General features: G+C 58.1%; 2 protein-coding genes across 11 annotated transcripts; one reads left to right on the forward strand and one right to left on the reverse strand.

The window, feature by feature from the left end:
- Positions 1–1,038: 1,038 nt before the first annotated feature.
- On the reverse strand, positions 1,039–36,201 carry LOC140896085 (fibulin-7). Of its 9 annotated transcripts, XM_073307181.1 has the most exons (12): positions 36,184–36,201; positions 35,941–36,013; positions 27,991–28,155; positions 24,853–24,924; positions 18,680–18,834; positions 11,323–11,518; positions 9,526–9,696; positions 7,138–7,263; positions 5,339–5,461; positions 4,820–4,984; positions 4,098–4,236; positions 1,039–1,978 (listed from the first exon to the last, which is right to left on the reverse strand). In XM_073307181.1, exons 5-12 carry the CDS (start codon positions 18,746–18,748, stop codon positions 1,618–1,620), a joined length of 1,350 nt encoding a protein of 449 aa, XP_073163282.1. In that variant the 5' UTR covers positions 18,749–18,834; positions 24,853–24,924; positions 27,991–28,155; positions 35,941–36,013; positions 36,184–36,201; the 3' UTR covers positions 1,039–1,617. The 9 variants fall into 9 exon arrangements, with proteins under 9 accessions (XP_073163282.1, XP_073163279.1, XP_073163280.1 ...); XM_073307178.2 differs by lacking the exon at positions 36,184–36,201 and having other exon boundaries at positions 35,941–36,129; XM_073307179.2 differs by lacking the exon at positions 36,184–36,201 and having other exon boundaries at positions 24,841–24,924; positions 35,941–36,129.
- Positions 27,781–58,860, forward strand: CLEC18C (C-type lectin domain family 18 member C). Of its 2 annotated transcripts, XM_073307189.2 has the most exons (12): positions 27,782–28,314; positions 29,639–29,730; positions 37,091–37,324; positions 38,572–38,669; positions 43,147–43,268; positions 43,421–43,528; positions 47,064–47,156; positions 48,970–49,076; positions 50,942–51,071; positions 52,508–52,604; positions 55,157–55,248; positions 57,391–58,860. In XM_073307189.2, the coding sequence occupies exons 1-12, from the start codon at positions 28,185–28,187 to the stop codon at positions 57,426–57,428; spliced, it is 1,341 nt and encodes a 446-aa protein (XP_073163290.2). In that variant the 5' UTR covers positions 27,782–28,184; the 3' UTR covers positions 57,429–58,860. The 2 variants fall into 2 exon arrangements, with proteins under 2 accessions (XP_078704195.1, XP_073163290.2); XM_078848069.1 differs by lacking the exon at positions 47,064–47,156 and having other exon boundaries at positions 27,781–28,314.
- Positions 58,861–59,371: the final 511 nt, after the last annotated feature.

Below are 59,371 nucleotides of genomic sequence, written 5' to 3' on the forward strand. Positions count from 1 at the left end.
TGCCCCAAGGGGGAAGCCAGGGAGCAGCACAGAACTCATCACATATCACACTTGAGCTGTGTGGCAGTTTTGAGCTCTCTGGGGCTAGGGCGTGCGAGGTGAGCAGACCTCCAGTCGGAAATTCAGGTGTGGGGAGGGTTGCCAACTTTCTAATCACACAAAACAGAACCCAGGGGGGTGTCTCTGGAAGAGGCTCCTTGTCCATGGTCCCTGGGCTCTCTGGAGCTGTCAGGGTCCGGGTACCGGGGTGGAAGTGGGTTGAAAGAGGCTGTGTGGGGAGATGTGGAACTGGGGAGGGCTGACAGCAGCCTGCTCCCTCCTGCTCCTGAGCCAGGCTCGCAGCCCTACACCCTGCCCCACAAGGCTCCAGGCCAGCTCCGTGGGGTGAGTCTGGGAATGTAGCAGGACCCCCCAACCCTCTTTAGGTGCTTTCTGATCAGACAGTAACTACAAGGGGTCCCCCCAGGGCCTCCTGATGCGTTGGGGCAGTGGGTTAGGGTGTCTCAGGGAACACACACGCACACGCGCCCAGCCCCTCAGGGCAGGGCATGCGCCCACCCCCCTCGGCCACGGCTCACCCCCCAGCCCCTCCTGCCCTGGCTCTGCAGAGGCCATGGCCTGGGCAGTCAGCTAGCCCTGGCCCAACTGTTAGCGCAGGGCCTGCCAGGCAGTGTGGGTGCAGCCATGAAGGGCAGCATGGGCCCCTGGCACCTTGGGCTAGCGGCCCCTTTGCCAGGCCCTCACGTGGTAGCATCAGCCCCAGTTTGCAGGTGGGCAGTCAAGGCCCGGTCGGCCTGGCCTGGAAGCACACAGCCAGCTCACGCTGAGGGGCGGGGGGCGTGATCAGAGCAGGTGGGCGCCGAGGTGGGTCTTGGGCACTACCCTGTCGATGGGCAGCAGTGCGGGGGCCTTGGGGCTGGAGTCAGCCAGCCCACAGGGGAGGAGGGCAGAGCGTGCCACACCAATCTGCTGCTGGCTCACTAGGAGTTCTGGGTCCTGTGCCGGCGATGGGGAGCAATGAGCGGAGAGGGCTCCTGCTGGAGACGTTACCGGTTTATTTGCTGTTACTACGTATGAGAAGTCAAATCCCCAGTTGGCAGGTCCTGCTCTTCTGCCCTGGGTGGGCTCACTGTGCTGCTGCTGCCCTAGGCAGATGCAGCGTCTAAGCCTAGGGCGCATACGAGAGCAGGGGAATGCAAGCTGGAGGGGCAGCCGGGACGTGCAGCTGGCAGCTGACACGGGACACCCTGGGGGCTCGTGCCCATGCTGGCTGTGTCCATGTCAGCTGGCCAGTGCCACCGCAGGCTGGGGAGCAGCTAAGCTACTCAGGGAGCCACCCTTGACCCTGCAGTCCTAGGCACTGGCCATTGCGATTTCTCTGCCATCCACAGCCAGCCCCAGTGAGGCCGTGACATGCTATACAGGCAGGACACAAGGGGTGAGGTCTTTGCCAGGCGAAGAATGGGGGTCTCCAAAGAGGCAGCTCCCCCAGACGTTTGCTAGAAGCCAGCAGGGGTGCCCCAGACGGCTAGCTTGGCTGGATGCCCTGGAAGCCCCATCTCAGCTCTGAGGCGGGCATCTCTGCTCGAATGCGTGAGGCCAGCAGCTTGGGGGGGCTCAGAACTCGTACTGAGAGATGAAGGCCGTGACCCTGAAGATGTGCTTCCCAAGAAGAACCTTCCGGGCGAGTTTGCTCATTTCCAGCTCCACCTCCAAGGTGGCCGGCCCCACCACCGGGCTGGTGAGGATCAGCTCGCCACTGTGCCGGTCGGAGCGCTGCACGGCGAAGACGCCCTGGCCCCTGCCACCCACAATGGCGAAGCGCAGGCTGTCACCCACCAGGTGGGTGGTGGACATCTTGAAGAGCACCCTGGGCACGGTGCGGTTGGATTGGAGTGGCAGGTAGTGGAAGGAGATGGAGTTGGCGGCCAACCGGCAGGCTCTGCTGTTCATGGGGCATGGGTTGCGCTCACACTGACTGGGGGGAGACAGAATCATAGAAGTGTAGGACTGGAAGGGACCTCGAGAGGTCATCTAGTCCAGTCCCCTGCCCTCCTAGCAGGATTGAGTATTATCTAGACAATCTCTGACAGGTGTTTGTCTAACCTGGTCTTAAAAATCTCCGCAACCTCCCTAGGCAATTTATTCCAGGGCTTAACCACCCTGACAGTTTTTCCTAATGTCCAACCTAAACCTCCCTTGCTACAATTTAAGCCAATTGCTACTTGTCCTGTCCTCAGAGGTTAAGAACAATTTTTCTCCCTCCTTGTAACAACCTTTTATGTACTTGACAACTAAACAACCCCAGTTTTTTCAATCTTCCCTCGTAGTCATGTTTCCTAGACCTTTAATCATTTTTATTGCTCTTCTCTGGACTTTCTCCAATTTCTCCACATCTTTCCTGAAATGTGGCACCCAGAACCAGACACAATACTCCAGTTGAGGCCTAATCAGTGCATAGTAGAGCGGAAGAATTACTTCTTGTGTCTTGCTTACAACACTCCTGTAACACTTACAACAAACCCAGAATGATGTTTGCTTTTTTTGCAACAGAGTTGCACTGTTGATTCATATTTAGCTTATGGTCCACTATGACCCCCAGATTCCTTTCTGCAGTACTCCTTCCTAGGCAGTAATTTCCCACTTTGTATCTGTGCAACTGATTGTTCCTTCCTAAGTGAAGTACTTTGCATTTGTCCTTATTGAATTTCATCCTATTTACTTCAGACCATTTCTCCAGTTTGTCCAGATCATTTTGAATTTTAATCCTATCCTCCAAAGCACTTGCCACCCTTCCCAGCTTTGTATCGTCCACAAACTTCATAAGTGTGCTCTCTATGCCATTATCTAAATCATTGATGAAGATATTGAACAGAACCAGAACCAATCCTTGCGGGATCCCACCCGTTACGCCCTTCCAGCATGACTGAACTACTGATAACTACTCTCTGGGAACGATTTTCCAAGCAGTTTTGCACCCACCTTATAGTAGCTCCATCTAGGCTGCATTTCCCTAGTTTGTTTATGAGAAGATCATGCAAGACAGTATCAGAAGCCTTACTAAAGTCAAGATATACCACGTCTACCGCTTCCCCCCATCCACAAGGCTTGTTACCCTGTCACAGAAAGCTGCCCGGTTGGTTTGACAGGATTTGTTCTTGACAAATCCATGCTGACTGTTACTTATCACCTTATTATCTTCTAAATGTTTGCAAATCAATTGCTTAATTCTTTGCTCCACTATCTTTTCGGGTACAGAAGTTTAGCTGACTGGTCTGTAATTCCCCGGCTTGTCCTTATTTCCCTTTCTATAGCTGGGCACTAGATTTGCCCTTTTCCAGTCTTCTGGAATCTCTCCCGTCTTCCATGAATTTTCAAAGATAATCGCTAATGGCTCAGACATCTCCTCAGTCAGCCCCTTGAGTATTCTAGGATGTATTTCATCAGGCCCTGGTGACTTGAAGACATCTAACTTGTCTAAGTAATTTTTAACTTGTTCTTTCCCTATTTTAGCTTCTGATTCTACCTCATGTTCGCTGGCATTCACTGTGTTAGACATTCCATCACCACCAACCTTCTTGGTGAAAACCAAAACAAAGAAGTCATTAAGCACCTCTGCCATTGCCACCTTTTCTGTTATTGTCTCTCCCCCCCCCCATTGAGTAACGGGCCTACCCTGTCCTTGGTCTTCCTTTTGCTTCTAATGTTTTCTTGTTCCCTTTTATGTCCCTAAATAGTTTCATCTCGTTTTGTGCCTTCGCCTTTCTAATTTTGTCCCTACAGACTTGTGTTATTTGTTTATATTCATCCTTTGTCATTTGACCAAGTTTCCACTTTTTGTAGGACTCTTTTTTGAGTTTCAGACCGTTGACGGTCTCCTGGTTAGGCCAGCGTGGTCTCTGGCCAGACTTCCTGTGTTTCCTACGCAGGGGGATAGTTTGCTCTTGTGCTCTTAATCATGTCTCTGAAAAACTGCCAACTGTCAGCTTTTGTTGATAGCACCTATCCAAGGGGCTTGCAGGGACTCGGCACTCCTCCCAGCCTTGGTGCCGCAGGGGAGCCGTGGGCTGCCGGCCTGCACGCATGGAAACACTTACTAGACGGAGGTCTTGACGTAGCTGGTGTTGAGCCTGGGCTGGGGGCACTTGGGGCGCACACACCGGTAGCCCCCAAAGACATTGACGCAGAGCTCGCCGTGGCTGCAGTTGTGCTGATTGTCGGTGCATTCGTCCACATCTGGCAGAGCAAACAAAATCCCCCAGATCCTGGTGTGAATGCAACTGGTTCCCTTCCACGGTGGGGCCAGGGCCTCACCCTTCCCCGGCCTACCCAGCTGTGGTCACACACCCTGCCAGTGTCATTTAACCCCCGGGTGCTGAGCCGGTGTCTGCCACAGGGGCAAAGATGGGGGCCAGCGGACATTTGCCTCTTCAGGATTAGGTTGGTGCCAAGGCAAGGGGTGCCCAGATACCCATGGAGCCCTGGGTCCCAGGGGGCACAGGTAACACTAGGCCTGGGTATCCTAGGGGGCTTTGGCAGCAGCCTGGCACTCAGGCAGAGGGGCAGAGCTGATCCCGGGCCCATGGGTACTGAGGGGGCTTTAGAGTGGGATGATGCCACAGAAGGGTCCAGACCCATGCCCATGGGCACCCAAAGGGGCTTCAGCTCGCCACGTGGCTGAGCTGAGTGCACAGGCGGGCTCTGGGCAGGGGCAGGGCTGCACAGGAGCTCAGAGCTGGGTTCCATTTGCAAGCTGTGATGCGGTGACCCCGCAGGGCATGAGGCCTCTCTCCCCTCCCCTGATGCAGGTGCTGCTCACCGGTGCACGTGTTCTGGTCAGCATGGAGCAGATAGCCCTGGGGGCAGACACAGCGGTAGGAGCCGGGCACGTTGACACAATCGTGCACGCAGAGGCGGGTCTGCCAGCTGGCTTGGAAGAGCTGGCACTCGTCAACATCTGGCCATGGAATAGACAGTGGAGATTCTGGGGAGTGGGGGTTCAGGAAGAGTGTGACACCCAGACCACCCCCCAACCTTGGGCCTTCACAGCCTGGCCGGTGCTGGAAACCCCCCAGCCTCCACCCCACAATGGGTGGTCCAGGGTACCCCAGTGCCATGCAAGAGCCTCCCCTTGGGTTCCCTGGCTGGTGCTGGCCACTCCTTCATGGCTCACCCCCTGGGCCCCGGGGTGCTGACGCTGGGCGGGTCCCTTGTTGGGAGGGGCAGGGGCAAAGCCAGTGCAGGGCGCTGCTGGGGCGGCCTCGGTGGGGCTGGGCCTGCAGGGGGTTAGACGCCGCCCCAGCCCGGTTCGCAGAGAGTGGCGAGGGAGCCATGGTACCTTGGCACACGCCGCCGGCCCGCAGCTGGAAGCCAGGGTCACAGGTGCAGTGGTGCGAGCGCGGGCGGGCGTCTGTGCAGCGGGGCTGGCGACTGAAGGACGAGGTGCTCAGCGTCCCCCAGGCTGCAGCGGCAGGGGGAGGCAGCTGTTAGCTCCCCTGGTCGGCGGCAGGCGGAGCCCGGCCTGGGGCATGGCATGAGCTCGCTCATGTGCTCGGGGCGTCCCACAGCCCTGGGCACTGTGTGGGAGCTGCTCCCGAGGCAGGTGGCCTCCCACCTCCTGCACCACCCTGCCGTGGCTTGGGCAGGGAGCGGAGGGGTTGGCTGGGGGCATGGGAGTTTGGGGTGGTGGTCAGAGGGTGGGGGTGTAGATAGGGGTCGGGGTAGAAACAGGGGGTTGAATGGGGGCAGGGGTCCTGGGGGGGGCAGTCAGGAATGGAGGGGAGGGGGGTTGGTTGGGGCGGTGGGGGTGTGTGGATGGGGCGGGGTCCCGGGGGGGCCCATCAGGGAACAGGGCGGGTTGGATGGGGCAGGAGTCCGGGGGGGGGGGTGCGGATAGGAGGTGGGAGCTGGGCCATGACCCCCTCCCCCAACCAGCCCTCCATACAATTTCCGAAACCCAATGCAGCCCTCAGGCCAAAAAGTTTTCCCGCCCCTGGTCTCGGCGGTGGGAATAAGGGGGTGTGACTTTTGCAGGGGTTACTCCAGCTGCCTGCACGGATGCTATGGCCGCCCCTTCCTAACCTGAGACCCAGGAGGGGGATGCGACCAGGTGACTCTTGGCCCGGGAAGCGAGACACAGGCCGGAGGAGAAGCAATGGGCAGGGCAGGGACCAGGCTGCGGGCAGCGAGTCAGTCTCCGCTGGCTTGGGGCGCCGGGGGCGGGCCAGAGCCCTGGCTCAGGGCTCCCCTCCCCCCAAAATGGACTTGGCTGAAAGTCACTGATTTCAGTGCTAGCAAGTTCTGTCCTACGCTGTGGTCCTGTCGACTAATAAACCTTCTGTGTTACCGGCTGGCTGAGAGTCCTGTCTGACTGCGGAGCTGGGGGGCAGGGCCCTCTGGCTCCCCCACGAGCCCCACCCGGGCGGACTCGCTACGGGAAGCACATGGTGGGGCAGGGGATGCTGAAGGCTCCGAGGTCAGACCCAGGAAGGTGGAAGCTGTGGAAGCTTCTTGCCCTGGCGACAGCCTGCTCAGAGCGAGGAGGCTCCCCCAGAGTCCTGCCTGGCTTCGTAGGGAGCAGCTCCAGAGCATCGCCCCGGGGACCCGTGACACCTGCACGCACACGCAGCTCTGCCCTGCACCATGCACCCCCCTCCCCCCCACACCCCCACACCCCTTTTCCCTGCACCCCCACACCCCCACACACCCCTTCCCTGCACCCCCACGCCCACACACACACACACACCCCTTTTCCCTGCACCCCCCCACACACCCCTTTTCCCTGCACCCCCACGCCCACACACACACACACACACACCTTTTCCCTGCACCCCCCCCACACACCCCTTTTCCCTGCACCCCCACGCCCACACACACACACACACACCCCTTTTCCCTGCACCCCCCCACACACCCCTTTTCCCTGCACCCACACACACACCCCTTCCCTGCAGCGTTTGCACACACAGACACACCCCTTCCCTGCATCAAACACACACACACACACCCTTCCCTGCACCGTGCACACCCCCCTCCCTTCTCCGCATCGCAGACGTGCGCACACACGACTGATCCTCTCTGCAGATGCCCCTTCCGCAGTTGAGGGGTGCGAGGGGCCGGGGCCTGGTCTGTACCTACAGGAGGAGCTGGGGGTCTGGCAGTTACTGCCGGACCAGCTGCCGGGGCACAAGCAGGAGAACCGCCGCACGTCCTCCACACAGGTCCCGCCGTTGGCACAAGGGCTGCTGGCGCAGTTGCTGATAGCTGTGGGGAGAGGAGAGATGCGGGTTATCGATCACCTGGAACGTGAGGACAACGCTCAAAGAAATCAACTCAGGCACAAACACCGGGATCGCTCAGTGTCACCTTTCACTCCTACTCACCATGCTGCTCAGCTGTCCCACCGGCCGTCCTGCCTCCCCCTCCCCCACCTCCACCCGTCCCGCCTCCCCTCCCCCGCCTCCACCCCTCCTGCCTCCCCTCCCCCACCTCCACCCGTCCTGCCTCCCCCTCCCCCGCCTCCACCCGTCCTGCCTCACCCTCCCCCGCCTCCACCCCTCCTGCCTCCCCTCCCCCGCCTCCACCCGTCCTGCCTCCCCTCCCTCCACCCGTCCTGCCTCCCCTCCCTCCACCCATCCTGCCTCCCCCTCCCCCGCCTCCACCCGTCCCGCCTCCCCCTCCCCCGCCTCCACCCGTCCCGCCTCCCCCTCCCCCGCCTCCACCCGTCCTGCCTCCCCTCCCCCGCCTCCACCCGTCCTGCCTCCCCCTCCCCCGCCTCCACCCGTCCTGCCTCCCCCTCCCCCGCCTCCACCCGTCCTGCCTCCCCCTCCCCCGCCTCCACCCGTCCTGCCTCCCCTCCCCCGCCTCCACCCGTCCTGCCTCCCCCTCCCCCGCCTCCACCCGTCCTGCCTCACCCTCCCCCGCCTCCACCCCTCCTGCCTCCCCTCCCCCGCCTCCACCCGTCCTGCCTCCCCTCCCTCCACCCATCCTGCCTCCCCCTCCCCCGCCTCCACCCGTCCCGCCTCCCCTCCCCCGCCTCCACCCGTCCCGCCTCCCCTCCCCCGCCTCCACCCGTCCCGCCTCCCCCTCCCCCGCCTCCACCCATCCTGCCTCCCCTCCCCCGCCTCCACCCGTCCTGCCTCCCCCTCCCTCTACCCGTCCTGCCTCCCCATCCCCCACCTCCACCCGTCCTGCCTCCCCCTCCCTCCACCCGTCCTGCCTCCCCCTCCCCCGCCTCCACCCGTCCTGCCTCCCCATCCCCCGCCTCCACCCGTCCTGCCTCCCCCTCCCTCCACCCGTCCTGCCTCCCCCTCCCCCGCCTCCACCTGTCCTGCCTCCCCCTCCCCCACATCCACCCGTCCTGCCTCCCCCCCCTCCACCCGTCCTGCCTCCCCCGTCCCCCGCCTCCACCTGTCCTGCCTCCCCCATCCCCCGCCTCCACCCGTCCTGCCTCCCCATCCCCCGCCTCCACCCGTCCTGCCTCCCCTTCCCTCCACCCGTCCTGCCTCCCCCTCCCTCCACCCGTCCTGCCTCCCCCTCCCCCACCCGTCCCGCCTCCCCTCCCCCGCCTCCACCCGTCCTGCCTCCCCCTCCCCCGCCTCCACCCGTCCTGCCTCCCCCATCCCCCACCTCCACCCGTCCTGCCTCCCCCTCCCCCGCCTCTACCCGTCCTGCCTCCCCCCTCCCTCTACCCGTCCTGCCTCCCCCCCACCTGTCCTGCCTCCCCCATCCTCCGCCTCCACCGGTCCTGCCTCCCACCGGGGCAGGTGTGGGGCAGAGGCGGGGCAGAGATTGAAGTGGGTGTGTGGGTGGGGATTTGGGGCAGGCGTGGAATGGAGATTGGGGCAGGCAAGGGGGCAGGGATTGGGGCAGGCATGTGGGTGGGGACTCGGGGTGGATATGGGCATGGGGCGGTGATCAGGGCGCATAGGGGCATGGGGTGGTGATCAGGGCATGGAGCAGGGATCAGGACAGGCGTGGAGCGGAGATCGGGGCAAGAGTGTCTGTGAGGATCGGGGTGGATGGGGTGTGGGGCAGTGATCAGAGCGGGGGGGCAGAGGGAATGGGGCAGGCATGCGGGCGTGGACTTGGGGCGGGGCGGGCGTGTGGGTAGGGACTTGGGGTGGATGGGGCATGGGGCAGTGATCAGGGTGGGGATCGGGGCAGAGGTGGGACAGGGATCAGGGTGCGCGTGTGGGTGGGGACTCGGGGCGGGTGTGGAGCGGAAATCGGGGCGGAGGCGGAGCAGAGATTGGGGCGGGCAGACATCGGGGCGGGCGTGGGGTGGAGATCGGAGCAGGTGGGGATCGGGGCAGGCGAGGGGCAGGGATCGGGGCGGGGGTGGGGCAGGGATCGGGCCGGGCACGGGTTCTGGAACAAAAGGTGCTGGCAGGGGCAGCTCTGCCCAGGCTGGCTGCCGCAGTCCCTAGCCGTGGCTCCGTCCCTTTGCCAGTCCCTGGAGGCCCCGAGGCCCCTCTCCCAGCGTGGTGCTCTGCCCGCCCGTGGCGGCCCCGCAGCCGTACTCACTCTGGCAGAAGGGCTGCTGGCCGCTCCACGTCCGGTCCTGCAGGCAGGTGCGGGACTCGGAGCCCACCAGCCGGAAGCCGGCCTCACACAGGAAGTGCACCTCGTGCCCCGCCGTCGCCTTCTCGCCCAGCTTCCTGCCGTTGAGGGGTGCCGTCAGGTGGGGACAGCTGTCTGGGGAAGGGGAACGGGAACGGGGTTAGGGTTAATCCCCCGTCAGCGCCCTTCCGCATGCTGCAGCAGGGATCAGACACCGCAGGCCGACTCTTGCCCCTTTCCCAGTACATCCCACCCACCCTGGGTGAGCAGAGTCAGCAGAGCCCCATGGCACCAGCTCCACCCAGTTAGATCTGGGTGCTCAGCTAACCCCAGCTGGCCAGCCAGCCCACGGAGAGGTAGGCAGGATCCAACCCAATGATGGCTGCAGCTCACCACGGCCCCTTTGGCCTCAGCCGCCCCGGTCTGGAGAATTCTTTGCCGACCTACCTACATCCCACGGGGCACGACATGTTCACAGCCTCCAGCGATCTACCCATTCCAGGTTGGCCTAATTGTTAGGCGTGGCCCAGGCCTCAAAGCAGGAGGTAGGGATGGAGCTGGCAGCGCAGTAGAGATCCAGAGAGCGAGGGACACCCGTGCCCCAGGTGCAATGCAGGGGTGTGCTGGAGGCAACCTGCTCAGGGCAGCCCCACAAAGCCAATGTCTGCAGTACAGCACCAGGGCACCCAACAGGGTTGCCAACTTTCTAATTGCAGAAAACCGAACACCCTAGCCCCGCCCCTTCCCCAAGGCCCCACCCCACTCAATACATTCCCCCTCCCTTGGTGGCTCACTCTCCCCAACCCTCACTCACTTTCACTGGGCTGGGGCAGAGGATTGGGGTGTGGGAGGGGATAAAGGCTCCGGCTGGGGGTGCAGACTCTGGGGTGGGGCTTGGGATGAGGGGTTTGGAGTGCAGGAGGGGGCTCCAGGCTGGGGCTGAGGGATTCCGAATGCGGGAGGGGGCTGCGGGTTGAGGTAGGTTGGGGTTGGGGTGTGGGAGGGGGTGAAGGCTCTGCGCTGGGGATGAGGGGTTTGGGGTGCAGGAGGGGTCTCCAGGTTGTGGGGTGGGGCCAAGGGATTTGGAGTGCGGGAGGGGGCTGCGGGTTGAGGCAGGGCTTTGGGGTGCAGGAGGGGGTATGGGTTCTGGGCTGGGGGTGTGGGCTGTGGGGTGGGGCCGGGGATGAGGGGCTTGAGGAGGCTCAGGGCAGGGGCAGGGGGTTGGGGCTCAGGCTTACTGTGGGCGGCTCGCAGTCAGCGGTGCAGCGGGTCTAAGGCAGGCTTCCTGCCTGTACTGGCAGTGCGCTGCACCCCGGAAGCAGACAGCAGGTCCGGCTCCTAGGCGGGGTGAGGGGAGGACAGGAGGCTCTGCACGCTGCTCTCGCCCGCAGGCACCGCCCGCCCCAGCACCCACTGGCTGCCGTTCCTGGCCAGTGGGAGTGAGGAGTCTGTTTTTGGGGTGGGGACAGCGCACAGAGCCCCATGGCTCTTTCCCCGCCCCTCCGCCTAGGAGCTGGACCCGCTGGCTGCTTCCAGGGCACATGCGGTGTCAGGACAGGTGGGGACTAGCCTGCCTTAGTCCTGCAGCACCGCCGAGCAGACTCTTAACAGCAGTGCTGACCGGAGATGCCAGGGTCCCTTTTCGACTAGGCATTCCACTCGAAAACCGGCCACCTGGCAACCCTAGCACCCCGTGCCACCCACCAGAGGCGTTTGCACCAGCTCTGCCAGGGGAGATCGGTGCACCATAGCTTGCATTACCATTGCGCTTCGTGGCCTGCTTGTGGACGTTGCTTTGCAGGACCGTGAGCTGCTTCTTGAGGCTGCGCATCCCCTGCAGCTGGATGGCCTCCTGCGTGGACAGCAGCTTCTGCATCTGCTGAATGGTGCTCAGCACCTGGTGCTTGCTCAGGCAGTCCTGGGGGCAAACACACATGTCCCCCGGGGTCTGGCTGCGCTGCAGTGCAAGGCCAGAGTAACAGAACTCGAGTCAGCAGGCCCTGGGCATGCTAACCTAGGGTGTGAACAGCTATACCCATTTGTAACCCCACAGAACCCTGGGTCCCAACCTGGGGCACTGCCTTACATGGGCCCACATCCAGCCACCCATCTCCCCGACTTCCTAGCGCCCACTCAAAACATGGCCCCTGGGCCCTTTGCTCGCAGTGCGGTGTCGGGAAACATAACAGTCCAGAGGTCACCAAAAGTCGGCCCACGGGATTGTGGGATACGTTTGCGGGACACGAGTCCAGTGCGGCTGCATCTACACTGTAAAGCAAGAGGGTGTGAACCCTGGGTCCTGACTTGACTCAGGTTTGGACACTTCATCCTCGTGGGGTCCTGGGAGCCTGGGTCTGAGCCTTGGTTTAGCATGATTTGTGTGTGGACGGAAGAAGGATAAAGCCTGAGTTCAAGCTCCAGGCTTACAGTGCAGTGTAAACGTACCCTTAAGGGCCAGTCCTGAGCGGAGTGCACAGAAATCTCCCCAAAGGCTGTAGCCAAATGCTGCTGAGTCCTGGGAGACGCCCCTGGCAGCCAGGGCCCATCCCCATCATCTCACACCCTGGAAAACCCCATTTATTGGAGCGGCAAACAGCGGAGAGGTGAACAGAGGGCGTTTGCCTGGGATCTGTCTGAGAGGAGGTACGTTAAGGGCTGCATTAGGGAGGCTGTGTTGGTGAGTATCTGAGTGTCTGTTGTGGGGACAGTTTGACCGTGTGATTGGTGGTTTGAAAAGTGTGAATTGGGAGTGCTTTGTTCCAGGTGAGCCCTGAGTGGGCCTGACTGCTCTAAAAAGCCAGTCAGCTGCGGACCAGCTGAGCGGCGAACAGCAGAGAGGCAAACAGAGGGAGTTCGCCCAGGGAGAGCCCACTGAGGCTTACATCTTGCTGGCTTCTCTGAGTAGTTACTACAACTCCTGAGGAAGCTCATAGAAGGAAGGTAATATGGATGGGGGGTGTTCAGCTGTTGTGACCTGCACTGGACGTGCCACGTTTGTCTTTCTTCCACAGGACAGAAGAAACTTTGTCTGTACAAAGTGCAAGCTGGTCTCCATGTTGGTAGAGAAGGTTCAAGGTCTGGAGCAACAGGTATTGACCCTGCGTTGCATAAGAGAAACTGAAGATTTCCTGGACAGACGTCAGGATATGCTTCTACGGGCACAATGTTCTGAAGATTCGGAGCAGGCTGCACAGCAGGGACAGGAGGATGGCAAAGAAATGTGGCAGCATGTGACCTCCAGAAGAAGAAAGGGGAGCGTCCATGTACCAGCAACGCAGATACAGGTGAGGAACCGTTTTCATGTTCTCTCCACAGGTACTAATGCGGAGAGTGGACTAGATGATACGTCTGAGGGAAGGGAACAGAAGGAGACTCCGGCGATTAGAAGGCATGAGATTCACTGTCCTAGGGTTGGGGGTTCCACGACCACCGCTCCCAAGAGAAGGAGGCGGGTGGTGGTGGTCGGGGACTCTCTCCTCAGGGGGACTGAGTCATCTATCTGCTGCTCCGACCGGGAAAACCGAGAAGTCTGCTGCTTGCCAGGAGCTAGGATTCACGATGTGACGGAGAGACTGCCGAGACTCATCAAGCCCTCGGATCGCTACCCCTTCCTGCTTCTCCACGTGGGCACCAATGATACTGCCAAGAATGACCTTGAGTGAATCACTGCGGACTACGTGGCTCTGGGAAGAAGGATAAAGGAGTTTGAGGCGCAAGTGGTGTTCTCGTCCATCCTCCCTGTGGAAGGAGAAGGCCTGGGTAGAGACCGTCGAATCATGGAAGTCAACGAATGGCTACGCAGGTGGTGTCGGAGAGAAGGCTTTGGATTCTTTGACCATGGGATGGTGTTCCAAGAAGGAGAAGTGCTAGGCAGAGACGGGCTCCCCCTAACGAAGAGAGGGAAGAGCATCTTCGCAAGCAGGCTGGCTAACCTAGTGAGGAGGCTTTAAACTAGGTTCAACGGGGGAAGGGGACCAAAGCCCTGAGTTAAGTGGGGAAGTGGGATACCAGGAGGAAGCACGAGCAGAAGAGCGCAAGAGGGCAGGGCTCCTGCCTCATACTGAGAAAGAGGGACGATCAGCGAGTCATCTCAAGGGCCTATACACAAATGCAAGAAGCCTGGGAAACAAGCAGGGAGAACTGGAAGTCCTGGCACAGTGAAGGAATTATGATGTGATTGGAATAACAGAGACTTGGTGGGATAACTCACAAGACCACCGGACCAGTGGGATGAAGTGGATGAGGCTTTCTTCCGGCAACTCACGGAAGTTACTAGATCGCAGGCCCTGGTCCTCATGGGAGACTTCAATCACCCTGATATCTGCTGGGAGAGCAATACAGCGGTGCACAGACAATCCAGGAAGTTTTTGGAAAGGGTAGGGGGCAATTTCCTGGTGCAAGTGCTGGAGGAACCAACTAGGGGCAGAGCTCTTCTTGACCTGCTGCTCACAAACCGGGAAGAATTAGTAGGGGAAGCAAAAGTGGATGGGAACCTGGGAGGCAGTGACCATGTGATGGTCAAGTTCAGGATCCTGACACAGCAGAATACGAACCCTGGACTTCAGAAAAGCAGATTTTGACAACCTCAGGGAACTGATGGGCAGGATCCCCTGGGAGAATAACATGAGGGGGAAAGGAGTCCAGGAGAGCTGGCTGTATTTTAAAGAATTCTTATTGAGGTTACAGGGACAAACCATCCCGATGTGTAGAAAGAATAGTAAATATGGCAGATGACCAGCTTGGCTTAACAGTGAAATCCTTGCTGATCTTAAACACAAAAAAGAAGCTTACAAGAACTGGAAGATTGGACAAATGACTAGGGAGGGGTACAAAAATATTGCTCAGGCAGGCAGGAGTGAAATCAGGAAGGCCAAATCACACTTGGAGTTGCAGCTAGCAAGGGATGTTAAGAGTAACAAGAAGGGTTTCTTCAGGTATGTTAGCGACAAGAAGGTGGTCAAGGAAAGTGTGGGCCCCTTACTGAATTAGGGAGGCAACCTAGTGACAGAGGATGTGGAAAAAGCTAATGTACTCAATGCTTCTTGGCCTCTGTCTTCACAAACAAGGTCAGCTCCCAGACTACTGCACTGGGCAGTACAGCATGGGGAGGAGGTGACCAGCCCTCTGTGGAGAAAGAAGTGGTTCGGGACTCTTTAGAAAAGCTGGACGAGCACAAGTCCATGGGGCCGGATGCGCTGCATCCGAGAGTGCTAAAGGAGTTGGCGGATGTGATTGCAGAGCCATTGACCATTATCTTTGAAAACTCATGGTGATCGGGGGAAGTCCCAGATGACTGGAAAAAGGCTAATGTAGTGCCCATCTTTATAAAAGGGAAGAAGGAGGATCCGGGGAACTACAGGCCAGTCAGCCTCACCTCAGTCCCTGGAAAAATCACAGAGCAGGTCCTCAAGGAATCAATTCTGAAGCACTTGGAGGAGAGGAAAGTGATCAGGAGCAGTCAGCATGGATTCATCAAGGGCAAGTCATGCCTGACTAATCTAATTGCCTTCTATGATGAGATAACTGGCTCTGTGGATGAGGGGAAAGCAATGGACGTCTTATTCCTTGACTTTAGCAAAGCTTTTGACATGATCTCCCACAGTATTCTTGCCAGCAAGTTAAAGAAGTATGGGCTGGATGAACGAACTATAAGGTGGATAGAAAGCTGGCTAGATTGTCGGGCTCAACGGGTAGTGATCAATGGCTCCATGTCTAGTTGGCAGCAGGTATCAAGTGGAGTGCCCCAAGGGTCAGTCCTGGGGCCTGTTTTGTTCAAGTTTGCACATGACACTAAACTGGGAAGAGAGGTAGATATGCTGGAGGGTAGGGATAGGATACAGAGGGCCCTAGACAAATTAGAGGATTGGGCCAAAAGAAATCTGATGAGGTTCAACAAGGACAAGTGCAGAGTCCTGCACTTAGGACGGAAGAATCCCATGCACCGCTACAGACTAGGGACCGAATGGCTCGGCAACAGTTCTGCAGAAAAGGACTTAGGGGTTACAGTGGACGAGAAACTGGATATGAGTCGACGGTGTGCCCTTGTTGCCAAGAAGGCCAATGGCATTTTGGGATGTATAAGTAGGGGCATTGCCTGCAGATCGAGGGAGGTGATCGTTCCCCTCTGTTCGACACTGGTGAGGCCTCATCTGGAGTACTGTGTCCAGTTTTGGGCCCCACACTACAAGAAGGATGTGGAAAAATTGGAAAGAGTCCAGTGGAGGGCAACAAAAATGATTAGGGGACTGGAACACGTGATTTATGAGGAGAGGCTGAGGGAACTGGGCTTGTTTAGTCTGCAGAAGAGAAGAATGAGGGGGGATTTGATAGCTGTGTTACGAAGCGGGACTGTTCTTAATGTTTCCTCTGAATATTGTCGGGGTACCTCAGTTTCCCCTGGGCAGTTCTTAAGAATCTAGGTGGTAGGATAAGGGTGTATGATCATTGCAGAGCCCTAGAGGGCAGGTGCGTGCAGGGGTCTGGACACAGAGAATGGCCGACACCCTGTTTCCTGGCCACTGATGGCCTGGGCCCTTCCCTCCTGCAAGGTGAGAGCTAAAGGGTGGAGAACAAAGGAATCAGGTGACCTCCTGGCCCGGGGGAAAGGGACAAAGCCCAGGGGAGGAGGGGCTGGAGGGAATTTCAGTTTGGTGCTGGCTGGGACATGGAGTGAAGTGCAGAAGTGGTTGTCTGGCTCACTGCCCCCCAAAATGGACCCAGCTAAGGGGTCCTGTTCTCTGCACCTGCAAGCTCTGTTTTAGACCAGGTTCCTGTCATGTAATAAACCTTCTGTTTTACTGGCTGGCTGAGAGTCATGTCTGACTGCGAAGTTGGGGGGCAGGACCCTCTGGCTTCCCCAACACCCCACCTGGGCGGACTCACTGGGGGAAGCGCACAGAGGGGCAGAGGATGCTGAATGCTCCGAGGTCAGACCCAGGAAGGTGGAAGCTGTGTGAGCTGTGTGCCCTGGAGACAGGCTGCTCACAGAAAGGAGACTTCCCCAGAGTCCTGCCTGGCTTCATGGGGAGCAGTTCTGGGGACTCCGTGACAAGCTGCTTTCAACTACCTGAAAGGGGGTTCCAAAGAGGAAGGATCGAGACTGTTCTCAGTGGTACTAGATGACAGAACGAGGAGTAATGGTCTCAAGTTGCAGTGGGGGAGGTTTAGGTTGGATATTAGGAAAAACTTTTTCACTAGGAAGATGGTGAAACACTGGAATGCGTTACCTAGGGAGGTGGTGGAATCTCCTTCCTTAGATATTTTTAAGGTCAGGCTTGACAAAGCCCTGGCTGAGATTATTTAGTTGGGGATTGGTCCTGCTTTGAGCAGGGGGTTGGACTAGATGATCTCCTGAGGTCCCTTCCAACCCTGATATTCTATGATTCTATGAACAAGGGAAAGGCAGGATGTTGGGGCAGGATCCAGGCCCGTGACTGAGATTTTCAGGAGGGCTGTCAGAATGCTCCGGCCCAGGCAGGCAGCCAGGAGATTCAGCCTCTGCCCTAGCATCACAGGGAGCAAAGACAGGGACATGGGGCAGGATCGGGGGCACTGCAGAGGCGTCAGGGAATTTCCTGCCCTGATTTCAGCAGGCTGCAGTTCAGCATTTCTTAACACCTCTTTAAGCACCAGCATTGAGTGCCGGGGGCACCCTGATGGGCTGAGAGGCAGGACAACAAGAGCGGGCCCTCGGGCCAGGTTATATCCTAGAGTCCGTGGGGCAGAGACACAGGTGTAGCTGACGCAGAGCTGGAATCCGCAGGCTGTGTTTTCTGAAGGGCGACTCCAGAAATCGCTCAGATACTTCAGCCAGGTAACTATTGCCCAGAGCCCCCAGCGCCCTGCATTTGAAGCCTGAGCTCGACTGTCGTTTCAAGGGCTGCCGAGGCTTGCTGCGGGGCGGCTGGGAGCCCCTTTGGGGACGCTGCTGGTTGGTGCTCCTCATCACCAGCACAAAGCCCACACGGCTGCCTCCGTCTGATTGTCCTCTCTTCCGCATCGGATTTAAGACACTTCACAACTGTGCTTCAGGCCCACCTGCTCCAGGGGTCCCCAGCTCTCCAGACCCACTGCCTGCGGCACACTCTTGGGACTGCTGCAGACAGAGCCCCGCTCCACAGCGAGGTCCTTCCTTCCTCTGGTGGGCTTTCTGCAGCCTGCTCCCCTCCTGCATACTGCGGCCACAGCTGCTGTACAGCTGCTCTGCAGCCCATTCCCCAGGTGGGGGGAGGTGTAAGCGGACGGTAGTGCAGGGGACAGGGTGTGTCCTAGGGTTGCATTAGCCTTTTTCATGGCCGCATCATGTTGGCGGCTCATACTCGTCCTGTGATCAACCAATACAGCCAGGTCTTTCTCCTCCTTTGTCACTTCCAACTGATCAGTCCCCAGCTTAAAGCAAAACTGCTTGTTTGTTGTGAGTCTCTGAGTGCATGACTTTGATTTTGCACTCTTAAATTTCATCCCATTTCTATTACTCCAGTTTTCAAAGTTCTCCAGATCTTCTTGTATGACACACTGGTCCTCCTCCGTATTGGCAATACCTCCCAGCTTTGTGTCAGCCGCAACTTTTATTAGCACACTCCCACTTTTTGTGCCAAGATCGTTAATAAAAATGGTAAATAAGACTGGTCCCAAGACGGATCCCTGAGGAACTCCACTGGTAACTGGTAACGGATCCCTGAGGAACTCCACTCCTCCCTCCAGCCTTACAGTTTCCCCTTCAGTGTGACCCGTTGTAGTCTGCCCCTTAACCAGTTCCCTTCCCATCTTTCAATTCTCAGATTAATCCCAGTTTAACTAATAATTTCCAAAGTGGAACTGTATCCTGTGCTGTACTGAAATCCAGACAGACTAGATCTAGTGCAGTTCCTTCATCTAAAAACATCCGTTCTCTTCTCAAAGCAGAGCAGGTTGGTCTGGCACCATTATAGACCTGTGTTATATTTTATTCCAATTACCTTTTACATCTACGTCCTTAACTACTTGCATTTTCAAAATTTGTTCCAAGACCTTGCATACAATTGAGGTTAAACTAACGGGCCTGGAGTTTCCCGGATCACTTTTCCCCCTTTCTTTAAAAGCGGGGATTTGTTAGCAATTCTCTGGTCATTCTCCTTACCTGGGTGCTGCTGAGTGGCAGCTGCAGGACACACAGGGCCACCAGGGCCTGCACCACAAGGAGCCACATCACGCAGGAGCTGGGCTGGGGGTGAAGATCCTGTGACACCCGGGGACAGCTGAGGGCTGGCTCCTTCCTGGCAATGGCTCAACCAACTACACAGATGGGAATGAGAGAACACACACAGTAAGGGGGATAGCAGCTCGTGGACCAGAGTCAGTTCCACTGGCCCCATCTGCCCTGGCACCAACCCCCAAGCTGGGGAAGGGGTGCAAGGAGAGGGAGGTGGGCCCTGGTCTTTCCCCCAGGTTTCCCTGTGGTTTGCATTGTCACCTGCTGCCCAATGCCCAACCCATCATCCCCATCCCACTGCAAGCACCACACCCTTCATGAGGCTTCCCCACCAGAGGGGCCTTCAGAAATAACCTGCTGGCTGCAGAAAAATCACAAGAACCCCCCCAAATACTGCTCAGAATTGACCAACCAGCCAGTCCCTAATGGCACCCCCCCCCGGCAACCACCCCAGCGATGGCATCGCCCTGACAATGTCCCTGACAACCCCCCCCCCAGTGATGACATACCCCCGGCAATCCCTTGTGGTGGTATCCCCCCAGCAATGCCCCCAGGGATGGCATCCCCCTGGCAACACCTCTTGCAATGGCATCCCCACAGCAACCCCCAAGACAATCCTCCACCCCGTGCGATGGCATCCCCCTGGCAACACCCCCTGTGATGGCATCCCCCCGGCAACCTCCCCCCGGTGATGGCCACCCCCCTGTGATGGCATCCCCCCCAGCATTCCCCCTGTGCTGGCATTGCCCTGGCAACTGCCCCCTGCAATGGCATCCCCCCCGGCTACCACCCCTGCAGTGGAATCCACCCAGCAACTGTCCCCTGTGATAGCATCCACCCAGCATTGCCCCCTCCCGATGGCATCCCCCAGCAAACCCTCCCTCTCATGGCATCCCCCAGCTATGCACCCTGCAACATCATCCCCCACGGCAACCCCGCCTGCAATGGCATCCCCCCGCAACCCCCCCGCCCCATGATGGCATCTTCTCGGCAACTGCCCCCTGTGATGGCATTGGCTCATCAGCCACCCCCTGCGATGGCATGCCCCCAGCAACCCAGCCTGTGATGGCATCCGCAAGGCATCCCCCTCATGACAGCAACCCCTGGAAACCCTGCCCCACGATGGCATCCCCGGGCAACCCTCCCCGGCAACCTCCCCACAACGATGGCATCCCTCTGGCATTCCCACTGTGATAGTATCCCCCTGCCCTCCGCCCTGTGATGGCATCCCCCCAGAAACCACCCCCTGGTGATGGCATCCCCCTGGCATCCCACCCTTGCCATGGCATTCCCCCCCAGCATCTCCCCCTGCGATGGCATCCCCCCGTGCGGGCATCGTCCTAGTGAACCAGGAGCGTGGCCAAGAGCAGCCTTTGAGGAGCTGTGGCCCTTTCGCTCCATGCCCTCCACCCACCCCGCTGCTGTCCCAGCTGCCAGGGCCTGTGGGAGTCTTCAGGGCAGTTCTCGAGGACCAGGCCAGGCTGGCATACGGCAGAGGTGCCAGCAGCCCAGTGCATGGGAAGAGCTCTGTTCCTTAGAAGGAGCCAGCATGGGGAAGATCCCAGCCTCCCTCCCCTGTCAGCGGCCATGCCCGCTGCATTGCTCCCCAAACTCCAGCCAGGCTAGGAGCTGCCCCCCACCGGGCCAGTGCCCCTGCAGGCCCAGGAGGCCCCTACACAAGGAGGCCTGTCTTCTCTCTCTCAGAGCCCTGCAGGAAGATGCTGCGCTCTGCTCCCCTCCCTTGTGTCTGGGGCCCCTGCAGACCCCTGCTTTAGCCAGTGGCAGGCAGACAGACCGAGCAAGCTGTGGCGGAGTCTCCGGGAAGGTCTGGCTCAGAGCCTCCTGCAGCCCCTGGGCTCTCTGAGAAGGGAGAGCTCCTGCTGCAGCAGCGGGGGCCTCTCCCTGGCACAGGGGAAGGCCAGCCCGCGGGCGGAAAAGCAGAGGTTGTTTGTAAGATGCAGGTTCCTGGCTTGCAACCCCTTACTCTTGCTCCTGCCCGCCACAGGCTGCAATTTATCCTCCCCAACCATGTGTTTGTTGGTTTTTCCCCTGGCTCCGGCGGAGGGAGGGCAGCGAGTGGTAGGAAACTTTTCCCTTGGCACCAGCCCCTTTCTCCCCCCCCGCCAAGATCAGGGCATTTTGGGCCTTTCATCTGCAGAGTCTGTTGCTAATGCTGGTCACGCAATCAGCAGATGCCGGCTTTGCCCGAGAAACTCAGTGCTCTAGGGTCCCTGGGCAAGGTGCTGTTCACGCCAGCGCTTGCAGCTAGAAAGCAGGGCCTGGGCTGGGGCATTCTTTGGGGCCATTCCCTGTGCTGCCCCTTCCCACCCCCTGATTTCAGGGGCAATTCCCACATCTTCCTAGCCCAATAGCTCACCCCAGCTCCCACCGTATAGCTGCCTACTGGGATCACACTCGGCGCTCGCAAGGCCTTCAAGGCAAGGACACCAGCTGTTATTTGTCTGTATCGTGCCATGCACACACAGCGCTGTATAAATATTGAAGAACTGACTGAAACAACAGTACCCCCCACTAGGCTGTGAGCCCCCAGGGAACCAGCTAGAGAACCTCAGGGAAATGATACAGGCTGCAGAAACGCAGAGCAAGTGAATGCAAAAAAAGGGCTTTTACAAATATCCCAAGGGGAGGCGGGGAGACACAGCAGGAGGAGATGGGTACTAAGTAAATGAGGAGGGGGGTGAAGTCAGTGACTCAGAGGTGATGGAGGCACCCAGCTCCCATCCAAACTCTGTCCAGCAAGACAGAAAAGGGGACGGGGGTGGGGAGTGTTGAGCAGGAATGGACCCCCGGGAGCACCCCTCGCTCCCAGGGGAGAGGCATAACTCATTATCGAGCTAGGGGCCAGCCCCAGCTGGAGTGTCACAACTTTCATGAATTCCCTGACTGGCCCAGTAGCAGAGTGAAGGAGGGACTGGCCATGTGGGAAACCATATGGGCTGCATGGAAGCCCCAGTTTAGCCGCTGATTAGGCCTTTTCAAGAAGCGGGCATAGAGGCCCCCAAACAGCCGTTTGGTACGACTGACACCCCTCCTCCAGCAGACACACTCCTGCCTCTTCAACAGCCATAGCTGGGCAGCACCCCTGCGGGCAGCTGGCTCTCTGGCATGCCAGCATCCCCTCTGCAGCTGATTGACCAGGGCACAGTGGGTTTTCCAGAGTGTCTCCCATCCATGTAGTGACCAGCTTGGAGCCTGCTTAGCAAGCATTCAGCAGCATATCCCTAGGGTGGGGTGGGTTTGTCAAGTGACCAGGATGGTGTCATAGGGCTTGGCTGCCCCATAGCCCCCCGCTGGCCGAGTATGGCTCTGCCTCAGTTTCCTCTCACCCAGTTCACAGCAGTTTTCCATCTTGTAACTCCCGTCACTTGGGGTTTATTGGCAAAACAATCTTCCAGGCACAATCCCCAGAGAACCCACTCCAAGCCCTTTCTAGCTGGAGTCCTTTCACAGGCCTCTGCCTGCCTTGTCTACCTCTAGCTCCAAGAGGCCAGCAGGCAAATGCCCTCTGCTGCTCTCCTGGCTTCCCCCGGTTTCTCAGGGTCTGACTTGCAGGCTGACTCCCTAGCGACCTTCCCCATATCAGCCGCTCTGGGCTGCCTTTGCAGCTTCCAGCCTCTGGGACGGGGCAGCTTCTTCCAGGCCTCCTGCAGGGCCTTCCACAGGAACTCCCTGGGCTTCCCCTCCAAACTGGGGTCTCTGCCCAGGGGTTTATCAGGCCATTACCTGAACCCAGTTAGTCCTGCCCCACTCCTAGCTAAGATTCTGTTAATTAGCAGAGGTGGGGCTGATTGACAGGGCTAGTGGGAAATCAGGAAAGAGATCTTGGAGTCATCGTGGATAGTTCTCTGAAGACGTCCACGCAGTGTGCAGCGGCAGTCAAAAAAACGAACAGGATGTTAGGAATAAGAACATAAGAACAGCCAGACTGGGTCAGACCAAAGGTCCATCCAGCTCAGTATCCTGTCTGCCAACAGCAGCCAACACCAGGTGCCCCAGAGGGAGCAAACCTAACAGGTAATGATCAAGTGATCTCTCTCCTGCCATCCATCTCCACCCTCTGACAAACAGAGGCTAGGGACACCATTCCTTACCCATCCTGGCTAATAGCCATTAATGGACTTAGCCTCCATGAATTTATCCAGTTCTCTTTTAAACCCTGTTATAGTCCTAGCCTTCACAACCTCCTCAGGCAAGGAGTTCCACAGGTTGACTGTGCACTGTGTTTGTTTTAAACCTGCTGCCCATTAATTTCATTTGATGGCCCCTAGTTCTTATATTATGGGAACAAAGAAATAACTTTTCCTTATTCACTTTCTCCACACCGCTTATGATTTTATAGACCTCTATCACATCCCCTCTTAGTCTCCTCTTTTCCAAGCTGAAAAGTCCTAGCCTCTTTAATCTCTCCTCATATGGGACCCGTTCCAAACCCCTAATCATTTTAGCTGCACTTCTCTGAATCTTTTCTAATGCCAATATATCTTTTTTGAGATGAGGAGACCACATCTGTACACAGTATTCAAGATGTGGGCGTACCATGGATTTATATAGGGACAATAAGATATTCTCTGTCTTATTCTTTATCCCTTTTTTAATGATTCAGAGAAGGTAGCAGGTTTAAAACAAATAAAAGGAAGTTCTTCTTCACACAGCGCACAGTCAACCTGTGGAACTCCTTGCCTGAGGAGGTTGTGAAGGCTAGGACTATAACAGGGTTTAAAAGAGAACTGGATAAATTCATGGAGGTTAAATCCATTAATGGCTATTAGCCAGGATGGGTAAGGAATGGTGTCCCTAGCCTCTGTTTGTCAGAGGGTGGAGATGGATGGCAGGAGAGAGATCACTGGATCATTATCTGTTAGGTTCACTCCCTCTGGGGCATCTGGATCTGGCCACTGTCGGCAGACAGGATACTGGGCTGGCTGGACCTTTGGTCTGACCCCGTATGGCCATTCTTATGTTCTTATGTAGTGTATCCAAGTGCAGTTCTTATAAAGCACTACTCCAGGCCCCAAATATAGGGACATGAATAGGGAAGTATCTGCCTCTTGTGGGCATGAATTGGTGGGTTTCTGGGATCTGACACCTCTCAAGCCAGGCTGGGGGATCCCTGCATGATCAGAGTCCAGGCAATCATTACACTCGTGGCTTCTGACCCCCTGCAGCCCAGACTGAAAACATTCCAGCTTCATCTCAGTGCCAATGAGCACTGGACAGGCACACGGGATGGGGGGGATTCAGCCAGGGTGTCTCGCCCAATGCCCTCTGGGTGCTGCTCACTATCTAGTCAATGGGAAATAACTAACACGTCCACAGGCCGCTCAGGTTGCGTCTGGGCAGCTGCATGTGGTATAGGAGAGAGAATAGTGCCCCCTGCAGGTGCCAGAGTGCCTAACACAAACTGGACACAAGCCGGTGTTGGTGTTCACATTTTCAGTCTCCATGGCTTAGCCGTGGTACCTAAGAGCAAGGCCCCCCGCATGCTGTGCAGCAAGGGTGATGCTCATTCTGCACCAGCCAGTGAGGGAAACGTCAATTCGATTCCATCTGAAAGTTAATGCTACAGTCAGCAGGGTCCCCCTCCTGTTGTTTATTCTGCCACCCGAGTCGACTGGTTTCACGCTGCCCCATGAGTTTTAATTTGCCAGGGGCTGCAGAATTGTGCATTAAAACATACCACGGCCTTCCGGAAGCCAACAGGGGTAAGCTGGAGGCTTAGGGAAACAGCTTGTTCTGGCCTCTGGCCTTTGGGACTGTGAGATAAGCACATTGGCTGGATCTTTTGCTAAAATGATCAACAGGGAAACAGCTAACAGTGTTGGCATCAACCACAAGAGCTAGAAAGGTAGGCCCGACACGCCGCTGGGCTACGGCAGCCTAGCATCTGCACCAATGAAGCCATGCCAATCACACCAGCTGAGGAGCTGCCTAGCATTTCTTGTAGAGGAGACATTAGCTTCCGGAGCAAATTCTGCAGCAAGGGATGGATTCTTTGGCAAATGCTACAGCTTCGGGGACCTGCAGTGCCTGGGGCCCTGGGTAAAACAGGTCACCGTATGGACACGGACGTGTGGCAGCACCTGCTTCATGTCTTCCTTCTCTTCACACAGCACTGTGGCTGGGAGCCGCTGCTGCAGTGGAATTGGTTTTCCCTGGGAGAATTAAGAGAAAGGAATTGGTGATTCAAGGTGGGGCAGGGCATATCTGGAAGGAGTTCCATCTACAGGTCGTAGAACCCAGGGGTAGGAGTCAGGACTCCTGGGTTCTTTTCCCAGCAGTGCCACTGACTGACTGCATGGCCTTGGGCAAGTCACTGAGCTCTCTCTGCCTCAGTTTCCCTATCATTGAGATCTTCAACTCAAAGGCACAATGGTCCTCGCAGTGGGCACAGGTGCCAGGGTGTAATGGAATACCCGGGGTAGCTACATTCTTCCCTTGTCGACGGGCACTAGGCAGGGTGCCATGCAGCTGTCTGCCCGGGGGCAACAAAGCAGCAGGCAAGGTCTGAGTCTGATAGGGAAACTCCATTGCTGTCCCTATGGTAGAGAAGAGGCAGGGCTCAGCTGCACTGTACGTTACAGGGACCCAGACAGACAGCCTGGTTCACTCCGGCTAGACATGGAGCGCTGCCATGTGGGGCTCCCGACAGGGCTGCTCACTTCATGACCCTGTCACTAGGCGTTTGTAGCCATTCTTGCTGGCCGGGAACACAGAAGCCACCCCAAGGTTAGTAAAGCCCCGAGGTGACCGGCCACGATGGCTCTGAGTCTGAGAGATGTGCAGAGTGTATTTTAGAACAGGCTGTCACGTGGGCACCTGTGGGGCAGCTGAGGCTAGACCCCGGGCTCCTGCCCACCACCCTGAGCCAAGCCATTGGCAGCCCTCCTGTGTGCTGGTGGCCACCTCGTCCCGTGCCGCGGGGAACCCCCTGCAGCATGAGGGCAGCTCCATAAGGAGGAGCAGAAATGCGCAGGCCCCAGGCCCCATTCTGTGACAGGATGCCCACGCGTCTCTGCCAACCCTGCGTTCCCAAGCCTGCCATGGGATTGCTCGTGCTTGGCAGAGACACAGGGCCATTTGCTGCCTCTGTCCCTGGCCCCCGGCGGGCCATCAGCCTTGCTCTGTCATGCTGCTGGGGGCCAGTCTTGCTGTGGGATGGCCTGTCAGTAGGAGCTGGCTCCGACCCAGCAGGCACTGATGGGCAGTGGATGAGGACGCGGGGGTGGGGGGTGGGGGTGCAGCTCCCACGCCAACGCAGAAGACCTTATCGCGCAGACTACCACTGGGCCTTCAACACCCCGGCACCGGGGAATGTCAAAGGAGCTGCATCTGAACCCTGGGCTCCCTTGGGCCAGCTTGTCGGCTCCTTGCAATTGTCCCTCGGTCACACAGCCGCCATGCTCCCCTCCGTCCTTACCGCCTCCCCGTGAGCGAGGCGGGGCGGGAGCTGCAGGGGGCAGAGGAGCCGGCCTGAGAGGGAAGACGAGAGGTTCTGTCCTTGGCCGCTGGCACTGATCCCGTCCCTTCCTGCCCTCCAGATCCCACCTCCATGCAGCCTCCCCCAAACCAGCTTCCTCCCTTCCCACCGCAAGCCCTAGACCCAGCACAGAACCTCTCATCTTCCCTCTCAGGCCGGCTCCTCTGCCCCCTGCTCCACCCCCCGCAGCTCCCGCCCCACCTCGCTCACGGGGGCAAGGAGCCGACAAGCTGGCCCAAGGGAGCCCAGGGTTCAGATGCAGCTCCTTTGATGTTCCCAGGTGCCGGGGTGTTGAAGGCCCAGTGGCAGTGGGTGAGGGGGTGCCCCAGGGGCTCGGCGTCTCTCCTAGTCCTCTGCCCTCTGATAATCACAGAACCTTGTGATCGAGGCCCCAGGCTGGGAGTCAGGAGACCTGGCTCCGCATGGCCTGCCCACGGGATGCTGGAGAGATCACGGAGGCCAGCATCTTCAGTGGTGGCTTCTGACTCTGGGGGTGCCAGTTCACTGATGGCAGCGTGGACCTGATTTTGGAGGTGCTGAGTAGCTCTCTCTGCTGACGAGCACCGCTGGGAAGTCAGGCCCTCAGCGTCTCCTCCCCCGGCCAGTGGAAATCTCAGGGGTATTGTAGCCCTATTGGGCCCCTTCTCTCCTTGTGCCTCCATTTCCCCACCAGATTCCCCCTCCCATGGCGGCTGGGTAGCTTCATTCTCCAATGCTTGGGTGGGCTGCCGAGCCCGCTGGAGGCAAAGGATGAGGTGATAGTTATTGCTTCCAAAGAACCAGTGCTGTGGGCCGGTGACCTGGGCTAGGACTCAGGAGATCTGCATGCTATGCCAGCTCAGCCAACCTGCTAGGCGATCTTGGGCATGCCCCTTCCCCTCTCCATGCCTCAGTTTCCCCTCCCACGCTTTGTCTTATTTATTTTACTTGTAAGTGTAACTCCAGTGGGCAGTGTGTGTTACAGCACCCCGTCCGTGCTGAGCCACACAGGATGTGACTCCCAAGGATGGGCTGAATTCCCCACTGTGTGTGGAGTGCTAACCAATTGCTGGTTGGCAACCCCCTGCCACCCTGGGACGTGTCCCTGGGGCATCCGCACAAAGGGCATGTTATTTTATCAGATTCTCCCCTCCCCGCCTGTGTCTCGTCCCAGCAGAGCACATCCCCCTAGCCTGCAACCGGCCTTTTCCCTAGTAACCTCTCTGCATCGCCATGGCTCCCTGCCATGGGCCACTTTCCCAACGGTGTATATTACAGCTCCAGCAGGTTAATTTATGGGGCAAAACAAGGGCAGGGGTGAGGCTCCCAGGCAACAAACCAGGTCCTACATGGGTGGGAGTTGAGGGCCCTCAGCCCCAAGCAGGATCATGATAAGCCCCATCCCCTGGAGTCACCCAACTAGTCACTGACTAGAGCACGGGAGGGGTAAGGGAAGGGGGAAGCACATACACCCTGGGGGGGCGGTTTGGTGGAAAACAAAGCTGCATGGGCTGAGAACAGCGCAGCATAAAGGGAGAGGAGATTCCCATTCATTAATCCGCCCCTTTGGAATGTTCCCCGGCCCAATCAGCCTGCCCCCGCGCGGATCGACGCAAAGAATAATGCTCCAGTGATCAGCAGGGCCTGCACAGAGCCAGGGCTCAGGCCGGGGGGGCCTGTGAGGGAGGATTGCACAGGAGCTGTCTCTCCTTTCATGCCAGTGAGCAGTTGGCGGAAGAGTCTGGACAGAGCCATTACTCACCAGTCCCCCTTTTGTTTAACCGCCCAGCAGTGCTTGTCTGAAGTTTTGAATAGGAGCAAAACTTGGAAGCAGCCAGAGAGAGACACATCCCGGAGCCCGGGCTGCAGGAGCCCAGGATAACTGCGTGGCACAACACTCCTGCTTCATGGGGATCCGCCCCTTAACCTGGCAGAAGAGAGCACAGAGCCATCTGCATGAAGGATAAACGGATGCTGGCGTGCCAGCTCTTGGCACTGGCTTGCAGCTTGCTGGGCTCTGCTTTGGGGGAGTTCCAGGTACACCAACACCCTGAGAAGCTGCCCCCCCTGGTGCTGCTGCAGCAAGGTAACTGACAAATTCCACTGAAATAACTGACTAAGGGGCTGGTCAAGATTTTCCAGCACCAGCTAAGTTGGTTGTGGGGGGCACATATCTGATCTCGGACCTGGGGAGCCCATCAATATATATCTTTGCAGCCAGTGCTGACCCAGTGCTCATTACGCCTCCTGGCGCACCTCCGCCTCTACGGAAGCCGATGGGAGCTGAGGGCACTCAGCACTCTCCAGCATCAGACCCTCCCTCTGCTGGGCCAGGCGATGTAAATGTGGCCTCTATTTACACCAGGGAAGGGTCTGTTGCACAGTGCGGTTAATGGATGGTTTGTTGGTGGCAGGGAAGGTCTTGGAGCTGCTGAATGAGGGAAGCAGCACACTGTAACATCTGTCGTTGATGAGAGTCCAAACCTCAAGCCAGCAGAGAGGCAGGGGAAATCCATTCCCTCCTGGGGGGAGTCAGGGCACGGCCAGGGTTTATCTGGGCTGGAGGAGAGTCCCCAGCCTGTCTCTCCCCAAACAGATCATGGGTTTCAATCATTAGCATAAAATATTATTTTCATTTTGCAATCTCTTTGCTCCCAGGGTCTGATTGCCACATTGCAGGGCAGTTAGCCACATGGCCAGGCCCAGTCAAGGGGGCCACAACCGGGGCCAGATTTTTTACCCAGCAGGTGCCAAGAAAAAGGGAATGATTTTCTAAAGGGTGCTGCTAACCAGGTGGAGCCGTCCTGCCGGGACTCTTCTTTGTGCCTGAGATACAGCAGGGATACAGAGCTCCCCCTGCCCTTCCCGTCAGCCCCCCATGGACCGTGTGGGTGATCCCAGAAACGCCCCAGCAAACTTGCTGCGAGAGCACCCAAGGACGCCACTAGTTCTCCCTTTTCTCTAGCTATTCTCTCCCACCCGCGCCCCTTTCATTGTGGGCTCTCAGCACTGCCCTTTGTCAGTTAAAGCCAGGGGGCCAGAGCCTGGTGTGGATCGCCCTATTTGTACCCAAGCAGCGAGACACCCGGGCTGGCTCTGGAGCTGGTGTCAGTGGCTTGCAGGCCTTGCCTGCTTTGTATTCCACTAAAAGCCAGGCTTTCTTCTCTCCCCGTGTCACCATGGAGACCCGTATCCCTTCCTTGGCTGTTTGCAGGATTACCCTCCAGCCAGGGGCTGGGGCCGGGCTTGGCTTGGATTCCTGAGCTGCTGCTGATGGAGGTGTCCTGGGCCAGGAGGCTGCAACTCCCAGAGTTGACTGCAGGATCCCAGCCCAGCCATGCTCTGCTGGGGACCGGGGGGTTATCTCGAACTCGTGTTCCCTGACTCCCTGCTTTGCTCCCCCTGCCCAGCTCCAGGCGTGAAGGAACGTTTCCTGCTGCTTTCACTGCACAACAAACTGCGGAGCAAAGTCCAGCCGCCCGCTGCCAACATGCAGAGGATGGTGAGTCCCACTCTGCCTGCTTGCCCCCGGCCCCATGGGTCAGGCTCAGCAGGGGCCCAGCAGGGTCCTGGGTCAGGCTGCTGGTGATGGAGACGCACTGAGGTAGAACAGGGGACCCTGTTGATCTCCTCAGGGGAGGGTGCAACTGCACTTTGGGGGATCCTCTGGAGAATGCAGGGGCCAGATCAGCTCCTGGCACTGGGCAACAACTGAACCCTTCTGGCTAGTGCTCACACCCAGAGTCCCAGGGCGGGGCTGTCCATGCCCGCCTGCGCTCTCCCCAGTCCCTATCGGGCTCTGCTATGCCCAGGAGCATGAGACAGAACTGCAGAGTGGACCTGGGACTCCTGTGGGGCCCAGGAACCTGCCAGTCTGGGGCATGGGTGGGGTCGGGCAGGGCATGGCTGAACCCTGGTGTGGGGCACAGACAGGAATCATAAACATCCCCCCCTCGGCCACTGTGTGCCAGCCTGCACGGGACTCCACGGAGATGTGGCTGAACTGCACAAGGTCCAGGGCTTGCCCAGCCGGCTCACCTCCCATTGAACCCACAGCTCCGGGGCAGGCAGGGCAGCAGAGAGTCAGGGCCAACAGCGGAAAGAGGGAGGGTCTCTGTGCTGCATGGTGTCCTGTCCCCTCCTCCCCCAGCTCCCTTCAGCCACCACAGACCCCCTCCAGAGGTCTAGCCCCTTGGCCGGGTGGGGTGACCTTCCCTAGGGGGCCCCACACAGCCTTGCCCTCTGCAGCCCCTTGCCAGCACCAGCTCACTGAACTGATTCCCTGCCCATGGTCACCTCCAGCTAGTGCCACCGGCCCACACAGCTCCTGGCAGCACAGTTGGAAATAAGGCTGCTCTCGCTGCTCCTGCACGGGGCTCACTGCACAGCGGAGGGGCTGGAGCTGGGCCGAGGGGGATGCTCATTGCCCTCGTCCAGGCAGCAGCACTATGTGAGGGCACCAAACTGTATGCAGCATTTTCTGTCTTCCCCTCCCACCTTCCCGGACAGCACCAGAGATTACTGATGCTGTCACTGCTCGGGCAGCTCCAATGAAGCAGGGCACCAGGGCAGGGCTGCAGCTAGCCATGCTCTCCCAGGGAGCCATGGGGGGTGCCATCCACTTTGGGGGTGGCTTTTCTATGGGCAGCACCCTCCCTTCAGCCAGCAGGGACAAAGCCCTGCTAGGAAGCAGAGAGCCCTTCCCCACCTCCGTGGCTTTGAGTGTGGCTGGGGACAGTCTGGTCCAGAGGTCTGCCCGAGGTGGGGCCAGAACGTTGGGCCCGGTGCAATGGAGTGTCTAACATCCACCTCCATGGGACGCTGCAGACGGGAACTGTCCTGGTGCATCTCGCTCTTGCCTTCTCCTTCCTCTGCAGCACCAGGCCCATCCCCCCTCTGGTGGCACATGGGACTAGGGGCCTCTCAGGCTGCTCCGATGGGGCAGGAGGTGGGCCCAGGTGGACCCCTGGGCTGACTCAGTGGGAGGTAAGGCCCTGCCAGCAGGAGGGAAACGACCCATGGTACATCAGCTGCTACTAGCCCAGGCTGAGTATGTCACTTGCAAGCCCTGGGGCAGGGAACTGGGTGCCTGGGGCACTGGCTGGCGAGGGTGAGGTGGCCAAGCACCTAGGATGCTTGCAGGCCTGGCTGATGGGCCCTGGGGAGACCCGTATTTGACACCTACTGGGAGGTGTTCTGCCCCCCACTGCGGCCCCATTTGTTGCTCGGCTGAGGCATAGGGGATGCAGATGTCCCACAAGGGGAGGGGGAGAATCACCCCAGCATAGGGCCCTCAGACGGAAGGGGTCATTTGGCTGTCACCCAGGCAGGGCACCACCTTTGGCAACCTAATTCAGCAACAGCAGGAAGCAAATCCAAACAGTAGCCCTGCCCCCGCCCATCTCCCCTGGGGCAGGTTCAGGCAGCCAGCTCTCTCTACCAGCGCCCCAGGCCCACCTGCCTGCTCTCGCAGGGAGAACGTGGGCACGGGAGCTGGGAGGGCCGTGTCATGCCATGTTGAGCTATCCACAGCAGCGTGTCTGCCAGCCTGAGCCGTGCCCATGCCCCTGCGGACACCCAGCTGTACCTCACAGCTTCTACCCCAGCATGCTTTGGGGCTATCAGGTAGATTTCCAGAAGACCCCAGGGCCAGACTTCCAAGTGCTCAGCTCCCACAGGGTACCCTCCTGCACCTGCCTCAGTTTCTCCTTCTGTTTGCCCATGAAAGGAGCGGTCTCTCAGTGCCAGATACAAAGCCCACCTCGGGGTATAATCTGTTCACATGCACCAGTGCAGGAATCCCCCCAAATCCAGCCAGTAAAACCATTCTCGATAAACCCACAGGAACCATATAAAGGTACAACTGTTCTTCCCATTTCCCTCTCAGGGTCAGTGCCTCCCGCTCCCTAGTGTGCACAGCCACGCTGCGTTCCCAGTTCCTTGAGCCCCATCCAGGCCCCCCTCTCCAGGCCTCCCTGCGGACAGTGACCAGTCTCTTGACTCCACCACAGCCCCCAGGGCTGGTATCCCACAAGAGAACTCCCCAAATTTTACTCTCGAGCCCCCCTGCCTGGGAGTCCTATGCCTGGCCAGGACACGCCCGTCCCCTTGCACCCAGCCTTGGCTTCCCCTGACCAACCTGGATCCTCCCTTTTGCTCAGGGGCAACTGCCCAGGCCGTCCACTCAGCAGGGCCCCAGCTTGGGTCAGTTCTCCCCAGCGGTTCTGTGCTGAACCCAGCTCTCTTCACCAGGACCTCCCAAGCAGCTCTCTGCAGCTGTCTCCGTCTCCGTCTCTGCTCAGGCTCTGGCTCTCCTGGTCTCAGGCCCAGGTGCTCTCTCTTTAGCCCAGCTGGCAGGCAAGTGACAAGTCACAGGTGCATGGGGCCTCTCCCCAGCTCTCCTGTGACAGCACCTAACGAAGGGTTGGATTTCCCAGCCTGCAGCCCGGGCTCACAGCGAGTGTGATAACCTGGCCTCCAGTGGGGATGCCAAGCCCCTGACAAGCCCAGCCACAGCCCGTAACGTTTAATAATAGTCCCATGGCAACATATCCAACTAGAGCTGGTCCCGTTTCCAAAGCCCAGGGGTGCTTCAGCCTGGTCCCAGGACTTGGTCCTGTCTGCACCGGGGGCCAGAAGTGCCGGGGGCTGACGGAGCTTGGCTGGCTCTGAATGGTGGTAAAAGGCCGTTCTGCATGCATGGCCTAAGGTTCCCCGTAGGTCGAGCCACAGGCCCACACCAAGGCTCTTACCCGCTGCACCACAAGCCTTCCTGGCCTGGGCGATAGCGCCCCGCCCCGCCCCGCCCCGCCAGCGGGAGGGAACCAGCAGAGAAAGGGCGAGCCCACAAGGCCCTGGCCGAGGCGGGGAAGGACTCTGGATCCAGTCACTGTGGCTGCAGCACGCCAGGCAGCTCTATCCGGGTCACGAGCCCAAGCCAGGTGGGCTGCTGTGCGTGGCAGAGGGTCTGAACCAAGGAAGGGGCAGGTGCGTCCCTGCTCTGGTCTGTATCCTACTGGGCTGGGGGAGCAGTGGGACTCAGTCACACAGGATGACTCCAGATCCTGGTTGCTCCAGCATTGCAGGATGGGCAGATCTGGATTCCAGACTCCACCGGCTGCACCGCCTGGTGCTGGGGTTAGCTCTGGCCCGTCTCTGTCTGGCATGGGGCGATCTTTAAATGCAGACCCCTCCACGAGGGAGGAGAGCTCTTACCGGGCGGAAGTTCCTGGGCCCCCTGGCGGCAAGACTGGCCCCCCATTCTCCTCCCCCCAGGCATGCTGCAGGGGGTGGCAGGTAGAGGGGGCGGTGATGCGTGGGCAGGGCTGCGCCTGGACTGAGCCTGCCAGTGCGAGGGAGTAGCACTGTCTGGCCAGCAGTGCAGGGTCTAGCGGGGTAGACAGACCCAAGCAGGGGACTCCCAGTCTCCTCTTTACCTTGATTCTCAGAATTGTCCCACCCCCCAAAAATGGGGCAAGGCAGTGGCAGCCACCCCCAGCCACCAGCACAGCCTGGCAGGTGATTTGTCCTTACGGAGAAGCAAATATTCTATCCCCCTGCGCCTGCACCAGTGCCAAATATTCCATCCCCCTGCGCCTGCAGGGTGGTTTGGCCCCTCGCCGGCGTCCCAGCACTGCCCTTTGCCCGGAGGCACTGAGCGACTTCCGAGAGCAGAGGAGCCCGAACCTAGTGCCTGTGGTTTTATCTGGAGGGGGCTCAGAGACCTGGCGGGGCTGGGTCTGAATGGTGCCATGGGTCACTAAGGGACAGATTTTCACGAGCCCAGCATGCTAAGTGCTGAGTGCTTGTAAATCCGTCCCTAGGTCTACGATGGGTCCAAGCAAGCCCTATCTCTGAACACCCAACCTCTGGGGAGGCTGAAATCTGGCTCCAGCCCCCTATTCCTGACCTCTCCCTGCTCCTCAGCCAGGGTGCTGCTTGGGGCAGCCAGGGGGGAGTGGGCAATGGGCAGGGAGTGCGTGGGGGCTGCAGGCACTGGGATGGGCACAGCTGGGCAGGCCAGGGCAGCTCTCTGGAACAAAAGGTCATTAATCTCCTTGTCCTCCCAGCCTGACACCTCGTTAGCAATAATTAATGGAGTTGGTTTAACTCAGGCAGCAGGGAGGGGAAGTTTGAGTGGTGAGTGGGTGGGGGTGCTTTACAGCTGGTTTCTTCAAGGATAATAAACTCCCCCAGTTCTCCACATGGGTCTAGGGAGGAAACAGGCCATCACTCCAGCCCGGGTGGTCCCCTCTCCACCTGGCGCGCCAGGAGATTTTCCCCACAGCTTGCTTCGCCGCCAGACCCACTGGCTGCTGCTCCTGGACTTCCAGAGCAGGCCTTGTCATCCTGAATGGCTCTGCATAAATTCGCAGGGCACCCGGAGGCAACCATGGCCTGTTTCAAATGTTGCACAGGCCACTCCGCTCAGTCTGTGCACATGGGGCATGGGTGGGTCCATCTTTCATGTAGAACAGGACAGCAAGGGGCCCCAGGCAGGAGTGGTGAGGTCCCTTTAAGGATGCACGGTGGCGTCTCATGGCTCAGTGACAAGCTAGCAGGAGCCAGGCAGGTTTAATAGGTGGCTTTGTTCAGCCTGATCCTATTTGCATGGCAATAGCTGGGAGTTTTGCCATTACTCTCAACGCTGGCAGGAGCAAACCAGTGGATAGCTTGGCTGTTTGCTAATGGTCATTTAACCAAGCTGTTGCTAAGAAATGAAAATTGCCACCATTTTTGTGGGACCTACCAAAACAAGCATCTGGGCTGCTTCCCCTTCTGGCTGTGCCCGGGGGGATGCTGAACCCAAATCCGCTGTCATCTAGGATGCACAAACCAGGAAGCTAACGCACATCTGGGTGATTCTTAGCATTGCCAGCCCCTAGCTTTCCAGACTCAGGAGTCTAACCTCAAAAAATCATGAAATTGGCTTAAAAGGCAAGTGATTTTTTAAAAAGCAATAACTGGTAGGTTCTGTTTCTTTGCTGTCTGGTGCTGGAGACGCTTATGGTCACCCGCCTCCTGTTTTCCAGCTTTTCCCCACAGCCAGCTGGGCTGGAAACACAGTTTTTTTAACGCAAAGCAAGAGTCTCAGTATAGTCCCTGACTCCAGGGGCTGGAGCTTTCAGCTAACCCCCAGACATCGGCAGAGTTGCTAGGAAGTTGTTGGGGGCAGCAGCATTGGGCTCTCCTTCCGCATTAGGAGCACACGGGCCAGGGCAGCGGGCAAGGATGAGCTTTCGGTAAATGGAAAAGGGAAAAGCAAGAGTGTCAGGGAGCCATGCCTTCCCAGCGCTGAGGAGAGGGGCGAAGCATATGGCGGTTCCCCAGGATTTAGTCCACGGCTAGCCCTTTAAAACTCCTGTAGCTCTGCATGGCAACCTCCACTGACTAGCACTGTGCCCGCAGGGGGTTCAAAGGGCCAGGACTGAACTGAGCAGGCGCAGTTAACTCCAGTGCGCTACTACTGCCCTGCCATCCGTCCCTGAAGAACTCTCCTGCTTGCCACCCTTGACCTCGAGGGTGTTCTATCAAGCCCCACGCCCAGCTCTGGGGCTGAGGAGCGGGAGCGTTTCCCAGCAGAGCCTTTTAACCCACCCCCTACCCCCCAGGGTCAGGTGGAAGGGTCCCACGGGCTCCCCATGTGCCATTCCCCGTCCCGGGGCTGGGAGCCTGGCATCTCTGCTGGCAGTGGTGTGGGAGGGTGACTCACCGCAGCTCCCATGTACGGCGCTTGGCTCCTGGCCTGTGAGAGGCTCTGTCATTTCCTCCTCCCTTCGGCTGCCCTGAGAGCCATGGAAATTGCAATTTTAACCGTCTGGAACAAGATGTTTTTCTGCCTGGGAACAAACAACTGCCTGGTCTTCCTCCCACCCCTGTGTGCCATCCTCCTCCTCCCACGCAGGCAGGGGCCGCCGGATCCAGCCCACTTTGAGGGGTTGGACATTGAACTCACCGATGCCAGGGCTAGACGCCGTCCCTGCCCCACTGCCCACAACAGCCCCTGGAAAGCCGCCACGTGCACATCCTGGCCCTGCTGTGTCCCCTGCCCATTGCGTGGGCACAGAGGGTCAGATCCTCAGCAGGCCCCAGTTGGATCTCAGCTGCCTGGCACCTGCTGAGCTCTGGCCCTGAGCTCCTGCTCAGAGCCATCGGCAGTTGCAGGGGCACAGCGGTGCTGGCGAGCCCGAAGCCAGCGGGAGAACCTGCTGCTCAGTGGCTACCGCGGGCAGTCTCAGGTGGGCAAGGGCCCGACCTCGGTGTTGAAGAGCCACACTGCTCTGTGCCGCCTGCTGCAGCAGAGGGAGATGGGGCACGCGGCGCCCCTCGTGGCATGGACTGAGGCAAGCGGTTTGGAAAGGAGCATGGCCTGCGCCACTGAGGGTGTGGTCTGCAGAGGGGATATGAACCTGCAGCTCCCTTTCGCAGCCAGCCAGCAGTGTTCCCCCTTTGCAGCCAGCTGGGGGGGGGGCGCTCCCACTCACAGCCAGCCGGGGGCACTCCCCTGTGCAGCCAGCGGGAGATGCAGGTCTTTCAAGCTGGGCCCCACATACCAGTGCCCACTTCTGTAGACGTGGCCGCACTCATCTGGTTTTGCCTCCCCCCGGGTCTGATCAGCAAGAGCCTGGGCTCTCCTGCCAGCCGTGAGGAGCAGCTCGTGGTGGAACAGGACTGATGCCCAGCCTCAGCGCAGCAGATCCGAGGTCCAAGCGGTGGTGGGAGCGGGGCAGAGATCTGGGCCATCTCCTTTCACCAGTCATTAAAATGGACCCAGCACCCGAGGCCCCCACGGCGACCGTGCTGGCCAGGCCCTGGCGCCCCCGGAGGCTCTGCATGCTAACCCTCACTTTCCACGCTGACAGGAGTGGAGCGAGAAGCTGGCCCAGCTGGCCCAGGAGCGAGCAGCCAGCTGCCTGGCGGGGGCCCCGCCCCACCCTCCGCCCCACGCCCAGCATGTGGGCTGGAATGCCCAGCTGCTCCCTGCCGGCGTGGCCAGCTTTGCCGCCGTGGTGGAGCTGTGGTTCAGCGAGGGACAGAGCTACAACTATCAAGCAGCACAGTGCATGGAGAACGCCACCTGCAGCCACTACACCCAGGTAAGCCCGCGAGGGGCCCAGCTCTGTCTCCTCCCCGGGCGCCGGGCACCAGCAAACGCCCCACAGGACCGCAGAGTTTGGTACAGTGAGAACAGTTCCCTGTGGGTATATCAGAACCTCCACCACATGACTGGGTGCCACTGGGCCGCTCCAGGTAGCCCGGGGCTGGAGGAGCAGGCGGCCTGCAGGTCAGGATGGAGGCACGCTGGCAGAGCTGTGTGTGGCGAGCCACTGCTGGCCGCAGGGATTCATCGCTGCCCAGGATCCGGCCCCATGGCTGCCAGGGCCATGAAAATGCACCTATCTGTGTTTGTCATTGTCTAGTAACCATCACCGCCTGCTGTCCTCTGTCACAGGGAAAGCCAGCAGGGCCTGAAGGGCCTGGCTGCTCAGAGACAGGTGGTGCTGGTAATGCTGGGCCTGACAAAGAGACCTCCAGCCCTGCCCATGTGGGCGAGGCCCTGTGGGAGGCCTGCACCCCGCGTATGCCCACATCGTCCCTGAGGCAGGCAGGGGGAGGGAATCGACCCTCCGGCAAGCAGCTGGGGATGGGACTGCTGGTGTGGGATGGCTGGGCCCAGAGCTGCAGGGCCTGGGGGGAGGCTGGGCCATACCTGGGGATGCCCTACCCCTCCTCAGCCAGGGCGTGGGTAGGGCTTTCCCAGGCCAGGGGAGGGAAGGGAGGTAGGGTTGCCAACTTTGGTTGGACAAATTCCTGGAGATTTCATCACATGACATCGTCTTTAATTAAAGATTACTCTTTAATTCCCGGAGACTCCAAGACAATCCCTGGCAACCCTAAGGGAGGGGAGCTCTGTGGAACAAGCCGTGGCTGGGGTGGATCCAGCCAGGCCATGGGATGCCGCTAGTGTGACCAGAGGGCCCCATATTCAGGGCTTCGTCTTACACAGGCACCAATTATCCCTCAACCCGTCCCAAGACGATTGTTCACACTGGCGGTCTGGGCTCCCTGCAGAGCGCTGGGCTGAGACTCCTTGGCCTGCCAGTTTAATAGTGGCGGGGGGGAAATCTCCCCATAGGCCTTTCCCAGCCCTTCGCAACGTGACCTGGTGGGCAGCGATCACCAGCCCTACAGCCACCCTGCAACAGCTGGCAACTTAACAAAGCCAGTTGCCAACCCCCACACAGCTGGCACTGTGCCCTCAGCCCTGGGGCGGGGTGACCCTCGTCACGGCGGGCACAGGCTGGGCAGGCAACCTGAGGCCTGCACCGTGTCTCTCTTGCAGCTGGTCTGGGCCACCTCCAGCAGGCTGGGCTGTGGGAAGCATGCCTGCATCGAGGGCCAGGAGAGGAGAGAGGCTTTCGTCTGCGCCTACTCCCCGGGGTAAGGCCTCTCGGCGTGCACACGGGCAGCCTGGGCGGGGCCTGCCACTCTTCCCGCCAGGCAGGCACCTAGGCCACGTGCTCACCCCCCTCATCTCCCTCAGCAGCCCCAGTGAGCCCACACCACAGCCCCCACCCCTGCCCCACGTCGTCCACCCCACCCCGGGCCGCAGGCCATATGAACGCCATAGAAACTTGGTGGGTGGGGCTTATAATGGCAGTAGGCAGGGCTTAGCAGCATGGCAGCGGACAGTAGACGGGGCTTACAATGGAACATCAGAACAGCCAGACTCCTGTCTGCTGACGGTGGCAATGCCAGGTGCCCCAGAGGGAATGAACAGAACAGGTCATCATCAAGTGATCCATCTCGCATCGCCCATTCCCAGCTTCTGGCAAACGGAGGCTAGGGACACCATCCCTGCCCATCCTGGCTAATAGCCATTGATGGATCCATCCTCCATGAACTTAGCTAGGTTTTTTTTTAACCTTGTTATAGTCTTGGCCTTCACAACATCCTCTGTCAAAGAGTTCCACAGACTGACTGTGCGTTGTGTGAAAAAAATACCTCCTTTTGTTTGTTTTCAACCCACTGCCTATTAATTTCATTGGGTGACCCCTAGTTCTTGTGTTATGAGAAGAAGTAAATAACACTTCCTTATTTACTTTCTCCACACCAGTCATGATTTTATAGACCTCTATCATATCCCCCCTTAGTCGTCTCTTTTCCAAGCTGAATAGTCCCAGTCTTATTAATCGCTCCTCATACGGCAGCCGTTCCATACCCCTCATCATTTTTGTTGCCCTTCTCTGCACCTTTTCCAATTCCAATATATAATTTTTGAGATGGAGCGACCACATCTGCACACAGTATTCACACTGCACAGTGCGGGCGTACCATGGGTTTATATAAAGGCAATATGATATTTTCTGCCTTATTATCTATCCCTTTCTTAATGATTCCCAACATTCTGTTCGCTTTTCTGGCTGCCGCTGCACATTGAGTGGATGTTTTCAGAGAACTACCCACAGTGACTCCAAGATCTCTCTCTTGAGTGGGAACAGCTAATGTAGACCCCATCATTTTGTACGTATAGTTGGGATTATGTTTTCCAATGTGCATCACTTTGCATTTATCAACATTTAATTTCATCTGCCATTTTGTTGCCCAGTCACCCAGTTTTGTGAGATCCTTTTGTAGCTCTTCGCAGTCTGCCTGGGACTTAACTATCTTGAGTAGTTTTGTATCATCTGCAAATTTTGCTACCTCCCTGTTTTCCAGATAATTTATGAATAAGTTGAATAGGACTGTTCCCAGTACAGACCCCTGGGGACACCACTATTTACCTCCCTGGTCTGGGTCCACCACCTCTGGCCAGGCCAGTGTCACCTCTGGGCCCGTGTCCCAGAACCGCTGGACACTCCTTCCCCCCACCTCAATGGGGATGATGTGGCAATTGTCCCCCGGGGCCTGTCCCACACTCACCTGATGGATTGAGAACATGCGCCCTGAAACTGGAGCCCCAGCTTCTCCTGCTGGCCTGGCCTAGTGGTCCCCTCCCACTGGCCCTGCCATGTCGACTGCGGCCCCCTGAACTATGGTGCCCCCTCTGGGTGGGCTACCACCCAGTTGACACTTCCAGGCTTGGCCAACATTTCCTTCATCTTCAGGCATTGCGGCACCTTGTGTCCTTTTTGGTCACAGTGATTACATATCAGGTCCTGCAAATCCCACAAGGGGGGTCGGCCTGCCCCAGCCTTCATGGGCACCCCTGAGTTGGGCTTCCTGGAGTCCCACCTTTGAGAAGTCTCTGGGTGACTCCCCTTCTTAGTCCCCGATGGGGGTCTCCCTCCTCCCCCCAATCTGCTGTCCACAAACTCATCCGCCAGTGCACCTGCACTGCACAGATCTTTAGGCTTCTGGTTCACTAACCACATCTTAAGGTCTGGAGGGCAGATGTCCTACAGCTGCTCCAACCCCACCAGGTGATACATCTCCTCTGCATGTCCCTGTGCTCTTCCCCCACTTACGGAGATATTCCCCCAGCAGGTTGGTGACCTCCTTGTAAGTGACACCTGGGGTCTTGCGTTTCCTGATTTAGTTTAACTTCCACTTTTTAAAGGATGCCTTTTTGCCTCTGACTGCTTCTTTTACTTTGTTGTTTAGCCACAGTGGCACTTTTTTGGTTCTCTTACTGTGTGTTTAAATTTGGAGTATACATTTAAGTTGAGCCTCTATTATGGTGTCTTTAAAAGGTTTCCATGCAGCTTGCAGGGATTTCACTTTTGGTGCTGTACCTTTTAATTTCTGGTTTCAGAGTAGCAGCCGTGTTAGTCTGTATTCACAAAAAGAAAAGGAGGACTTGTGGCACCTTAGAGACTAACCAATTTATCTGAGCATGAGCTTTCGTGAGCTACAGCTCAGTCTGCTGCAGTTTCCACGGCATGCATCCGATGAAGTGAGCTGTAGCTCACGAAAGCTTATGCTCAAATAAATTGGTTAGTCTCTAAGGTGCCACAAGTCCTCCTTTTCTTTTAATTTCTGTTTCACTAACCTCCTCACTTTTGTGTAGTTCCCCTTTCTGAAATTAAATGCTACAGTGTTGGGCCACTATAGTGTTTTCCCCACCACAGGGATGTCACATTTAATTATATTATGGTCACTATTACCAAGGAATCCAGCTTTATTCACCTCTTAGACCCGATCCTGTGCTCCACTTAGGACTAAATCAAGAATTGCCTCTCCCCTTGTGGGTTCCAGAACTAGCTGCTCCAAGAAGCCGTCATTTAAGGTATCAAGAAACTTTTATCTCTGCATCCCACCTTCAGGTGACATGTACCCAGTCAGTATGGGGGTAGTTGAAATCCCCCATTATTAATTATTATTATTATTGAGTTTTTTATGTTAATAGCCTCTCTAATCTCCCTGAGCATTTCCCAGTCGCTATCACCATCCTGGTCAGGGTCAGTAATATCTATCCCTCCCTCTATATTCTTATTATTAGAGCATGGAATTACTATCCATAAAGATTCTGTGGTACAGTTTGGTTCATTTAAGATTTTTACTTCATTTGATTCTAAGCTTTCTTTCACATCTAGTGCCTCTCCCCCACCAGCATGACCTGTTCTGTCCTTCCGATATATTTTGTACCCTGATATTACTGTGTGCCATTGATTATCCTCATTCCACCAAGTTTCTGTGATGCCTATTATATCAATATCCTCATTTAATACGAGGCACTCTAGTTCACCCATCTTATTATTTAGACTTCTAGCATTGGTATATAAGCACTTTTAAAAGTGTCTCTTTTTAGCTGTCTGCCATTACATGATGTAACTGAATGGGATTTTTTTTCATTTGACTTTCTCATCACATCCTACCTGTATTTTATCATCTTCCATCCTCTCCTCCTTACTAGGACATAGAGAATCTCCATTAGTAGATCCTCCCCTAAGGGATGTTTCTAACCGAACCACATGCTCCTCCACACCTGTCGACTTTCCCCCAGCGCTTAGTTTTAAAACTGCTCTATGACCTTTTTAATGTTAAGTGCCAGCAATCTGGTTCCATTTTGGTTTAGATGGAGCCCATCCTTCCTGTATAGGCTGCCCCTTTCCCAAAAGTTTCCCCAGTTCCTAATAAATCTAAACCCTTCCTCCCTACACCATCGTCTCATCCACGCATTGAGACTCTGCAGTTCTGCCTCTCTAACTGGCTCAACGTGTGGAACTGGGAACATCTCAGAGAATGCTACCATGAAGGTCCTGGACTTTAATCTCTTACCTAGAAGTCAAAAATTGGCCTCCAGGACCTCTCTCCTATCTTTCCCACGTCATTGGTACCTACATGTACCACGACCGCCGGCTCTTCTCCAGCACTACTCATAAGTCTATCTGGATGTCTAGAGAGATCTGCAACTTTTGCACCAGGAAGCGGGAGGACCTTGGCCCCAGGGAAGTAAAAGATGGGTGGGGTTTACAATGAAAGAGGTGGGTGGGTCTGTCAATGGAAGTAGAGAGTGGGTGGGGCTTATAATAGTAGGCGGAGCTTGGTCCTACAGAAGTAGAAGGTGGGTGGGGCTTACAATGAAAGAAGATAAAACTTGGCCCCTGGGAAGAGGATGGTGGGTGTGGCTTATAATTAAAGTAGGTGGGGCTTGGGAGCAGAAAGTGGTGGGGCTAATCAGCTGGCCGGCCTTGCCTGGGCAAAAGATGCTATACTCCCTTCTGTTAAGCATTAGGGGCCGGTTGCAGCTCACAGGCTGGTCGCCCAGCTCCAGTGGTGAAGCAGAGGAGGTGGGAAGTTGTGGCCGAACCTCCAGCTGCAATGTGGGCTCTTGCATATCATAGGGCCAGCTGCCTGGGGATAACCCACATGGTCCCTGGGCAGGGCTGGAAAGGCAGAGCGCCCCGGGGCCTACCTGTGACAGTCGCTGGGGCCCCTGGCCCTGCGGCTCCATGCCTGTCTGTTCCGCCCCCAGGGGGAACTGGGAGATGAATGGGAAGACGATCATCCCTTACAAGAAAGGAGCCTGGTGTTCGCTCTGCACCTCAGGATGCTCCGGATGCTTCAAGTCATGGGATCACAGCGGAGGACTGTGTGGTGAGTGCCAGTTCTCCCCCTGCCCTGCTCCTTCACTTAACTTAGATTATGCTAGTCACCCTGCCCTGCTGGCACAGTGGGGCCCTGGGCACTGGCTGGCACAGCTGGGCACCTGCTATCTTACAGCCGCCTTGTGCCTTTTGTTTGATCAGAGGTCCCCAGGAACCCCTGTCGAATGAGCTGCAGGAACGATGGGCGGTTGAACACGAGCAGCTGCCACTGTGACTGCCTGCCAGGGTACACAGGCCGGTACTGCCAAGGTGAGACAGCCGGCTGGCATGGGTGTCTGCAGGGTACACAGGCCGGTACTGCCAAGGTGAGACAGCCGGCTGGCATGGGTGTCTGCAGGGTACACAGGCCGGTACTGCCAAGGTGAGACAGCCGGCTGGCATGGGTGTGTGCAAGGTGCACAGGGCTGCCCCTTGCCATCCACACCCACGGCGAGACGCCTGCGTTGCATGGTCATTGTGTTGCATTACAGTCTTGTATGTGGGGCTGCGTGGGGCTGGCGCCCGGGGGCTGCGTGGGGCTGCACAGCAGAAGCATTTTCAGGATGACGTGGCAGGGATGGGATGAGCAGCACTGGAACTCAGAGGCTGGTGTCTCTCCAGGGGCAGTTACAGGCTTTTGCCTGCCCTATCTGTGCAGTTTGCTCCTTCCCACTGGTTTTCTTTCTTCTAAGTTTACCATCCCCTGAGAAGTATCAGGGGGTAGCTAACATTGGCTTTGCCTTGAGAACTGCAGCAACATCCTTGTAGGGCTTATTTCCGTGTTGCAGGGAGAGTAGGGCAGGGAACCCCTGCGTGGGGCCAGCGGAGCAGCCTGATGTGGTGAAGGGAGACACTCCTGCCCCACTCCCCTGTACCCAAAAGCCTAATTAGCCTCCTCACCCTTTGCTAGCCCAAGAACCCGCTACAGTCTCACCTCTTCCCCTTGTGTCAGGTGGCCCCTTGAGCACCCTCCAGCAGCAAGCTGCAGCATGACGGAGGGGCCTGCCTCAGTTTCCCCTTCATCCAGCCATGCAAAGAAATATTGTGTCTCTCAGCAGCAAACTGAGCCCCTTTAATTCATATACAGAGCCAGTCCACAGATCCCTCGTGGTACAGACAGGCCCTCCCCAACCCCAGCGCCGACCAGGGTTACGACGCAGCAGCCTTCACTCCCGTTCAGGGGTTGCTGTCCAGGGTCACCACCCAACAGTCACCAGCCCCCTGCCCCAGTTCCTTAGCTCCTATTCCAGGGCCCCACCCAAGAGCTCCAAGCCCCACGTCTCTCCTCCAGCCCCATGTCAGTGTTCCTGGGAGAGGCTCCCTGGAGCATTCTACTGCCCAGTCTCCCTGCCGGTGAGCCCTAACCCTGCTCCTGGGCACCTCTCTGCAGAGGCAGCCCCTGGCTTCTGGGTCCGGCTTACCCACACCAAGCTGGAGCCTCCACTTGTTCATAGGGGCCACTGCACAAGCTTTCCTGCACCTGGCCCAGGCTCCCAGCTCAAGCCAGACCTCACCGGCCTTCCCAGCACTCATCATACAGTTACTGCTCTCCTGCTGCTTCCTCCCTCCGGCATCTCTCTGCTGCTTCTGCCCCCTGTCCTTCCCGGCCAACCAGCTGCCTCAGTTTCTCCTTGCTATGGCCTCTTCTCTCTAGCCCAACTGGGAGGCAGCTGGCCAGTTAGTCACAGGTTTACCAGCTCCCTCTTAAAGGGGCCAGTCACCCTGGGACATCGCCCAGGTTTTCTCATCCTGAGGGTTTCTGCAGGGAGCCTTGAGAACAGTAGCAATCAGGCCCGAGGCGTCCCAGGAATCGTGGAACTGGCTTATCTAGCCCAGTCCCTTCCTGCTCCCTGGATAAGTCTCTGCAGCAGTACAAAACCCACGGCAGCAAGTCTCAAAGCCTGGGACAGCTGATTGGGCTGCGGGGGATAAAACAGCAGTGTAGCTGTTCCCACGCAGGCTGGAGCCTGGGCTCCAAGACCCTCCCCAAATGAGTCCAGGCTCCAGCCCAGGCAGGCACGTCCTGTCATGGACTCCCAGGACTCGTGCTCTCTCTCGGCTCTGTACGGTCCCTAGGAGGAATCCCCTTCACTGCGACTGCCCTTCTCAGGGGTTAAGCCGTAGGCCCCTCCATCTCCTGGAACCACACCTCTCTGAGCCCTCAGCACGTCTGTCTCTCGCTGTGGGCTCCCTCAGGGAGTCCACTCACTCTAGACCCCCGGAGCCTCCGCACACAGAGGGAATAATGCAACCCCAATATCTAGACTGGAGTGACTCTCAGCCAGCGTAAAACAGGAGGGTTTATTGAGCCTCTGAACCCAGCATAGGAAACTCTCAGGGCCTCTGGCCTGGCCTCATTCCGCACAGTACATCTAAGTCTCCCCTACATCCAAGTGGGCTCAGCTGCTCTCTCTCCCCAGTCCAGCAGCCTTCTCCTTCCAGCGGATTGTCCAATATCATCTCCCCCAACAGCTCCTCCCCTCTCCTTTGTCTCCCATCCCAGGTAAACAGGTCACAAGGGTCCTCTCTCCTCAGCCCTTTGTCCTCCTATGGCCCAAGCTGGGATGAACCTCTTGGTCACCAGGTCACCAGTTGCTAGGGTACCGTACCCCATCTCCAGGCCGTTGCCCAGGGGTCCTGGTTGCTAGACGAGGTCACACCCGGTCCCCTGTAACAACAACCCCTCTCCCACCACCTCATTAAACATGCAGCACACAGGGAAACTGAGGTGCGCGCACACTATTAACGTAAAACACTACAAAAATCCCCAACTTCGTCACACGTCTATACTGCTATTAGCCCTGCGGCCTGAGCCCCGCAAACCTGAGTCAGCTGACCCAGGCTTGGGACTCGCAGCTCTGGGTCTTGTCTTGCAGAGTAGATCTACCCTCTGCAGCTCCCGGCACGTGGGTGACAAGTCCTAAATAACCCTCCCCTGGAATGGCTTGGGACGTGACACCGCCCCATGCCAGTGGCTGCATCTGCATCTGCACCCACCACTGCTGGCCACATGAGGGCCAATATAGCATCTGCACTGGGGAACATAGGAATGCACAGCAAATACACGCCTAGATCCCAGCAGCTCCCAAATTCCCACAGAAAATCCCACCCAGGCCCTGTTTGAAGCTTCCCAATGTGCAAACCCATCAGCTCAGCTCCCATCCACGGTGGGCACAAAGGATGGAAATATGGCTTGGGATGGAAGTCCAGGCTCAGCCTTGACTGTGGAGTGGCTACCACTGCCTCCATAGTGCTGTGTGTGTGTGTGCATGGCCCATGCAGGGTGTGTGTGCGTGTCCCCCTTGCAGTGTGTGTGTGTGCATGGCCCATGCAGGGTGTGTGTGCGTGTCCCTTGCAGTGTGTGTGTGTGCACGTGTGTGTGTCCCATGCAGGGTGTGTGTGCGTGTCCCCCTTGCAGTGTGTGGCCCATGCAGGGTGCATGTGTGTCTGTATGTATGAGTGTGCACATGGCTCATGCAGGGTGTGTGTCCCATGAAATGTGTGTGCGCATGTAACCCATGCAGGAGGTGTGTGTGTCCGTCCCCCCCACCATGCAGTGTCTGCTTGTGTGTCCCATACAATGTGTGTGTGTGTGTGTGTGCAGACGTGCGTGACCCGTGCAGGGCGTGTGTCCCATGCGGTGTCAGTATAATGCACCTGTGTGCGTTGCAGAGCCCTGCAGTTATGTGTCTGTGGGGCTTGCCGAGGTGTTTAAGAGCTTGTGTTCGCTCCACTGGGAGGCTGGCAGGGACTGGCGAGCCGGCGCCAGGCCAGGATGCAGACTAACTGCCTGGATCTCTTGCAGTGAAGTGCAGCATCCAGTGTCTCCACGGGAGGTTCAGGGCGGAGGAATGTTCCTGCCTCTGTGACATCGGCTACGGCGGAGCAGAGTGCGGCAGTGAGTTCAGCTTCTGCAGGGTTCCCCCTACGGCCTCCGGAAAGGGACAGCTGCAGTCCCAGCCCAGTGCAGCCCCACGCTCCCTGCCAACAGGCACAGGAAGCCAGCTTGGCTCCTCTCCTCCCAGGCTGCGCCCAGAGGCCATTCCCGGCTGGGCACAGGCCGCTCATGGGGCCTCAGAGGTGGTTGCTGACCCTGTTTCACAAGCTGGTCATTAAAGGAAGCTGCAGTTCAGCCCAGCCTCTGCTTTCAGCATTCCGCTCCTTTGCTGGGGGTCCCAAGCTCCCTGGGGGCCCGAGACTCCAGGCAGCTTTGTCGTGGCATCAGTTGTGCCCCTGCATGGTTCTTTATATTTCTTTAATCCCAGGCTGAGCAAGGGGCACCCCAGTCCATTGCACCCTGTGTCTGGCTGCCGGGCAGAGTCCGGGGCTGGCAGGGTGTGGGGGGCCTGCCGAGATTCAGCATTGGGTACATACAGCGTTAGCCATTGTTTTGCCCCCAAATTCAAACTCATTTTCAGCTGCTGTTTATAATCAGCCCCTGCCCCAAGAGCTGCCAGGGCCAGACACGGATCCTGGCAGAAGTCCCCCTGGCCCAGGCGAGAGGGGTTCCAATGGGTTCCCTACGTGGCTAGGGTTACGAGGATAACAGACGCTAGAATGGGGAAGGCCTGGTTGGAGCCTGCTGGTGCTGGTGGGGGAGCGTAGCCCAGGATTGCCGTGTGCTCTCCAGTGCGTGGCCAGGTGAGCACAGAATTACTCCAGGGATGGTGCCCTTGCTGCTCTTGTCTTGTTGGCATCAATGCACTGCCAGGCTTGGACCCCTCCCGGGGCCCGATCGCCCTGGTCAGCACCTTGTGTCCCAGTTTGCATGGCTGCGTGAGTGAGTGTTAAATGCCCTTGGGGGCAGGGTGTTGCCCGGTTCGCCCCTCACTTTGCAAAGGTGTAAATGACAAGGTGGGCTGGTTGGTTGTAATCTGTTGCTCTTCTGCCCATCCCTCCCAGTTCTGGAGACGGCTGCTCAGTGTCGCCTCCTGCCTCCTTCCCGGTCCCAGCTGCTGGCTAGAAATGAAACCAAGCTGCAGATGTGATGCTCCCCAGCTGTGGCTGGATCTGCTCAGGCTAGTTGGCCCATCGCTGGCTGGGTCAGAGGCGGAAGATCTTGATGCCATTCAGTGCATGTTTGGAACCAGCGAGACTGGGGCAGTGCCCTGTGGGAACCCCCGGCCTCTGTGCAGGTGGCACTGGGGATGAGGGCAGAACTGAACAAAATAGTCCAGGGGATACGTGCTGCTGTTAAATGAACCCCCCTGGCTGCCCAAGGGGCGGGGGGGCTGAATGGTGCCACACTTATGGGGAGTCCGAGCAAACTTCCCCCAAACATCTGAATACCAGTGCGGGCTCCTTTAAGAGTTGCTGACCTGCCTGATGCAAAGACTGCTGGGCCGGAGTAATGCCTGGTGTAACAGTGACACCCTGGGGGAGAGCAGAGCAGTGCATGAACTTAATCCAGGTTCCATTCCCTGCACCCCTGGGTTGCTGGGCTGAGGAGAGTTACAGGGAGGGTGGCCAATTTTGGTTGGACATGTTCCTGTAGGTTTCATCACATGACATAATCTTTCATTAAAGATTAATCTGTAATTCCTGGGGACTGCAGGCCAATCCTGGAGGGTTGGCAACCCTAGTTATAGGTGAGAGGCTGCCTGGTGAGTGACTAGACTGTTGCGTGTAGAGGGCTCTGCTTCCTCTCCTGCAGGCAGAGAGTCCCTGGGGTTAAAGCAGGGACTGATCCTTCCTTCTCTCTCCTCTCACAGCGAAGGTTCAGTTCCCTTTCCATACCTGCGACCTGAGGATAGATGGGGACTGCTTCATGATTTCCTCGGAGGCAGACACGTATTATGAAGCCAAAATAAAATGCCAGGTAACCCCCAGCAGCCCTTGTGCTGCAGTCAACAGACCCAGTTCACAGAGAGAGAGCCAGAAACCAGGGCTAGACCCTACTCCTTCCAGTCCCAAAACACAGGCTTCAACTGCTTGAACTAAAGGAGAGCTCCTGAGCTGCTAGGGGTAGTAGGTCTCTTACCTTTTCTGTGGGGCGTCCAGTAGAGGGCAGCCTCACTCACGCATACAGAGCCAGTGTATTGCTTAGGAAGCCACATTTGATAATATTTCAGTCTAGGGACAGGGGAACGAAATCCAGGCTGGGATTCACCTGCACAGCTCTGGAGCGTGTGCTAAAACCCTCTGGGGAGGGGGTTTCCCTCTTTCCCACCAGCCTTGTTGTCTCTTCAGTCCCCAAGGGCCCACGTTTTATAAGGAATGCAGGGATCTGGATTCACTTGGGACCCCGGGCGGTCTCCAGCGGCTCCTCAGAACCACTGCATGGCACGGGCCGAGCGCGTGGTGGGCACAATACAAACTGTGGTTTCTGAAGTGCCGAATTGTGAGCAAATGTTACACGATGCCCCGGGGCGGATGAAAGAGACTGGGGTGCAGGCAGTGTGGCCTGCTGGTCACGGCTGGGCTGTGTCCACACGCTAAGGAGAGTCACGAGATGCTAGTCAGCAAGCAGGGATCGGAGTAATCGCCAAGGTCAGTAAGAGCAAGGGTCGGAGCGAAGCTGGGTCAGAGACTGGAGAGCAGGCAACGAGATGGGGTCTGGAGTCACAGCAGGCCAGACGGCCTGCTGGGGCACCCTCCCGGGTTACACAGTGCGCGTGGGCCGATCAGAGGCTGCAGGGTGCTGTCACTTGGGCGGTACTTCCTGCAGTGCCTACTCTCGGCGGTGCTCTGGGACTGGGCTCTGGCTGGCCTGGCAGTGGTGTGGGCGTGGCAGCCAGCCCAGGTTCTGTAGACCCTGCCACAAGGGCTTGAACCAGGGGCCTCTGGCTGGAACAGCCTCTGCACTGTAGCTAAAAGAGCCCAGCTTGAGCTGGCTTGTTAATGGCTTTCTGTGAGGGGACAGCACACCCCGGAGGCAGGTCTGGGTGTCACGAGCCCCCTAGCATTTCAGAGCCGATCATCGACCCTGGCAAACCAAGGGGACAGGCCGTAGGAAAGGATATCTGCGAGGGCGGCCGGGTGCAGCACACAGCGAGACGCAACATGCCAGCCCTTCCCCCGCCCCTCGGGCCATTCCACTGATTTCACTCCCGAGTCGCCCCAGGGGGAGCGTCCAGTCCTGTTTGGATGCCACATGTCGCAGCCTGAGCCCTCTTCCATGGCAGGGGTTTGGGAGCAAACAGCCCAGGCCAGCTCCTGCTGCAGTATTGGAAGCCGAAAGCCACCTCTTATGTGGCTGGAAATTTCCTCTCCATTTGCAGGCTGGGTCTTGGCTTTGACCCCCCAAGGCCAATGTCCAGAGCGATTCGTGCGCACCTGGTGCAGGCGACAGACTGACTGCACTGGCTCGGAGCCCCGGGGAGTTAATCTGCCCACAGGGGTGCTGATCAGCTGGGAGAGCAAGTGTCGCTCAATCGAGTGTCCGTTCCATAAGAACAAAGCCTCTGGGCTCCCATGGGCCCCATTGTTTTCACTCCCACGCAGCTGGTGGGAGCATTCAGTCCCTTCGGTCCCTGTGGAAGAGAAGACGCTAGGGAACTGGACTCCTCTGCCTGCCTGGAATGGATTTAGGATACTTCTTGGTGGGGATGGGGGAAGTGCACAGACAGGGGACTGGCCCGTCTGGGTTGCAGGGACTAAACTGTGGATGAAGGGAAGGGTTAGCCTGTTGTGCTGGCTGGCTGGATTTCTTGATTTGGGCTGTCTGGGTCTGATCCCCTGCAGGAGAAAGGAGCCATGCTGGCCCAGATCACAAATCAGAAAGTGCAGGATATTCTGGCCTATTACCTGGGACATTTGGAACCCACCAATGAGGTGACAGAGCCGGATTTCGAGACCCGGAACTTCTGGATCGGTGAGTGACTGCAGTTTTTGCTGCCAAAGGACAGCTGGAGCCCCAGGGCTCGGTACAGGACTTTCCAGAGGCAAGCAGGAGGCAGTCGTGGCTCTAGAGACCTTGCAGGCTGGGTCCCAGCCCGGAGGACGATGCAATCTCTCCTAGTGCTGCCGGCAGAGAGTGTAAGGCCCTCCTGGCGCTCCCCCGCCAGCCCCAGGGTTGCGAGGCGGGCACAGAGCTCTGTGCTGGAGTCCCATCATTCCAGCTTTGAAAGGTCCTCACTCTGATTGTAGAGCAGCACCTAGGTTACAGTAAAAATCAGCCCTGCTTTCAGGATCACAGTCCTGGCATTTCCACAGAGCTTGTCATCTTCAAAGTACTCTGCAGACAGGAACTAATTAATGAACTCGGTTGTTGTTGTTTCCTTGGTGCAGGGCCGCTCATGGGGTACTGCAGGGTAACGTTCTCCCTCAGGCTGCTAATGGAAGTGCTGCTGTTCTGATAATACTTAGTTCTTCCGCAGAGCTTTAACCCTCCCCATCCTCCCAGGAGGGAGGTATCTGTGATTCACAACTGGGGAAACCAAGGCACAGCGGGGCCATGACTTGCCAGGGGTCACACCGGGAGTCAGGATTAGAACTCAGGACATCTTGACACCTCAGCCTGTAGTCACTGGCCAGACTATGCTGCCTCGCTGTTTGGGCCTGTGTCGAAGTTACTCGCTGACTGCCTGGGGAGATGGTGGCTCAGTGGGAAGCGGGGTGGTGGATTGGAAAGGGTGTGTGAGCAGCAGGGACAGCTGCAGGAGTTTGGCTCAGGTAGGAGGCTGGGAACCCCCACCCAGTTACAGCTGTCACAATGTGCCCTCTGTGGGGGCTGGCCTGTGGGGCATTCGCAGTGCAGAGCCCTCTGAGCATGAGGGAACTGGACTGTGTCGGGGCTCGAGATTGGGATGGGCCCCGTCTCTCTAGGGGCTGGACACAGGGCATTGGTACCTAGCTCAGAGGCTGCCCCATACAGCGAGGTGTTTCGCTCGCTAAGAGGCATTGAGCATGCGGCCCCAGCTGTTTGAGTCAGGGGAGCCCATGTGCAGCTGCGCACTGCAGGCAAGTTCAGAACTGGGCGTGTGATACAATCTTAACTTGCTGATGGCAACAGGGAAAGAACTGATCCCAGTGCTCCAAAGTCACCTGAGCTAATGGAGAATCGCTGCTAGCAGCATGAGGTTCATGACACACAGCTCAGCAGCAGGGGCCCAGATCCCTTGCGGTTCATGGCCCGGCAGTTGCTGGGGCCACTGACTCACACGGAAGGCCAGCCCTGCTCCTTGGCTGAGATGCAGCCAATGAGGACCTGTGTGATGAGACTCAGGCCCAGCGCTGTGGTGGTGTACGGCATCCGCTTTGCCCATGTGGACTGGAGCCCCAGGACATCACCCATGCTCTCTCATTTAGGTCTGACCTATAAAACGTCCAAGGATTTGTTCCGCTGGGACACAGGCGCCCAGTTCTCCTTCACCAGCTTCGCGTTCGGCCAGCCAGACAGCCAGCGGTAAGTGACGAGGGCAGGGGCACGGAGACCCATGGTTATGCCGCTCCTGCTTGGTCCCGAGGCCCGAAGACCACAGAGCCCACCGGCGGCACCTGTCAGTATTGATTAGCTGTAGTGCCGGAGCACCTAGAAGCGCCAGTCATGGCCCAAGACCCCAGTGTGCCAAGCACTGTACGAACACAGAACAAATAGCCGGTCCCTGCCCCCAGATTTACCATCCTTGTATAGGGAGCTCGTCCCAAGGGGGCAGGGCAGCCTGGGGAAAGCACAAAGGGGCTTGTTTGACAATGTCACAGGTGGGCGACAGAGGCTGGTGTCGCAGTCTGATCAGAGGCAACCGTGGACAGCTCCACAGCAAATGAGAGAGGCCAGGCCGGGAGGGGCCAGGCTGGGAGGGGCCCTGAGAGTGAAGGCAAGCAGTTGACGGATGTGCTAGAGAAGGGGGAGCTAGGGGAGGGATGCGATGAGAGGGGCCGAGCACCGGGCTAAGAGAAGGATCTTTGTAGCACATTGGGAATGGATCTGAGCAGGGAAGATTGCATTGGTCAGAGCCAGAGAAAGGAGGTTGCAGTGATCCAGACCAGAGATGGTGCGAGCATGGATGGCAGGTTGCACTGGCAATGGCAAGGAAGGGCTGGGGAGAAGTGATGCAGAAAGAATCTGCAAGACGTAGACATAACCTGGTTGTGAGGCGCTCCAACCTAGGGCTGTCCCCCTTCTTTAAAACTCACATCTCCTGCACCCCATGCACCCCCATAACGGACTCACAGGACTCGTGCTCTCTCTCGGCTTCCTATGTTCCCTGGGAGGAACCCGCTTCAGTGCGACAGCCCTTCTCGGGGGTCCACGCTCTCTCAGGGGTTAACCATCTCCTGGAACCTCACCTCTCTGAGCCTCCAGCACGCCTGTCTTTCGCCGTGGGCCTCCTCAGAGAGTCCACTCACTGTGGACCCCTGGGGCCTTCACACCCAGAGGGAATAATGCAACCCCGATCTCTAGACTGGGGTGACTCTCAGCCAGCATAAAACAGGAGGGTTTATTGAGCATCTGAACCCAGCACAGGAAACTCTCCAGGCCTCAGGCCTGGCCTCTTTCTGCACAGTACATCTAAGTCTATCCTGCATCCAGGTGGGCTCAGCTGCTCTCTCTCTCCCCAGTCCAGCAGCCCTCTCCTTCCAGCAGATCATCCTATATCTTCTCCCCCAACAGCTCCTCCCCTCTCCTTTGTCTCCTGCCCCGGTAAACAGGTCACTGGGGCCCTCTCTTCTCCGTCCTTTGTTCCCCCTCTGGCTGGAACTGGCTGGTCAGGTCACAGGGGCCCTCTCTCCTCAGCCTTTGTCCACCCACTGGCCAGACCCGGCTGCCTGCCCAGCTGGGGTGGGCCTCCTCATCTCCAGGTCACCAGTTGCTAGGGTCCCCCATCTCCAGGCCGTTGTCCAGGGTTCTGGCTGCTAGGCGAGGTCACACCTGCTGCTCTGTAACAACCACCCCTCTCCCACCACTGTGTTAAACAAGCAGCACATGGGGAAACAGAGACCCACACAACATTCATGCAAAACTCTAGGAAAATACCCGACTTTATCAGTTGCTCCCAGGCCAGAGACCGCTCTCCTCTCTGCTCTGGGACTCCTCCACCCCATACTCCCCTCCCGGGCCTGGAGCCACTCTCCACTCTGGGACTCCTCCACCCCCTGCTCCCCTCCTGGGGCTGGGACCGCTGTCCTCTGCTCTGGGACTCCTGCAACCCCTGCTCGTTGTCACAGAGTCACTGGGCGATGCTCTGGAGCTGCTCCATACGAAGCCAGTCAGGACTCTGGGGGAGCCGCCTCTCTCTGAGCAGGCTGTCGCCAGGGCAGAAGCTTGCACAGCTTCTGCCTTCCTGGGTCTGACCTCGGAGCATTCAGCATCGCCTGCCCCGCCATGTGCTTCCCGCAGCAAGTCTGCCTGGGTGGGACTCCTGAGGAAGCCAGAGGGCCCTGCACCCCAACTCCGCAGTCAGACGGGACTCTCAGCCAGCCAGTAAAACAGAAGGTTTATTAGTCGACAGGACCACAGCGTAGGACAGAACTTGTTAGCACTGAAATCAGTGACTTTCAGCCAAGTCCATCTTGGAGGAGGGGAGCCCAGAGCCAGGGCTCTGGTCCTCCCCCTTTTCCCCAAGCCAGCCGAGTCAGCCAGCCACCTGGCCCCTGCCCTGCCCGTTGCTCCTCCTCCAGCCTTTGTCTCACTTCCAGGGCCAAGAGTTACCTGGTCGCATCCTCCTCCTGGGTCTCAGGTTAGGAAGGGGCAGCCATAGCATCCGTGCAGGCAGCTGGAGTAACCCCCACAAAAGTCACACCCCCTTATTCCCACCGCCTAGACATTGGTGCAATACACAACAAAACTGAGGCACACGCAGCATTCATGCAAAACAGGAAGATTCACATACAACATAACAGGCAATCCCCACTACGTCACACTCCCCTACTGGCCCTGGGACTGCTCTCTGCTCTGGGACTCTTGGACCCCCTGCTCCCCTCCCAGCCCTGGGACCGCTCTCCTCTGCATCTCAGGTTTGGGAACTGCGTTGAGCTCCAAGCGTTGGCCGCCTTCAACTGGAATGACCAGCGCTGCAAGACCCGAAACCGCTACATCTGCCAGTTTGGTGAGTGGCACAACTTCACTCCTCTCTGCTCGCCCCGTGACCTGGGAAGTCCTCATGCCTGCTCTGTGTCGAGAGGGGCATGCAGGCATTGGGCCAGCTGCTGGCTAGTGCTAGGGCGGCAGGTGCTGCACGAGCTCTGCGAGTGCACCTTAGCCCTGACCTGCAGCTCCACCGATGCCCCTCGGTCCCAACATACAGTATTAAAACAGCCCTGGGAGTTCCTGTGCTGGGCTCCCCACACTGACCGGTCTGCCGATGCCCTTCCGCCCGAAAGCACAGACTGTGCAATGCCAGCCGTGGGCTCCCCACACACAGCTCCACCGATGCCCCCCATCCCAACACGCAGGCCCTGTCCTGGGCTTCCAGCCCACACAGATCTGCTGATGCCCCTCATCCCTGACCTGCAGCCCCCAGCTATTCCAGGCCTGGGTAACCAAGGGCTGCACTCTGGTTAGTGGTCTCAGCAGAGAATGAGCCGTCTCTTACCCTTAGAGTTGGTCCTTGCAAGATAAGGGTGAGGCATGGTGGCCAGGCAGCATGGAAGTAGTTTGCATGGCTGCTGCCCTTCCTGTGCCCAGTCTGGTTAACAGGCCTGCTGGGGCTGGCACCGGGCCTCTGCCCAGCACCTTATTCACCAACAATTCATTTCAAAGTTTTAAAACAACCATTTTCTGGATCTGAATTGTGCCATGGGAACTGATGCACGTTGCCCAGGTCTAAGGCTGGTTCCCAGGAGGGCAAGTGTGCCTGGGTGCCGGCTGGCACACACCTGCCCGGTCAGTCCCCATTACATACCCTGTGTGCGCTAGCTACATAGTCCCCAATTACCATTTTATCTAGGGCAGAGGTTCTCAAACTGTGGGTCAGGACCCCATTGTAATGGGATCACCAGGGCTGGCTTAGACTTGCTGGGGCCCAGGGCCAAAGCCTGAGCCCCACTGCTCGGGACCAAAGTTTGAGGGCTTAAGTCCCGGGCAGCGGGGCACAGGTTACAGACCCCCTGCCTGGGGCTGCAGCCCTTGAGCTTTGGCTTTTCCTCTGTAGCGGTGTGAGACTCACCCCTCCGGCACCTTCTGCTGGTCATCCAGGGAATTAGTGTTCCAGCCTCCAGAGCGCCCTCTGCAGGCCAGTGTCCTGCTTGCCACTGGCCCCCCAAGTCCCTCCCGGACCCCGGTGCCCCCTTTCACGCCAGGGTGCTACCACCTGCAGAACCCTGAACAGATCTGGGTCTCCCCTCCCCAGGGAGCCCACAACCTCACCTCAGTCTCTGGCCACTGCCAGTCATCACCTAGCCCCCATTCCCTGAGGCCAACTGCAGCCTAAGCGCCATTCATCACAGGCAAGAGGGGTTTGGACTTGCTGCCTCTGCCTAACCCTTGGGCTGCCCCCAGTACCTATTTGGCCTTCCACTAGGCCTGCAGCCTGGGGGGTTTCCAGGCCGAAGCTCCCCAGCTCCTCTGGCCTTCCCCCAGCCCTGCTCCACCTCAGGTCCTCTCTCAGCTTCCAGGCAGCCAGGCCCTTTTCCCTTAGCAAGCCAGAGGGAAAGTCCTCTCAGCTCCTGGCTTCTCTGGCTTTTATAGGGCCCACTGGGTCTGTCTGGGGCGTGGCCCCAGCTGAGGCTGCTCCTCCAACCAGCTTTTCCCCTGCCCCAGCCTTCTCCCAGGGCTGTTTTAAGCCCTTTTAGGCAGGAGTAGGTGACAACCCCACTACAACCCCCCTCCCCCCGGGGTGGTGGGGCTCGGGCTTTGCCCCCCCCCCCACACACACACATGACACGGCAGGGCTCGGGCAGGCTCAGGCTTTGGTCCCCCCTCCTGGGGTCATGAGTAATTTTTGTTGTCAGACGGGAGTCATGGTGCAATGAAGTTTGAGAATCCCCGATCTAGAGGTAATGTGTGCATTGTGTCTCCTCTAGTGGCTAGTGCACACAAAGGATAACAGCTTACTATTGCTGTTAGCTCATGGAGTTAGCCCTCTGGCTCACCTAGTAAGGATCTGTGTTTTGGTGCTTATGACCTGCCGGGGTGGATCACCCTGTATTGCTCTGGGGATTTTTTCCCTATGGGGCCTGCCTGGCTGGCAGTGGGCTGCGGTGCCCGAGCCTGGCTGGGTAGCACTAATGCTGGCTGTGATCCTTTGCAGCTCAGAAGCACATCTCCCTGTGGCAGCCACAGCCCTGAGCCTGCACAACTTCCTGCTGCTGAGTTGTGGGCGCAGCATCACCTCCAGCCCACCTACGGCTTGAGAGAAAGAATCCGCTGCTACTGTTCTGCCAGGTCCTAGAGCCCAGCGCTTCTCAAGCTATCTGATGGAGGGGACCGGCAATTATTTTCCCAGCGTGCGCACAGACCAGCAGCCGATGGCTCGCGGACCAGCACCAGTCCGCGGACCACCCCTTTGAGTACCACTGCTCTACAGGACCCCCTGGGCACTCCGCCCATCCCAGCCACGCTGACACCCCTCCCTGAGGGCCGGGGCCCAGAGGTGGCACCAGGACCTGCCGAGCACTCAGGGAGAGAGTGCTTCCCAGGCTGCCCTTCCAGGCCGGAGCAGGGGGGTGGCGGGGCCAGATCAACCCGCACAGCTGCCCCGGGGGCCTGACTCCACCAGAGCCATCGCAGTCGAGCCAGGTGGGGGTCTCTGGGGTGCATCCTAGCCCCTTGTCCATGGAACAGCCCCGAGCTCCTGTAAAATAGCCCCTCCCTCACATGTGACCGCTGGGGCGGGGCAGCTGCTTCGTGTCCCCACTCCCTTCCTCCGGGGTGTGATGGCACATCAGCGCGGGGAGCCCCTCGCTTCTCCCGGCTGTGCCAGAGGGAGCAGGGTCCCCCCAGTGGTTACCCCCAGTCCGTAGCTCTGCGGCCCTGATACGGAATAGGGCCGGCTTAGTGGACTCTGCGTCCGCTCTGGCAGGTGTGGGCTGGGGAGCTGAGTGGTGCACAGCAAGAGGGTGACTGTCCCACCTAGAGCCAGCGGTGCTTGGCCAGGGCTGTGGGGTACAAGGGGGGTGCTGGGGCCCCAGGAATCACAGCTGAGACGTGCCCTGCGAAGAAGGCAGATGTGCCTACTTGGTCTAGGACTCGGTGTCCAGTTGCTAGCCAGGGCCGTCCCACTGCGGCTTGGCTGTAGGAGGCAGCCTTCCCCGGGCAGGCAGGTGCAGCATGCGGCGTTCTCGGCCCCATGCCCCTTTGCTGTGCCAGTCAGTGCCACCACGGCTCAGCACTAAAGAAGCCATCTAGCTCCGGTACCAACCCGCGAACCTAGCAGAGCAGGGCTCTGAGCACCCGTAGGCCTAGTGTTCAGGCCTGTTCTTTCATACAATCACAGAATATCAGGGTTGGAAGGGACCTCAGGAGGTATCTAGTCCAACCCCCTGCTCAAAGCAGGACCAATCCCCAATTTTTGCCCCAGATCCCTAAATGGCCCCCTCAAGGATTGAACTCACAACCCTGGGTTTAGCAGGCCAATGCTCAAACCACTGAGCTATGCCTCTCCCCTTTCGCCCTATATAGCATGCGCTCCGGCCCGGGCTCTGTCTAGGACAGTGACACGAACTCTTCCCGCAGTTTGAGAGCTGGGGCTGTTCTAATAAAGCTGTCTGTCCCTCCTGCTGCTCATGTCCCTTTCTCCAGCTGCGGGGCTGTCCCGGGTGAGTGGCTGGGAGCCACCCTCCTGGGCATGGGGCAAAAGGAGGAGAAAAATGGGGAGTGGTGAAAGCAAAAGCCAGGGGCCCTCCTCAGCCTGTCCCCTGCTCCCAGCTGCAGTCATCTCTCCTACTACTTCCCACTGGCATTCTACGCTGGGACAGGGCTCCCCCTCCTGCCTGCCATCCCAGTCCACTCTCCTTCCCCCTAAGCTGCTGTCCTGCACCATGTCTGTCCTAGATGGGCAAGGAACCGCTCTGCAAAGAGCTGTGTGTGGCCAGGGTCCCAGGGAATATTTGGGTAAGAACTGGGCCTCCCTGATGAATGGGAGGGCTCCAGAGCGCAGCAGACCTCAGTTCGACAGTCCAGCTGGGAGATTGTTAGTGCCCTGCAAAGTAAAAGAAAGCAAGGGGGCTTGGGCCATTTTCTGCTGCTGTGGGTTGGAGGGGCTCTGCTTGGGTTTTATACTGGAAATTCAG

This window comes from Lepidochelys kempii, chromosome 12 (genome assembly GCF_965140285.1).
Source record: "Lepidochelys kempii isolate rLepKem1 chromosome 12, rLepKem1.hap1, whole genome shotgun sequence".
Taxonomy (NCBI): Eukaryota; Metazoa; Chordata; order Testudines; family Cheloniidae; genus Lepidochelys; species Lepidochelys kempii.

Bases quoted from the DNA above. Each gene is read 5' to 3' on its own strand.
- LOC140896085 (XM_073307181.1), bottom strand. From the start codon at position 18,748: ATGTGGCTCCTTGTGGTGCAGGCCCTGGTGGCCCTGTGTGTCCTGCAG. The intron at 9,697-11,322 runs GTAATGCAAGCT...CCCCTTCCCCAG, and splicing joins GCAGGCCACGAAGCGCAATG to ACAGCTGTCCCCACCTGACG. The intron at 4,985-5,338 runs GTACCATGGCTC...CCCACTCCCCAG, and splicing joins GGCCGGCGGCGTGTGCCAAG to AATCTCCACTGTCTATTCCA.
- CLEC18C (XM_073307189.2), top strand. From the start codon at position 28,185: ATGAAGGATAAACGGATGCTGGCGTGCCAGCTCTTGGCACTGGCTTGC. The intron at 37,325-38,571 runs GTAAGCCCGCGA...TCTCTCTTGCAG, and splicing joins CCTGCAGCCACTACACCCAG to CTGGTCTGGGCCACCTCCAG. The intron at 51,072-52,507 runs GTGAGTGACTGC...TCTCTCATTTAG, and splicing joins GACCCGGAACTTCTGGATCG to GTCTGACCTATAAAACGTCC.